The sequence below is a fragment of the Primulina eburnea genome, chromosome 18 (genome assembly GCF_022965805.1).
Source record: "Primulina eburnea isolate SZY01 chromosome 18, ASM2296580v1, whole genome shotgun sequence".
In the NCBI taxonomy this organism is placed as follows: Eukaryota; Viridiplantae; Streptophyta; class Magnoliopsida; order Lamiales; family Gesneriaceae; genus Primulina; species Primulina eburnea.
The window spans coordinates 27,391,759-27,463,847 of NC_133118.1; the positions used below are offsets into that span (position 1 = coordinate 27,391,759).

The following is a 72,089-nucleotide window of genomic DNA, read 5'->3' on the forward strand; positions in this document are numbered from 1 at the left end:
AATTGAACATATAACTCAACAAGGCATTTAACAACTAAAACAATTCACATAATCACATAAACAACAATAACAACACGTAAATATGCTTAAAAATAATTTAAGTGTTACCGTCGTATGTTACCAGACTGAAACATACATATATCAACCGACGACAATCAATGCACAACTTTAAAACTCTTCGGCCTAAAACACAACAATAATCCGAATAATACCACATTTAACCGGAAGAAATAAACAAGTACTTTGATCATCTTGACGCAATTAAATACCAAAAACAGAAACCATGAAATTACCTTCTGTTGCAGTTCCAGATTCAGCACTTAAGAGCATAAAATTCATATCTCACCCAATATTGCTAAAGTCAATATTCGCCAATTGTAAATGAAAGAAAACTCAATTATCTAAGTTTTCCTAGAAGAAACCATTTCAGAATCTCAATCAATTAATCCTAAAATTAACAAGAACACGCTGTTACTCATGAAATTCGCTAACATGAGTATATAAATGAGCTGTTTTAGTAAAAGGTGCATAACTTATTCAATTCTTAATGGAATTTAACGATTCAAGTCTCATTCCAAAGATAATACATAGATCTACAATTTTCATTTTAAAAAAGATCCAGAATCCAATTGCAAAAAGGTCATAAACTCGAAATACATTAGTCATTCTACACAGCTCAAACACAGAATTCGATTGTGACACCGTTTGATAGAAAAGTCATATTAAATATGTTTCTAATTGGAATTCCATTTTTCCAGCGCCACATAAAGCTAACAAATAGATCTACAAGTTTTATTTGAACCACAAGTCGAGATTCTTAGTGCACAATACACATAAACTGGAAAATCAGAAACAAAAGCTCGCTAAATTGGACAGAAACGAGATGAAATCAGCAGCTTCGATCTAGCTGAATACTTGATCAAAATTACTGGTTTATGGCTTGAATCGAGCTTAGTATGCTAGGAGCACAATCATTCAAGAATTTTTAAGTTTCAAATTAGTACGGAGGAGATATGACGATTTTACGACAGCTACTACTGTAGTTGCAGGAAGGTTTGGAGAAGGAGATGAGTTTCTCTTTCTCTTCCTTCTACTTTTCTTCTTCCTTCTCTAGTTCTCTCTTTATTTAAGGTAAGTTTGGGTATATGCATATGTATATAATGTAGTATCCATGCCCTTTTCAACTCGGTTTTGTATTTATTTTCTTCTCGTGTGTTATTTAAATGCTATATGTGTTCAATATCATAATAATTCTAATATTCTAAAATACATATTTTTAACCCTCCTTCAAAATCTTTTTGGCATAAATAATTATTTTAATTTATCAACTCGATAATTTTTCTAGTTATGTCAAATTACCTGATAATATATTCTAGAGCCTTACAATCAAGTTTAGCACTAGACCAAATACTATAGTTGTTAGTCAATGCATAACTTTATTTTCTTATACTTATGGCAGGCGTAGATTGCACTACTAGGGTGTTAATGGGTCGTGCTGTTAGACCTATGAGTCCAGGGATATGCGTGTCTATCTACTGGTGGTCTCATATCCCTAAAATATCAGCCTTACAATTTACCTACCGCCGGCCCCGCCCCGCCCCCAACAAAGACAATATTACTCATTAAGATCCGGTGTCACTATTTTACGAATCACTTAGCCAACCAGAACTTAACGCACGATAATTTTTCAAGAACTCACATATTTACTATTCTCATTTATTATACACGTTTAACTCAACCGTAACAAACTCCTTCTCAAAAATAATAAATGTTACCCAAATCCATTTAAGTTTCCACACAAAAAACTCTACCTTTTCTTGGCGCATTCGACAATTTGAACATACATGTATGCTTATTATATTTCTATTTTAAGAGTTTTGTGTAAACACGAGGCAAAATAATACTTTTATCGAAAGCTTTATGGTCGCATTGCTCGTTTGAAATTAACATTAATCAATTAATTATATACTAATCATCCACACACATGATAATTCACGTGGATAAATTTTTAAATTGATATTTTATAAATCTTTAAATTATTAATTATGGTTAAAATTATAATTATTTCTGTTACATACAAGGGTAACGTGCTTTTTATTTATTTTTAAATATTGGAAAAAAAATACGAGATATTGTAATTATAAGTGAGTAATAAATTAATAAAATAGGTTCATAAAATAATTTTGGCAAAAACTTGTGTGATACGGTCTCACGAGTCATATTTTGTGAGACGAATATCTTATTTCGGTTATCCATGAAAAATTTTCTTTTTATGCTAAGAGTATTAATTTTTATTGTGAATATCGGAAGGGTTAGCTCGTCTCACAAAAAAAAATCATGAGATCGTCTTACAAGAAACCTACGCAACCATTTTTTGATACAATGAGCGTGTTATATTTTCTATCTGTTAGGATTATTTTATCCGACAAATATCGAAAATAATGAAAATATCAGAATATGATGTAAAACAGTAAATTCGTGTTTTATCAGAATTAAATGTTGTGCCAGATGTTACAACATCTCGGACAACATCTACACGCATCGAAAAATTAATAACACAAATTGACTTTAAATAAATAGATGGACAAGATTAAATATGCACAAGTATAAATACTTGTGCGGTGCCTCATGGCAAAAATTAATCACTAGAAAAATCAATTGTTCACAAAAACCTAACACTAGTGAAATCAATTTCTTCAACAAGTTGAGAAAACAAATGCTTTCTAAAACAAATAACCAGAATAAAACTAAAACAAGAAAGCAAAAACGTGTTGCTAAAAAGTAAATCCAAGAGAAACAATCTTCGGCCAACTTCTTCCCAGATGTTGTCCACAGATGTTCTCAACATTCACAGCAACACCCGGTATCTGCACTCTTCAAAACAACACGTCCCTCGAAGGATTATTTCTCTGAATTTTTCACGACGTGCACAAGTGCGTGTAAATATGTATGATTGAGAGAGGAGAGCACCACGAAAATCTCCCACGAAAAACTCCCACGAATATCACCTCACGTGAAAACTCTTCACGAAAACTCTCCACGAAAAACACTTCGTCTCCACGAAAATTCTACACACAAACTCTCTGAATTTTTCCCATGAAAATTCTTTCTTTTAAGCTCCCAAGGAAATCACCTCCACGAAAATCTTACACGTGAACTCCTCCACTAAAACTCTCTCTCTCTACAATCTTCTCTTTATTCACTCTCCATCACATCACGTTGATACCTCTTATGTATATCTTTCATCTCTTCTCAAGTTTATCTTCCATAAAGAAATTTATAAGATATGGTAAACACTAATTTTATTAGAAACAAATCAATAATACCAAATCATGTAAATCACTATCATAAATATTATATCCAGAAGATATTTATCACAAAAATAATATCTAGAAAAGTAAAACAAAATATTCCACATGATATTATATCACAATAAAATCTTAACATAATTATCTAGAAAGGCAAAACCACAATTAAATATTATACTCAATCAAATCAACAAGGAAAGATAATATTAGGGAAATTATTTAAGATAAGAAATTATATCAATTAAATAAAGAAAACATATTTCCCTTCAATCTCCCCCTTTTTACCTTTCTGGACAAAATCAAATCAAACTCAATTTCTCAGTTAAGCTCCAGTTAACTACCCCTCAGTATGAGAATTTTTCTCCCCCTGAATAAAATCAAGTTAGTACGGGTGTTGTTCGTCGTGTTGGCAACACTTGAGACAACACCTGCAAAAACCATTAAAAGTTCATTAAAACAGAATGACATCAGGGAAGCAGAACTTTAACAGAGCTGAATATTAAAAATGAAATCAAGTAAAGATATCAAATAGATGGTATCATGTGATCATTTCAATTCACAGTCCCGTGATCCTTTCAATTTACAGTCCTTTGAGTTTGAGTCGCATCTTCTCCCTCTTTTTGTCCAGAATGGACATCCACCTCCATAGCCAGATGATAGTCAAAAACTAAGTTCTTAGAGAAGACAAGATCAGCTTTAACGAGTAATCACTATCCCAAATTACTGAATAATTGCGTCAAGAATCATTAAAAAAATTCCAGAATTGAAACTCACATCGAGCTAACACCACTGAACCATCAAAAATCACAAATATTGGATTTCTAGCAAAATCCGGATTTTCATCGAATTTTCTCTGTTGAAATATGTATACCCTCTGGACCAACAATATTCACAATGTTATGCTTATGCATGACCTATTTATGCCTAATAACAGAATGTAACAGAAATAGAACATGAAAACAAATATGAGATATGCTCACAAATGAAGTGTTTTCAGAAATGTTGGCAACATCTTCTGACAACACGCACAATTCCATAAAAACAATTTTTATTTTCTTCACACTTGAAAAGACTTATCAACTTTCTGATCATAGAAGTGGTAGCTTCCACACTAGAAGAATGGTCTTCTTTAGGACTCCTCTAGGTAGCTTTTTCGATTTTCTTCTATTTTTGCCCTTTGTATTAAATTCAAAAGAGGTAGTTCCCACACTAAAAGCACAGTCTTCATTGGACTCTTTTAGGTAGCTTTTTCCCATCTTTTCTTCTGATACAAAGCATATGCATAATTGATTTTTCGTTTTACTTAATCTTTTCAAGTCACTTTTCGTATGAGACAATGTCATGGAGTACATGATCATCCTTCAACTATTTTGTGATTTAATCAGATTGTTAAGCATATCTAAGTGTGTTAAGACCAGAAGATTATACAACATTGTGATAACACTTCATATAACAGTATGCATGAAATGCACATGCATGTTAGGTGTTGTCCAAGATGTTGTAACATCTGAGACAACATCTATGAATGATCAGACAGAACACATGCTGAGAGATTTCCTAAGGTTGGAGAATCTCTCAAATTCTAATCCATTTGTGAATATGTCAGTCAATTGGTTATTTGTATCAACAAATCCCATCCGAATCAATCCTTTTGCTACTAAATCTCGAATGAAGTGATGTCTAATGTCAATGTGTTTAGTTCGAGAGTTTTGTACTGGATTTTTTGAAATGTTAAATGAACTAGAATTATCACAGCACACAACTAAGGTCTCCTTAATAGAACTCATCCAAGAAAATCGTGAAAAATCATCAATATAGACTTGACAAATAAGAATATCACCTTTAGATTTCTGAATAAAAAGAGTTTTGTCTACCTCACCTCGTTTGAAGCCAATTTCCAGTAGATATTCACTTAATCTGTGAGTATAAGGAGCTCATGCAAATAAGTCCAGCCATCTTTCGGTAATCCACTTTTTCTTTCTTTCGAGTTTGGACACCTTCATGCATACTTCCAATTATTTGAGATGATGGATTATTTTCCTGAATTTTACTTGGAATATTTTGTCCATCATCTTTATTCGTTTCATGCTCAGCTTCAGTGACTTCAGTGTCAAGTGTTGTGTCAGATATTGCAACATCTGGGGCAACATCTGCATTTTCCAGTGATATTGGAATTTCCAGAAACTCATCCACATCATCTTCAGCTGTTTTCTTCTTCAAATTCAAATTCTTCATGGTTTTGAAACTAGCATGTCCAAGTTTTTGATGCCATAGGTCGAGTTCACTAACTTCTGCATGTTTGCATGAAAGCTCTTCACCTATTTGGTAGAAATTGTCCGAAGACCTTGTACATGTCATAATGCACAAGTTAGTTTCATCAAAAACTTCACAAGTATGTTTATCAAACTTGACATGCAAATTATCATCACACAATTGGCTTATGCTTATCAAATTTGAATTTAATCCTTCGACATGAAGCACATTGTGGAGCTTTGGCAGTCCTTCAACATTCAAAGTACCCTTTCCAACAATTTTTCCTTTAGCTCCCCCTCCATATGTTACTCTACCACATTTTTGTTCAACATAATCAATGAGATGTTCTCTTGAACCTGTCCTGTGGCGTGAGCTTCCACTATCAAAGTACCAATGACCTGCAGTGTTAGTTTTCAATGAAGTATAGACAACACTACAGTGAGTTTTTACCTTTGGTACCCAAATTTGTCTTACTGTAGGTCGGTGGTGGGAGGTGTAGCGGAAAGTGTTGGACAACATTCGGGGCAACACCTGGCTTGACTTTTGATTCATGCGATCATCCCTGAGTTTAAAACAGTAGGGTCTGATATGACCAGGCTTAAAGCAATAATGACATACATACCTTCGTTTTCTTCTCTTAGGGACATGTGTAGTATGTTGTCTTTTTGTTGGAGAGCTTTTGGTTGAAGATGTAGTTTGAGATGGTGTGAATGTTTCAGTTTTTCCTTTCACAAACACAGTAGATTTTGTACACTCACCTATTTCAAACACACTGTCTTTGAATCCCAGACCCTTCTTGTCATCTCTTCCCATTGAAAGAATGGTTTCAAGCTTTGATGTGCTCGAATTAAACTTGGACAGGGTTTCAGTTGCCTTTTGAAGCTCTTCTTTGGTCTTACCAAGTTCCAAATCCTTTTTGCTCAAAAGTACTTCAAGTTTGGCAACTAAGGCTTTTAGTTCAACGTTCTCCTTCATGAGACTTGCGTTCAACTTGTTTCTCTTGGTCCAATCTTCAAACAGTTCTTCATAAAGCTTTTGCACACTCTCAAGAGTGAGTTCTTCATAATCAGTCTCTGATCCATCATCCCCACTTAAATTTCCAGAAGTTGTGGAGTTCAAACATACTGAATTTTTGCAGATGTTGCGGCCAGGTGTGGCAATACCTAGGGCAACACCTAAAGGATTCACTTGCAACCAGCGTTTTTCTTCATTTCTTGGTCGAAACTATTGTTGGACAGGAGGTTTAGGAGCTGGTGGTCGAAGTGCTCTGTTTGCAAGTGATGTGTCCATTAAATATTTCTGTCAAAACAAAATAAAAACCAGAATCAGTACTTAGTATATCAAGAGTTGGCTCTGATACCACTTGTTAGGATTATTTTGTCCGACAAATATCGAAAATAATGAAAATATCAGAATATGATGTAAAACAGTAAATTCGTGTTTTATCAGAATTAAATGTTGTGACAGATGTTACAACATCTCGGACAACATCTACACGCAGCGGAAAATTAATAACACAAATTGACTTTAAATAAATAGATGGACAAGATTAAATATGCACAAGTATAAAGACTTGTGCGGTGCCTCATGTCAAAAATTAATCACTAGAAAAATCAATTGTTCACAAAAACCTAACACTAGTGATTATGACAAAAATCAATTTCTTCAACAAGTTGAGAAAACAAATGCTTTCTAAAACAAATAACCAGAATAAAACTAAAACAAGAAAGCAAAAACGTGTTGCTAAAAAGTAGATCCAAGAGAAACAATCTTCGGCCAACTTCTTCCCAGATGTTGTCCACAGATGTTCTCAACATTCAGAGCAACACCCGGTATCTTCACTCTTCAAAACAACACGTCCCTCGAAGGATTATTTCTCTGAATTTTTCACGACGTGCACAAGTGCGTGTAAGTATGTATGATTGAGAGAGGAGAGCACCACGAAAATCTCCCACGAAAAACTCTCACGAAAATCACCTCACGTGAAAACTCTTCACGAAAACTCTCCACGAAAAACACTTCGTCTCCACGAAAATTCTACACACAAACTCTCTGAATTTTTCCCATGAAAATTCTTTTTTTTAAGCTCACAAGGAAATCACCTCCACGAAAATCCTACACGTGAACTCCTCCACTAAAACTCTCTCTCTACAATATTCTCTCTATTCACTCTCCATCACATCACGTTGATACCTCTTATGTATATCTTTCATCTCTCCTCAAGTTTATCTTCCATAAAGAAATCTATAAGATATGGTAAACAATAATTCTATTAGAAACAAATCAATAATACCAAATCATGTAAATCACTATCATAAATATTATATATAGAAGATATTTATCACAAAAATAATATCTAGAAAAGTAAAACAAAATATTCCACGTGATATTATATCACAATAAAATCTTAACATAATTATCTAGAAAGGCAAAACCACAATTAAATATTGGCAAAAACTTATGTGAGACGGTCTCACGGGTATTATTTGTGAGACGGATCCCTTATTTGGGTCACCCATAAAAGAGTATTACTTTTTATACTAAGAGTACTATTTTTTATTGTGAATATGGGTATTGTTGACCCGTCTCACAGATTATGATCCGTGAGACGGTCTCACATGAGACTCACTCTTAAATATTATACTCAATCAAATCAACAAAGAAAGATAATATTAGGGAAATTATTTAAGATAAGAAATTATATCAATTAAATAAAGAAAACATATTTCCCTTCACTATCTAAATATTCATGAAAATGAGATTTGAACCCAAGATCTCATTGTATTATTGGGATATTACTTTTGTCATTATGTCAAGAAATCATTGGCCTAATAATAATTTTTCTGCCTACATATTAAATTTATTTTTTGTAAAATAAATTTAATTATATTAAAATTAAAAAACTTTATAAATGTCTTCTTTTTATAACAATTTTTTTATGTCATGAGTGATGTGTCATTTAAAAATTTCAAAAATTTTTTTATGTCATGAGTGATGTGTCATTTAAAAATTTCAAAAATATAGAAAAAGATAATTTTTTTTATTAAGATACAGTAGTTTTATATATAGTTTTTGTACAAGTCTTAAAACTTGTTATTGTTTTTGAAATTATGGTTTCACTTATAAAACGTATTTTAAAAAGTTATTCAAATTTTAGCAAATTGTAAAATCAAATGTCTGTCACTAATATACCAAAAATTTATAATTCGTTATAATATTACAATTCAAATATTTTAAAATGTACATGTAAGGCCCGAGAAATTAACCCGGTTAATCTGAACAGATTTGGAAATGATTATTATAATCATGGATGATAATTTATATGATTATAAACGAAACAGATCAGATCGGGAGAGCCGAAAGAAGAAATCACATTATGTGTGAAGAATAGGATTGGCGCACATGCGCGACATGTATCGGCGCATATGCGCGGAACATCCGGTAGCATCGGCGCACATGCGCGAGATAAGGCGCGCATATGCGCGACCTGTCCAGAAGGATCGGCGCATATGCGCGACATAAATGGCGCACATGTGCGAGTTGGGCAGAATGATCGGCGCATATGCGCGACAAAGATGGCGCATATGCGCGAGAAGACAAAGCGCTAGTTTAAATAACTGGCGCATATGCGCGACATTGTTCGCGCATATGCGCGCAACGTGCAGCACATGCACGACGCCACTTGGGTTATCATGCACGAGTTGTATATATATATATATATATATATATATATATATATATATATATACATACAAACGTTAATTTAGAAGGAAACGAAGGAAATTGAGGAGAGAAATGTTAAGTTTTCTTCGAAGAGTATTAGCGTGAGTTGTGAACAATCCGTCCGTCAGAATTTGAATCCGACTTCAGTATTGAGTTCCTATCAACGCAGGCTACAACTGGACGTAAGTTTTGTTACGTTTAGACAAGATTTGAATTTATGATATTGTCAGAATTGAATATGAATCAGATATGATGTTTCTGCTATAGTAGATATTGTATAATTGAAGTCAGATTAAAGAACAGACTGTTTCTATAATTGTTATGAATTTCAGAGTTGATTTGACTGAGATTCGTATCAGATTTGTGTTATCATTGAGATTACGAGTTACACCAGCATTGATTATGAGTTCTGGTATTATATTTGTGATGTTGAGATTAACGGAGTTATTCAGATTGTATTGTTATGCCGTCGAAACATCAGTTGATTTATATTTGATCAGAGTCAGTATTAAAGAGAGTGTACTATTACGTTATTGACATTGATCAGATTGTATTTTGATTTGAGTATTAATCAGAACAGATTCTGAACTGAGATATATACTGATATTGTATTTATGTGATTGTCATTACCAGACTGGGTATGGACAGATTGGAAGACAAGATCTCGTCTTCATCAGATCGTGAAGATAAATGTATAAATAAATGTTGATTCGGGATTGCACAAATCGAGTTAGGTTTGACTTGAGTTTCCCTAAATCACATACTTTATTTTATTGCATTGATATTTGCAGATTATCAGATTGATATGTTAAGTTTATTGAATTATAGCAGAGCCAGAGTTTGAGTCTAGGGCAGATCAGCCTAGCTAGGGCAGAACCGCCTTTGTCAGAACTGCTAAGACCCTAGACTTGTGGTATATTGATGAGCTTATATGTAGATCGACTTCTATTGTAGACACTCGATATAGCATGCCCAAGTCTAAGTCTTTGTCAGAACTGCTCAGACCATAGACTTACGGTGTATCGATGAGCTTTAGATGTAGATCGGCGTCTATTGTAGACACTCGATACGGCATACCAAAAGTCTAACTTAGATCGGGATCCCTAGATTAGAATAAGAGATGAGCCGAGTCTTAGATATTGAGACTAGAGTTTGATCTACAGATCCGTATGAATTTATGTTTCGTAGATTACGATTAATGTTTTATTTACAGACTGGTATTGATACATGTTGTTTGACTATGCTACATGTGATAAGATATAATTCATGCTTTTATGTTTTATATGATTGCATGTATACATTGTTTATACTGGGATATTTATATCTCACCGGAGTTATCCGGCTGTTGTCTTGTTTTGTATGTGTGCATGACAACAGGTGGGGCAGGATCAGGGTCAAGAAGAAGATGAGAGATCAAGATTAGAGTGGTGATTACGGACTTAGATATAGATAGGTTTTATTACTTGATTGTAGTAGTTAAACCTTAGTTAAACTAGATGCATGTTGTACAGGATTTGTATTATTATACTGATTTGTATAATAGCATGATTCCATTACCTTCCGCATTTTACAAGAAAAATTTTTAGACCCTGTTTATCTTAACCGATAATTAAACCCCAAAGAAGATTAAGAAGATGATTAGCGTCCGGGTCCCCACAGTACAATAGCTCAAGCGAAGCAAGTCGATCTCTACCCTATCAGAAACAATTAATACATTCCAATAATCGTTCTCTTTACGATTGAATACGTTATATTGACTCTGATACAAACTGAAAGATAAATATTCGTCATTTTATCAAAAATTATATATAGTTTGTTATAACGACTAAACTAAAATATTTTAAATTATAAAATAAATCAAACATCATGTGTCAATCGTTTTTTTCATAAATATAATTGTTGTACACCACAAAAATAAAATAAAAATAAGTTTGATGGAATTTTATATTTCAAAAGCAACTTTGGCTCCCACATACCAATAAAAGTTAAAATAGGAGTGAACCCTCCATATTTTGGCGGCACAACAAAAGTTGGTTCAGTCAAATTTCAAAGTCCGATACGTGTAAATTACCTTTATATTATTCTAAAAAAATACCTTTCTATTGCTAAAATATATAAAAAAATATTTTACATATAAAACTTTATTATATTTTATTTTAAAAGGTAATCAAGCACATTAAGTGTTTGAACTAATATGAGTTAATACTTTTATTTATTTATTTCTTGTAAATTATTTTAAATTTAAAAGTATTGGTAAATTTAATTTTTGACTATTTTATTATATATACATAAATATATATATATATATATATATAATCTGAAGAATCTAAATAATCAAAGTTTTAAAAAAATATTTTCGTTATACATATTTTAATTCTTTAGTTTATTTATTTCGATAATTTGAATTTTAACTTTTATGCATTAACCAATCAGTTCGGCAAATTTAAGAATGATATATATATATATATATATATATATATATATATATATATATATATATATATATATATATATATATATATATATATATATATATATATACTGAAGATGAGAGAGACAGTATTTGATATAATAAAGTTAAAGTTTCAACATGAAAGGTAAATTATTTATCTTTCTAAAAATTACAACAAAGTATAAAAGATAATTGTTATGATTCGGTTTCCAAAAAAAAAAAAAACGGAATGTTCTTATGTTTTTTTAAAGGCAAAAACTTATGTGCGATGGCCCGGTTCGTATTTTGTGATATGGGTCTCTTATTTGGGTCATCCATGAAATAGTATTACTTTTTATGCTAAAAATATTACTTTTTATTGTGAATATCGACATGATTGACCCGTCTCACAGATAAAGATTTATGAGACTATTTCACAAGAGACCCACTCTTTTTGAAATGCAAATAATCTCTTTGAAAATTTATTGCGTCTACCGATAGTTCATAGCTCATCTGACTCTAAAATTAGATACATAAAAAAATTTGGGAGACTATCTCATGAATCAATTTTTATGATATATATCTTATTGATACACCCATGAAAAAATATTACTTTTATGCCATATTACTTATTATTATAAATATGTATAAATATGAGTAAAGTTGACCCGTTGATAAGATCGGTTGAAGTGTTTAGAATTATGGTTAAATAAACACTTGACACAAGCTATTAGTTTAAATTAATTAATCGGATTGGTAACTGAATTATATACTCTCCATTGTTAATGTCAGTTGACTAACAAACAAGTGTGGAAAAGAGTCAAACTGACATATAAGAACAAATCAAATAACGATTTGGTCAGATAAACTGAAAATGGAAAGTACGCAGGTATAGCTCAACTAAATAAATAACTGTGTACAAACTGCAATAAAAAACAATGAATTGATATACTATTATATCCTAACATTTGATGATCCTTATTGATCAGATGCAATTTTTTTTAAAATGTGCTGGACTGATTTTAGCTCATATACTTGAAAGTTTGAATGCTTGAATCTTTGTGAAAAATCGTCGTCACTTACTAAACTGAAGTACTTCTCTATTTATATTCTCGAGTTTCAAAAAAATCCGTTCAACAAAGATGTGTCTGTTGGCTTGTTTTTTGTTCATGTCGACATTTTCTGACAATCCGGTTTTGTACGGAAAAACATATCCAGACTACGCCTAGAAAAGCTAAACTGATGTCTGGTTAAGTTTAACTTAAATCAGTTTTTGTTTGTTAACACCAAAACATAAAAATTATGTTCCAACACCTGTTTTTTGGATAAATATCTATGAGACCGTCTTACAAAAAAACCTACTATATCTGATGTATCCCACGTTAAGGATAAAATCCCGAGTTCTTCGTCTAATTGTAAAAAATCCCTCCTTAACTAAAAAAAAATTAATTAAATTCGATATTTTTTAAAATAAATTTGTCTTTGTTTGGGCTACAAAATCAAGAATTAAATGAGTATGATTTTGACTAAAGTCTAAAGCCAATAAATTTGTTTGATCCTTTCCAAATATATCTAGAATATATTTTCCCTCGTTCAAACGGAACATAAAAGCTGCAGCCCCTTAAAAGTGCGTGTGATCAAAGTTTGTGACTCCTTAGCTCCTATTATTTTCCATGAACCCTAACGGCTCTGAACAAGTATTCAAAGTTTGAAACTTTAATCTTTGACCCCATTAAAACAAACCTTAACTGTCATGAATTCGGGACATTGACCCACTCCCACATTTGCCGTTAAAGGGGCCATCTTTGGCTCAAAACTCTAAGTTCCCTTTTGTTTTCCTTCAATTTTCTTGGTTTTGTTTTTAATGGCAAATGATGATCCAATCTTAATGGCGAACGTTTCACATTCAAGATGGGGTGAAATTCCCACCAGTACTTTGAATTCTTCTTCTTGTGTGGTCTCTATTTCTGATGGAGAGGGTTTTGGGTTTCCAAAAGGGGGTGGCGGTTCTTGTTCTTTGAAGAGAAAGAGACCCCCCAAGATTGAGATCCCTAATGTTTCTCGGGAAATTTCTGCTGATATTTCCGAGTGTAGCAGTGCTCAAGGGCAAGGAGATGGTGCTGTGTGCTTTAGTGATTCCGGGGTTGCTGTTTTCTCAGTTAAGGGCAAGAAAAAGTTCATGGAAGATGCCCACAGGATTGTTTCTTCGTTAAGTGATAAGAAGGTAGTGAAAAGTTTGAATCTTGTTTGATATATTTTTATACTTGAATTAATTAAGTGATATTAGATTAATATAAATGTGAAATGGTAGAAAAAAATGGGTTGAAAGGATGAATCTTGCGTGTGTTTCTTGTTTTTCTTGACTTGTCTGCATTATATTTGATGAATTCTAAAGTTTCTTGATGAATCGTAAGTAACCAAATTCTTGGAGTTGAATTGCAGGGATTTTTCGGTGTGTATGATGGGCACGGGGGAAGCAAAGCTGCTGAATTTGTGGCGGAAAATTTGCATTTGAAGATTTTTGAAATGTTGGAGAATTCTTCTGACAAAAATGCGAAGTTAGAAGCTATGAAGGCAGGCTATTTGAGAACAGATGAAGAATTCTTGAAACAGGTAATTGCTAATCTTAACTTGGTTTTTGTCATCTGGTTTCATAGTTTCTTTAATCTTAATTTTGATTGTAAAATCTCCCAGAAATAGTGCTTGTTTTTAATATCTTGGACTAAGTACATCTTTGACGTGCAATGTTCTCGAATGGTTTGTTGGTAGTTGGTAATTTGGTATGAACAAGAACTATAATAAATATTGTTATTTTTTAGTCATTGATTCGGTTAGGTGCATGATTCGTGTTGGCTAAAGTAAATGGGATCTTTTGAATAAGAAAAACTTGGACTGCGTAAACAAGAAATTTTATATGAAATATTGGCCGACTAACATGACTCTTTCGATCATTGTAAAGGAATAACATCGTAAACGATACGGTGTCGACTTGTATCATCAATATTTTGAAAAAATTTGGTAAGAGATTCCTCATAAAAGAGTGGTCGACACAATGGTTTGAATCAGTAAAACTTTATGCAATGGTCGACAAAATTCTCAGATTTGAATCAGTAAAACTTTATGCAATGGTTTGAATTTCGAGAAGCATGCAAGGTGCAAAGACTTGAGAGGATATTTTTCGTTTAAGATGGTTGACTTTACGTCATCCGTTGCTTCAAGGCAGAAAAAAGATGAAAAAATGTACTGTGATAGATCAAATGTTTTTCTACTTTGCCGAATTACTGCATGGACTACAAATTTATTTTCCACAATGGAGAAGAATTTTGGCTGATGAAGGGAGAATTGCAGGACTTCAGCAGCGGTGCATGTTGTGTCACTGCCCTGATTGAGGGAGAGGAGATGGTAATTTCAAACTTGGGAGACTGCAGAGCGGTTCTTTGCAGGGGCGGTATAGCAGAAGTTCTTACAACGGATCATACACCAGCACGAGAGGATGAACGTCAAAGAATAGAGGACAAGGTGCCATTAACTTACGCGATCTCGAAGCTTTTTCTTTAATCCAGAAACGATTGAAGCTGGTACTGACTCTCGCTTCTGGTGGTTATTTGTTGTTATTCAGGGTGGATATGTAGTGTTCCATCGGGGGAGTTGGAGAGTCCATGGAATGCTTGCTGTTTCGAGAAGCATCGGGGATGCGCATTTGAAAAATTGGGTGGTGGCGGAGCCTGACACCAAGGTTGTAGCTTTGAGTCCAGACATGGAATATCTTGTTTTAGCATCTGATGGACTCTGGGAAGAGGTAAAAAAAATCAGCATGACACGAGATTTTGTCCCTCGATGTTTCATTATCTTTCAAAATTAACAGATTTCAATTTCATAATAGGTTGGTAACCAAGAAGCAGTGGATGTTGTGCTGCAGGCATGTTCTGCAAATAAAAATGTAATGAAGTCTCCTCAAGAAATAGTACATTGCTGCGTAAATGACATTTCCATCTCAAGATCGCCCCGATTTTCATTCATCAGGTCGAGGAGGATATGTCATCATGCAAGCCATGAAAAGATGACAACCTACCTGAAACTCGGAGAAGGCGATTTGTGTTGTGAGAACACGAGTCCTCAATTTAAGTGCCCACGAGTTTCCACTGTGAAAGAAATGAACGCTAAGACGACCTCAGTGCCAAGCAATGGGGGGGATGAAGGCTGGACGGAGAATCTAGTCTGTGGGGAACTTGTGAGGGCCTGTAAGGATCTTGCTAATCTGGCTGTGAGTAGGGGCAGTCTGGATGATATTACAGTGATGATAGTTGATTTAAGACATCATTTTAAAGGTTAATTTTTTTGTATTATTAGTGTATAGATTAATCATCAAGGTTTAGTTATAAAACAAATTAATTAGAAATTCTGTGTGTATATGTATATATATATAAACACAGTATTTATGCTGTTACAAATCTCTCGAGGAAAATAACCAAATGACGTCTATGAACTTCCAACGCCTTGGGAACTCTTGGGTTAATGGGCTCTATTATGCTACTTAGCCTTCGTTTTCCTTTGAACGAACTTATGTTTAAATTATGTATGTATATTTTAACTAAAAGCCTCCACTGTAATCCACCCAGAGAAGGTCTGGAAAACCAAACAGAGAGATCAGAAGATAGTGCTCTAAAGACCCCCAGTTAGCTGCATTGCATCACTGATCTTTTTGTCTACATAAAATTACTCAAAGAGCAATATATATATATATATATATATATATATATATATATATATATATATATAACAAGTAAATGGGTCAACGGGCAGAGTATGCATTTCAACAGTGTAGCCAACAACGTAAAGCAAGAAGGTAAAAAAAGTATTTTCCCGCATCATCGGAAGTTCACGATGCAACAATTAAAGATAATATTTTTAAAGCTAGTATCCAATAATTATAGCTCCATTTTTCACAGCAAAATTCGGAGAATAAAAATATAATGTGCCATTACATATATTAGAATTCCAACAGGTCAGATGTTAAAGCAGAAGACTTCTTGGAAGAATTCACAGCAAAAGAAAATCACCACCTTGATCCCGACCTGCCAGAAAACAAAACGGCCAGCATCAATCACATTTGCATAATATATAGGCCGATTATATGAAGCAGGAGATCGTGAAGAATACATCAAGAACACCACAGATATAGCCATAAGCCATTATGACCAAGAAATATACATACGTTCTAGTACCAGTACGCAAAGTAATTCACCCCAACCTCCAAAACTAAGCATGTAGATAGCTCATTCACTACTCCCCATGGAGTATGCCACACAATTGTCTGCAAAATGGTCGAGCAAATGGCAACTTGTGTTCACAATAGCAAGGAGAATTTCAGCATATTGCCCAAAGATTCGATTTGATCTCTAAAATTCTAGCATTATCACTGTAACGGAGTTTAATCATTTAAATTCAACACAAGATAATCTTTCAGAACATTGACAACGATGGTTCCCTGATCTAAGGTCAGAGAGAGCTTCATAGGAAAAATTTCCAACTTATGCTATATAAGAAAGAAAATCCAGTCCTTATCTATCATGAAAACCAAAAAAGAGAGTCTGAAACATAAAAGATGGTATATTCAAGTACCTCTCCATATCTCTGTTGCCCAAAAAACCTCTTCCACCACCACCTTGTGTAGCCCTTCTGTCGTCCATCGGTCTTCCCCATGAATTTACAGTGCCACGTGAACGAGGTCCCTCGCCATAGTCAACAGCTCTTTGCTCTTGATATGGTCCAGGAGTGAAGGAAGATCTCTCTGAAATGCCAACTCTAGGTTCTTCATAGACTCCAGGCCTGGAACGGGGTCTATCAGAAAATCCAGAATGAGGGTCTTCATAGGCTCCGGGCCGGGAAGGAGGTCTCTCAGAAAATCCAACTCTGGGGTCTTCGTATGCTCCTGCTGACGGTGGAGCTCTATCCGTAAAGCTAACTCTAGGATCCTCATGCAAGCCAGACCGAGAATGAGGTCTCTGAGGGTAGCCAGTTCTATGTTCCTCATGTGCTTCACGCATTGAAGGAGGTCGATCATGGAAACCAGCTCCTGCATCAGGTGCTCCAGGCCGGGAAGGAGGCCGATCATGAAATCCAGTACCTCTACCAGCTCCAGAACCATGCCTCTCAAAGGCTTTCTGACTATAACGAACTTTGTCATCCAATTGACGAACCAGAAGGTCCAATTCCTGCTGCTTTTGAAGTATGATTTCGTTCACACTGGTTTGATCTTTCCCAGATTTTTGTTGCAACTCGTTAGTCAACAGCTCAATTTCTTCCTTCAAATTCTTTTCATCTTCAGTTTCAGGCCTGAAATTTATCACACATCCACTATCAAAAACATTTCCTTTTATCCGTGCCTTTTAATACTTGTGAAATCAAAGCACAATATAACTATATAACAATAAAGGATGTGAACTACCTTTTTGTACAACACACTTCAAATGTTCAAGTTATAAAAGAAAAAAATAATCTTTGTGATGTTCTTCATACTCATATCCACTACACAACAAAACATGCAAAACTCTACGTGGAAGAGTGGTGCATTCAAACAAAACATGCTACCAAATCTAAAAGAACAGCAAAGCTCTCTGGGGTAGGTTTATAGCTCTAACAAAATTCTTAGAAACAAACAATTATGGCAACTTTAAAATAACTTTAACATGGATTGCAAAGAAACTAAATGCATTTTGACAAGCATAAAGCTACGAGCCATCATAGCCAAGAACTATTTGGGACAAAGGGTTTTTCCTTAATAGCAAAATTAATTATGGTCTATAATCTGGGAAAATGGTAAGACATTAATGGCAAAAATCTTGTGAAAAGCATAAAAGGACTTAATACAGCAGTAATAAATTCACAATGGGATAAGCATAGGGCAATAACCTCTCAACACTTCGATGCTCCAAGTCAAGGTCAATCTTCTTCCAATCCAAGCCTTTCTCCTCAAGCAAAACTTCCCTGGGTTTCGCATCCCCAAATGGGTTCACCTTTGGTTTTTGCTTCGACGCTCCTTCAGCCATTCCCGGCAACAGCGACGCCGGCACTTCAGATATGCTTGAATGCGAGCTTTGAGGCCTACTCGAATGAGAACTAGTTGGCCTGCTTCCACCAGCGGAATTCGGCTGCTTCTTCACTTCCAAATCCACATCCACTTTCTTCCAGTCCAATCCTTTCTCCGCCAACACCTCTTCCCTAGGTCTTGCCATGCCAAACGGGTTTGGTTTGTTAGCTTTGGCCACCACCTCAGCCTCATCTTTCGGAGATTCCAAGACCAACCTCTGCGCTTCATTGCGCGTCCAACGATCGGAATCGGGCCTCGAAAAGCCCGATCCAAAACTTGAAGATCTAGATTGCTGTTGTTGAGATAGTGAAATGGGCTTCTTCATAGACGCCCAGCTGTCCACCCCATCGGCGCGTGACCCTCCAGCACCGGTATTTCCGCCCAGAGAGCTGTACTTACCTCCGGAATGAGTCGCACCCGAATTGTAGTCGGGCAGGGATTTTTTCATCGAAGCCCAACTGTCGACCCCATCAGCTCGCGAGGGCTGTTGCAGTGGATTGAAATCCGAAACCCTAGCTTGATTCCGTCCCCTCGGATTCTCCTCCTCAAATCCATAAGATCTCCTCCCACCCTCGTAGTCTCGTCCACGATCTATTCCCGGCCCAGATCCAACAGAACCAGACCGGTTCCCATAGTTTGAAAACCCACCGCCCAGTCTTCCGTATTGCATTTCCTCCGCGGAGCGCTCCTTCGGCCCCGTCGGGAGCCGTAGCATTTCCTCATGAGTCAATCCACGGCTAGGACCAGAGCCGGCTCCGTAGCTAGACTTCATCGTGAACTCCTGCAAGGTCATCTTGGTCTTCTTCTTCTGCTTGGTGCTGACAGCATCATTCAGGGACGGGAAGCTGGCTCCCGCGCCCGGCTGCGCCGCGGCCTTCTCGGCTGCCTCCCGCTCCTCCGCCTCCTCCCGCTCCGCCTCGGCGGCCCAGGCACCGATATTCCCCCATGGCGATTTCGACATCCTCGAATAAAGATCTGCGTATTAACGGAAAAATTGTTTCCTTTTTCAAACCTGAGATTTTAAATATGGAAAAACAAACAAAAAAGATTTTAAAAAACTAAGTATTTAATATATAATTTTTGGTGAAACGGGGCTCCGTTAATGCATCCGGAGCCCCGATAGTATCAAAGAACGTGAATGGCCGGAAAGCAAAGGGCCCCACGTCGGTTGGATATTTTGCGGGCACCACCTGATTGTGATTACGTGGAAGGATTTGATTGGGTGAAAAGTGGGTTGGCAAGGAGAAGACACGGTCATAAATATCTTACAAAGTGCTTTTGTTGCATAGCACCACTTCATACAAATTCAAAGATTTATATATATATATATATATATATATATATATATATATATATATATATTTAATAAAATGATTTTTAAAATACTAATATAAAGATATTTATCGGACCATATTAATTTGGAACCATTTCAAATCATGTCCGATTTAATCCGGTTCGATCAGAAACTTAATCGATTTCCAAATCAAACTGAATCGAGTGTGAATGTCATATCATACCAGGCTGCTTGAAAATGAATTTCAAATCATTTCAATTTGATTCGGTTTTAATCCAAATCAATTTGATTTTGATTTCGGGTAAGATCATTAGGGATGTAATCGAATCGAGCTGAGCCGAACTCTTGAATGTTTGAGCTTGATTCGTTTATAATCGAGCCGAGCTCGAGCTTTATTTAACGAATATATGCATGGTTCACGAGCTTATTCAAGCATTTATCGCGCCTAAACAAGCTTAATAAATATGAATTATACAGTTAAATTTTCATTAAATTAATTAAAAATCAAATTATATATTTAAAGAAAAATATATTATTCTTATTAAAATTTGTAAATTTATTATAATAAATAAATTTAATAGATTTTTCTATATATTTCATAAATAATATGCAAAATCAATAAATCAAATATCAAAACTATTATTTTTTATCTAAAAGATTACTCATGAACTTACAAACGAACATGTTTACGAGCTAACGAGCCGAATACTATAAAGCTTGAGTTTGGTTTGTTTATCTTAACGAGCCTCATTAATCGAGCTCAAACGAGCTTTTATCAACTCGAGCTTTTATCAAATCGAGCTTCGAATAGCTCACAAACGGTTTGGTTCGTTTACATTTCTAAATATCATACTCCAAATTTGTCTAATATCCTACACGATTGGTAGAGTCCATAACCCACAATCCGGAACCGGTTTAATCCGATCCCCGAACCGATCCAATATTGTCCAATAACATCCATAATTCTTATATAATAACAAATATCATTTAAATACGAAGCCTAATTTCACTAATTTTTTATTTTTGACCATTTAAAAAAAAATCATGAATGTATTGATGTAACACTACATAACTTTGTCGACGTCTATATCTCATTAAAAAAAATAAAATTAATATGATGATGATTATGAAATAGATAAAAAAAAATTAATATTGAATCAATATAAATTGCGGTCCATTTAGATTATTTTATTGGAGAGTAGGTCCCTTGTAAGACGGTCTCACGAATATTTATTAGTGAGACGAATCAATTCTACCGATATTTATAATAAAAAGTAATATTCTTAGCATAAAAAACAATACTTTTTCATGGATGATCCAAATAATATATTCGTATCACAAAATACGATCCGTGAGACCGTCTCACCCAATTTTTTGTCTTTATTGGATGTGATAAATATGAACAAGTGGGAGGGGATTTATCCGAGTATGATATTTAGTAAATATCAAATTAATGTTAAACTAAACGAGATGAGTTGGCTGACATTCATTGTCCATTGGTAAACCATTAATTGTGGTGCAATAATGGCCTTCTTTCTTCAAATTTAAAAATTGTGTGTTCAAATTTTCAAACTTGATTTCGTCTCATATATTTAAGTTGCAAAAATTTGTGTAAGACGGTTTCATTGGTCGTATTTGTGACACTGATCTCTTATTTGGGTCATCCATGAAAAAGTGTTACTTTTTATGTTAAGAGTACTACTTTTATTGTGAATATCGATATACTTGACCCGTCTCACAGATTAGGATCCGTGACGGTCTCACATGAGACCCACTCATTTAAGTTTATGTATTTTTCATAAGATTTAAAAAGTTATCGGAAAATTTTTTTACTAAAAGATTCCACATTTTACCCTTGATTTAATGAATTCTGTCAACTGTTAAATTCGACACGTGTCATCAACTCTGATATCAACGATAGGATCAATATTTATAGTTTTACAAAAAATTATAGTCGATGTTTCAATTTTTTTTACAATTACTGGAGGTGCACCTCATATAGACAAAAGGCCATTATACCAACGCTTCTTTTTGACTAAGCACGCGACTCAATTATTCGTTGCTTGTTTTAGTACTATTTTGCTTGTGGATGTGGACACAATTAAGCAAGCAAAAGATTTGTTATATATCCTAAATTTCAAAAAATTAAAATACAATATGTTATTTTTTATTTTATTTTTTAAAAATAAAAATAAAAAATTTGTTTGAGAAATATAAAATTGATTATTTTCAACTAATTCTTCCTCTACTACTTTGTGAAATAGTTTCACACTTTATCCCTCGTGACCGACCAGTCAATTACTTCTCCCCGGTGTTCTTCATTTTGTGATTGTCATCCTAAAGTTTGTGCTAGGAATATCAAGGATAATGTCTATTTCATGGTCAATTGGAATTTGATTCCCACAAAATAAAAGATTTTGATGAATAATAGCGAGCGAACGTGTCGACCGAGAGGTTTTATCATTCTGTCAACATTGAATGTTAGTTCCTTTTATGATATAAAATAGTCGTGATTTACTCTTGTACTTCGAAATTTCAAAAAATTTCCTTCCAATTCCTAACCTTTTTTTGTCCCCACGTCATATCAATAATTTGAGTATGTCTCTTGTGAAATGATCTCACGAATTTTTATCTGTGAGACGAGTCAATCATACCGATATTCACAATAAAAATAATAATACTCTTATCATTAAAAGTAATATTTTTTCATGGATCACCCAAATAAGTAATCCGTCTCACAAAATACGACATGTGAGACCATCTCACACAAGTGATAATAAAACTATATACTTCCTATAAAATTTATAGAATCACACACCGTTATTAAGTAGAAAATTGTCTACTTCATATTGGGAATTAAAATAAATTTCAAGAACCGCATAAATGTACAAAAATTAGCATGTCCCCACATGCTTGCGTATTTAACTATATTAATGAATTTTATAATATATTTAAACAAATTTACAAATTTCCTACCAAATTTTGCAGTTCTCCTCCTCAGGCCCCACCTACTAGGAAATGTCCATCAAATAAGCCTCTCTTTTAAAATTTGAAGAAATTTTGCAAGAAATTTTAAATTTTCAAAACACAAAACCTATTTGGAACGTGTTAATTTTGTAAGAAGTCACTACAAGAAAACTAGTTTTTTGCGGCACAACATTAACGACGTGCATTAAAAGCACGCTGTTAATCAAAATTTTAACGGCGTGCTTTAAAATGCACGCTGTTAATGTGGTTGCACCTTACACCAACCACGACGTGCAGAACAAAAACGCTGTAAATATATTTATTAACGACGTACCGGAAAGTGTGCTGTTAAAGTATTTTGTTTCAACGGCGTGTATTTAGTGAGCTGTAAAAAATCATATTTACCGCGCACAATGCATGCTGCAATAAAATTATTACTTTATAATTGAGAAGGCGCCAAATTCCCAAATAATCGCGCCTCTCTGTTTTTTCCGATCAAAACCCTCCAATATTCTTCTCTTTAATTTTTCCCATCGTTCATCGCCAAACCCTCAATCGTCGTCCCTTAATTTGTGTGTTTCTCTTCTGTTAAAATTCTAATTTTTGAACCTTTGCATTCAAATCCACAATTTCATCGTCAGAATTTTAACAAACTTCTTCGTAATTTTTCATCGCTCATCTACCTAGCTTCAGCCGTTGTCGCCTCCTTCTACCACCGTCGTCTCATCATCCGCCTGCAGCCAGCCTCTTCGCCTTCTGTTTACACGACCCATCCAAACTCCTTCGCTGCTCCATCTGCTATCCCATCAGACGCCGCCCAAGCTGCAATCGCGAGCCACTCGCCGCGACCCTCCATGGTCGTGTGTTTGCCATGGTTATGCCTTTCCAAGCACTCACCAAGGCGTTTCCTGCAATCCAATTCTGCCGTTCCAGCTCATGCACCTATTCCGATGAATAACCCAGCCAGCAGCCAAGCCTGCTTCTTCTGAGCTGCGACCTTCTGCCCCTACTGCTCTGACATCCCCATAATCTGTTCGCATTTTTTTGTTTCCTACTGCCACCACTTCACTCCCGGCGAGTCCTTAAGCTCACTTATCTTCTTTTGCAGCATACGTCGCTGGATAGCTGGTACTACCTTGTTTATATGTCTCTGATTTTATTTTCCTACATACGTATTTAAACATTGGAATATCTACAGCATTGTAGAAGTGATCTAATTCGGCCGAATTATGAAGTGATTGAGTTTCGATATTATTGTTTCAATTTTGGTTCATAATAATATAAATAACGTTAATGTGATGCACGTTGCTGATAAACCAAATCGATACCACACTTTGTACAATGTTGAACATGTCAACTAGAGCTTGCATTGCACCCTGCAAATAGATCACTACTTTTGATCGCAGCGTGCAGTTGCTCGCTGCCAATAGCTCACCTTATCAACAACATATTGCGCATGCCATGGATACTTTTAACCGCAGCGTGCAATGAACGCCGCTAATTGTTCATCAACAGCATATTGTGCATGCCATGGATACTTTTAACCACAGCATGCAATGCACACTGCCAATTTGTCAACATATCAACAGCATGTTTTGCACGACGTTGATAAATTTACCGTAGCCTGCAATGCACGCTGCCAATTGGTCAACATATCAACAGCCTGTTTTGCACGACGTTGATACTTTTAACCATAGCGTGTGTTGCAAGCTGCCGAAAAATAACTATCAATAGCACACTATGCACGCCGTTATTAGAGTAAACCGAAGCATAAACTGCACACTGCCAATAGTTTCAAACTTAATACAACTTTTAACTTTACAGCGTGCATCGCAGCGTGCATTGCAGATGGGGATAACTTTCCGCGGCGCACATTGCACGCTACGGAAACCCACTTTTCTTGTAGTGAGTGTCTATTATCCGATCTGAATCATTTACAAAAAATTTATGTAAAAAATAATATTTTATACTCCTTATATAAATTAGATCGGCTCATCTTATGAATGAGATCGTATCACAGAAAGACCTATTTTTTTTTCTCAAAATTAGTCAACAAATCTCGTCTCGGTTACAAGGTTCTACGCTTGATGTTTAATTACTCGTTTAATTTAAGTTTATGAAAATTTTCATTCTCATTGTATATATATATATATATATATATATATATATATATATATATATATATATATATATATATATATATATATATATATATTAAAAATATAGAGTTTCACGCTGATAAGACAATTCTTTCAAGTCTCAAAATATGAACAATTATTATACTTCAATATTGTTAATATAAAATTTAATAAATTATACTAGTTTGTGTATGTTAATACCCCTAAGTTTCAAATATAAAGAGTTCGTTTCTTCTTTCATTTGTTTCAAATATAATACAATTTTATATTTAACATTATTTTATCTTTTTTTTTATAAATATATTGCTATCATTAATATATTAACCACTAGCAATATTTTTTTATTCTATTAAAACACTTATTAAATACCAAAAATTAAATTAATCAATGGAAAAACATATATAAATCTATATATATGGGACATACAACATAGTGCATCGAGACGGAGACGGGTTTGATATCACCATTCCCGCCCCCATATTGTATCCTCGTCCACATCCTTGTTTCTTTCGCGTTCGAGGAATCCCGGAACCTAAACTCACGGGATCATTAAAACCACATCTTCATTTAAAAAATAATAATGAGACATGATAAAAGTTTCTCGAATCTGAACTTATTATTATTATTATTAATATAAAAATTATCGTTATCAAGACGGACAAATTTACAAGAATAATATCCTTATATTCGTTCGATCTATTTCGAGGATAAAAAAATCTCTCGATCCCAAAATTAATCCCCACCACATTTTGGGTTATCGCCATGGGCGTCATACCGCTGAAAAAATTGACATCCCTAATTTTGATAAGATAGTATTATCCATATTTTGGTTTTCTTTCTTTTATCAATTACTATTAATTTTTGTCATTAAGAAAAGCAAGCAAATGAAGTTTAAGAACAATTAACGAGCTATAGTTTCTTTGCAATTTCCTTTGACGATGATCAAAGAAGAAAAAGTTCCATCCATACATTGATCTTTCCTGTCCCTCTCCATCACCAAATCTTTAGTCCTTTTCTGCATACTGACCAGCACATTATGCCATGAATTTACTCTCGATTTACGACTCGGCAACCCCACATTCATCTCCACCAAATCCTCGGTTTTCACGCACAAAACCTCGTCAGGCTCGGCGCCGTCGAGCAGCCAAATCAAGCAAGAACAGAACCCTTTCGCTATCTCGGAATCACTGTCCACTCTGTACCTCATTAGCCCAGTTTGGTCCATCTTCACCTCCAGCCACACCTGCGCCGTGCATCCCGTCACCCGATTTTCTTGGATTCTTGAAGATTCATCGAGCGGGAGGAGGAGGGTGGCGTATTGCAGCAGTCTCTTGACTCTGTCCAAGGGTTCGGGCAATGATCTGAACTCGAAGTCCAAAATTTGCACCTTTTCGAACACGCTCGAGGTTTGCAAGCTGGCACGTCCGCCTTTCGTCAAACAAGAGGCCGAAAGAACTCGTGGGTTTCGTTTTCTTGACAGGATGTGGAAGTTACCACGGGAAATTCGTGGGTTTTTAGAACCAATCTTCGTGAGATTGGTTCGAACAACTTGAAGGGGAATCCGGGGATTTACGCAGAAGAAACCTTGCACTGTTGACCCCATCTTTGGCAACAACAAAAACCCACCAAAAAATAAGAGGAAACTATCACACACCAGGAGGAGTATCTGTATAAACACGGCAGACAACAAAACTCAAAAGCGCAGCAGCCCCCGGTGTGTGCGTGAAATGTGTGTAACAGCAGATTAATATACATATATCTCTCTCTGTGTGATTTGTGGTCTTGTTGTGTGTATACTTCGAGTTGCTCGAGTATGACAGATGTCTGATTTCCGAATGGATGAAGGGCCTAGAGATCCTTGGACTGCGGGCCTTTTGTCCATGGGCAAACCTCGAGAGAAAGAAAAAGATTTATTTATAAGGACGAATTCTTGCCACGGGACAACCAAATTAACCAACCGTGGTTAATTAGTTAACTAAGCTCATACGGTCAAAAAATAAATTTCCAGATTGGAAAAATATTGGCATACAAGATGACCAAATCCATAATGTAAATTACAATAGACATTACATTTTTATTCCTATAATTTACATAATTTTAAACGTGGATAAGATATCGGTGACGTAAGTAATTTTACACGTCGTTATTTATTGATGTTATGTCAGAAGTCGACGAAAAATGATTGAATGAAAAGAAATACAAGTTAATGGATCAAGATCGTGAACCGATCCAAAATATGACAAAAAAACGAAATGTAAGTAAATAATTATAAGACCGAAGATGTAATTTTTTTCCGAATATTATAATTAGTTTTAGAGTAGGTTTTTTGTGAGACGGTCTCGCGAATCTTTATCTGTGAGATGGGTCCAGTCTACCGATATTCACAATAAAAGTAATACTTTTAACATAAAAAGTAATACTCGTGACATCGTCTCACAAAATACGACTCGTGAGACCGTCTCACACATGTTTTTGTCTTAGTTTATAATCATCCAAAAATGATTTATCCTATTGTAACACATCTCATTCAAAACTTTCAATTATTATTCATGAAACTTCAATTTTGCGTGCACGAAAAATTTGTTGACCCTTCCAAAAACTCATAATCATGATATATTCAAACACAAATTCAAAACACAATTGTCAAAAGAATATACCAAGATCCCAAAGCAACCAGTGCTATAGTAGCAAAAGTATATTTTTATTTTTTAAATGTACGAGTTAACTATTTATTGATTTTTATAGATTCTAACACAAGATATAAAGTATGTCTATTGTGAGACGGTCTCACGAATCTTTATCTGTGAGATAGGTCCTGCTAACTTTCAGAATAAAAAGTAATATTTTTCATTGATGACCTCAAATAAGAAATCTCTCTCATAAAATACGATATGTGAGACCATCTCACACAAGTTTTGTGTTTGTGTAACATTGAGAGTGATTATCGATAGTTTGATTTGGATCAATTTCATACAATAAATAGAGTATCTCATGGGATTCTATGAATCATGTTAGCCCACAATGAATATATTCTATTTATTTGCATTTGCGTGACGTCACGGCTTACTTAAATCTCCATTTGATAGGCGGCACATTTGACCTACGACAAAACTGACACAAATTATATACAAAGTAACAAATATTTAAATTCCCAAATATGTTTGTTGCGAAAATATTCATTATTTAATTATATATATGTATGTATATATATGTATCCAAATACATTATATTTTAGATTAGTGTTTTCCAGTGTTCTCCTAAAATGTAAGTAGCTTTAATGTTTATATAAATAATAGTGAAATCGATCTTTTTTGGGTTTCTCGAGGAGAAAAGACACCAAGGAGTCTACAAGTCATGGGAGATTTTATTTTAGTTAAGATAAAATTTATATATAAATTTTTGTGATCACATACCAATCTGATCTAACTCACACTTATATTAATGCATATTATTAAACTGAACTAAACAAAATTATGAGTACGATGATCAACCTACGTTGTTAGTAGCTAAAATGAATAGACAGATCGAGTTGTTCAATTATTTCGACCTGATAGAATTTCTTTATAAGCACGACTTAAACCAAGTTGTTCGAACATAACAGATCAACTTGAAGACCAGCCTGTTCTGAAAACAAACAATCTATCTATGAGTTTATAATAAATTTGTCATCAAGAAAAAAAAAAAAAGAAAAGACATGTTGGTGTTGATTACTCCTTTCAGCTAGTATCTCATTCATTTTAATTACTATATTTGACAAAACAATAAGGATAAGAGTACTTGATATATTTGTTGACGTTGGGGGCCAACACCCAGTGTTCTAAAAATCCCCGTCTAGGACCACCTAGGCGCTGGGCGATGCAAAACCGCCCCGATTTTAGGCTATTCGAAACTTCTAGACGCCACCATATTAATCGACCGTCTGGCGCGAAAGCCGCCTGGGCGATTTTACAATTAAAAATCCGCCTAGGCGGTTTACACTTAAAAAATTACAAATTATTAGGGAGTAAGTACTTAATTGATTATTCTATACTTATTATTATATATTTTTATATATGTATTCAATATTAATATTTTTTACCTTCAAAAAAAAAAATATTAATATTTTTTTAATGTAGATCCTTACTAAGAAAAGAAATAAACTAGATACCGGAAGGTTGAACAATTTAGTTTATGTTCAATTCAATGCCAAGATCATCAACAAGAAGAGAAGACAAGAAGAAAAAGGAGTGGATGTTCTACTTGCTAGTGAAGCAACTATGGCACAAGGATGGATTGTTGATTGTGGAGATGAAGATGTTGAGACAAATGTTGAAAATATAAGGGAACTTCACGAAGTAGAATTTGTATCGGATGAAGAGGAGGAAGAAGCCATTGATTTTGATTTTGAATCCGATACAGAAGAAGTATTGGAAAAATATGGAGATGAACTAGAAGAGTTAGATGTTTAGATTTAATATCAGTATATTATGTTGGAAAAAATGTTGAACAAATTTAATTTTCATTGTACAACGGTTGTAGTAAAGTAGTAAACTGATGTGGATGATTCATATATAAAAATTTATTAATATATATTTATTATTACAATTTTAAATTTTATAATAATATAAATTTCATATACAAACAGGGACAGATCTAGGATTATAAGTTTGGGGGGCCAACTCACCCCAACCCACGCAGACAAAAATAGGAAAATAATTATTATATGTTTGCATATAAATTTCAATAATAAGAATACAATAATTAAAAAAATAAACAGAATATTTAAAAGTAATATAACAGACAACGCCTAAGAAAAATGGAACACGGATCACATGTATAAACCTTGAAAGTCTTTAACCATTAGACTAATTATATAGATACTTCGTATTTTTTTAGGTCAAATTATATATATACTAAATAATAAAATATATATTATATAGTAATAATTTTTTTAAAAAAATTGGGGGGCCGTGGCCCTCCTGGTCATATGGTGAATCCGCCACTGTATATGTAATGCCCGAGAATTAATCACTGTTAATCAAAGATTATTGACTTATAATTTAACGTGATTACGAAAGGGCTAACAGAGACACGATTTAAGATAATGCGCGGCCATTTATTTAGAATTTTAGAATGTATTGCCGAAGCAATACCGCACCCGCGCTCATGGTTAGACCGCACCCGCGGTGTTACTATGACCGCATCCGCGATGTCGGAGCGCACCCGCGGTCTCGACATGTACCGCACCCGCGGTCGTGCAATTTCGGAAAATGGAAATGCTGCCGAACCAAGAGCGCACCCGCGGTGCATCAAGGACCGCACCCGCAGTGTGACGTGCAGTGCAAAGAGCTATGCCACGTCTCATGTTATTGCATGGATATATATATATATATATATATATATATATATATATATATATATATATATATATATATGTTGAGCCATTCGTTTCCTTCATATTTTAGCAGCAAGGAATCGAGAAAAGGGTTCTGGAAAAGAGTTGAAAATCCTTACGCCTTTTGTGAGAAATCCGTCCGTCTGATTTTGAATCCGACTTCGGTATTGAGTTCCTGGAAACGTAGGCTACAACTGGACGTAAGTTTTATTACGTTTTGACATGTTTTAGAATTATTATATTGTCAGAATTGAATGGAATTCATATATGTTGTTCTTGACATGTTAGACATCATAGAATCGAAGTCAGATTAAGAAACAGACTGATTATGGAATTGTTATGAATTGTTAGGGTATATTGATTTATACCAGACAGATTTGAATTGTGATTGAATTACGGATTGTATGGAATATGGGTTATGGATTGTAACTGTTATATGGTGATAGGGTATTGACGGGGATACTGAGTTTGTACCGTTATGCCGTTGATTTTGAATTAAATCAAGATTGATCAGATTGATATTGATTTGAAAGGTATATTGACATGAGATTATTGATATTGTCATTGCCAGACAGACTGTGAATTCAGGACTTCGACTGAGCCAGAAACCGACGAAAGAAAGGTATAAGTCAATGTGATATTGGGAGATCGACTTGAGTCGGTTAGACTTGAGTTTCCCTAAATCACATACTTTCCTTTATTGCATTGATATTGTATTGATTTGATTGATATACTTGTTCTCTTGATTATAGATAGCAGGTATTAGAAGAGTAGTCTTATGACAGAAGTGCCTGATAGTGGTGGGATCACCACGGGCACATTGCACGATGTCATGAGATATTGTATTGGCGGAAGTGCCATAGTCTGCTACTGGATAATTGGCTATCGATGTGGATAGAATTATAGCTCATTCTATTACTGGTGATCAGTATTGTATCGATGTGAATATAATTATAACTTTTTCTATTACTGTTGATCGATGTTATATCGATGTGGATAGAATCAGAGTTTCTTCTATTACTGGTGATCGATACTATACTGATGTGGATAGAACCAGAGCTTCTCTATTACTGGTGATCGATACTATATCGACGTGGATAGAACTGGAGTCTTTTCTATTACTGTTGGTCGATATAGAATGCCAATGTCTGGAAACCGGGATCCCTAGACTAGGATTGAGTCTAGTCTGAAACGTGGAGTCACGTATATGTCGACAGTCTATGATTGATTATGTTTCAGAGTTTGATAAATATATCTGTTACCTGATTACATGCTTTATATTTGTTTATATGATTGCATGTTTCGTTGATTTATACTGGGATTATATTCTCACCGGAATTATCCGGCTGTTGTCTTGTCTGTATGTGTACTTGATAACAGGTGGGACAGGTTCAGGGTCGAGGAGATGAGGAGAGATCGAGTTAGAGTGGAGACTTCGGACTTTGATCTGAGATAGGGTTTGGACACTTGATATTAGTTGTTAAACTCTAGTTTGAATAAATGTTTATGATACATGACTGGTATTTTATATACTGATATGTATATATGTCTTGATTTCACTACGTTCCGCATTTTAAAAAAAAAAATTTAGACCCTGTTTTATAATTGATTAATTAGTCCCAATGATGATTAAGAACTTGATTAGCGTCCGGGTCCCCACAGTACACAAACATAATAATCATGAACCACTTAATGAATTTAAGCTTTAAAAAAAACCGCCTAGGCCCCAGCCTAGTCGCTGATGATTAAGAACTTGATTAGCGTCCGGGTCCCACAGTATACAAACATAATAATCATGAACCACTTAATGAATTTAAGCTTTAAAAAAAACTGCCTAGGCCCCAGCCTAGTCGCCTAGGCGCTAGGCGGTAGGTAACCACCCGAATATCGCATACCGCTTTTTAGAACACTGCCAACACCTATAAAGAAGTAATGGATCAAGAATGAAGATTTCTCGGAAAAACTGCTAATGTTTTTATCAATCTTCATCAATTATTCAAATCGCACATCATCTCTCAAAAGATTTATCTTTAAGCTGTTTTTGAACACAATCAATTTCCTATTAAATCGATTAAGGATAAATATTATGCACTTTGTATTTTTACTTATCTTTTACACACAACCTGATATGAATCTGACCGGGCGTTAGGATCTACCTATTGGAAGGAAGTTCAAGAAAGCTTGTCAAGGATTCATAACGAGCTATCAAGTGCATGCCTATCAAGTTTCCGATCATTATAATGTCATTCAAGTGTTGAAGGACCAATGAAAGATCCTCTAGACCGAAGCAGGCAAGCCCTAGCTGTCAGAATCAACCTCCCCAGTGCGCCGAGCCAAGCCATGGCCACCCTAGCAGAGATTTTTTCCTGCCCCATAGCCCAAGGCCGAGATAGGCGCGCCACAAGAAAACACCCGCCACAGCTCACCGCAATGCAGAATTCAATGTGGAAACCCTAAGTTTTGAGTTTTAATGATTTGTTACCTTTTTTATAAAAACACCTTGTAAACACTTATTCAGGAGATTATTGATAATAATAGAATGACTTTTTGAGTTTTCTCTCAACCAAAAGCTTGGGCTTTGTCCACATTTTTTTTTGTGTTTTTATAAATAATCAAACTTATAAAAGTTTAATAACTTTGTGGCGTGTATGGATTGTTCTTTATTCGAATTGTCAAAGACAAGTTCTTTGAAGGCTCGTTTGAGATCGATTTTTATTTCTTGTGTTATTTTTTACTAAACCACGTGATTTAGGGCGAATACACGTTACTTCTTTCAAAGCTTAAAAATCAGAGGTTAAATAGAATCTTGTAGTTCGTTGAATCGAGGGCACGACTGAGTCTAGTTCGTGTTTGTTAAATAGAATCTTGTAGTTCTTTGAATCGAGGGCACGACTGAGTCTAGTTCGTGTTTGTTATTTTTTGCATAACCGAATTCGCATCATTTGACATAAGAGCTTATGCTCCTTTTGAAACAAGTAAGCAATCTTCTTATTTATTTGCTTGTCTTCGTCTACTATTTGTGTCCCTCGTTTTATTGTGTAGCTAGATTTTCGTTAGAAATCTTGTATTCTAGTTTTTCATGTGTTCGTTGTAATGCCCAAGAATTTTAGAATTGATAAGCCAAGATTATTAATCGTCATTAATGTAAGACTCGGAAGATATGAGAATGCATGATACGCAATGGGGGTAGAAAAGACATGAGAAAATAAGAGTTTTTATTTGAGACAAGACTGCACCCGCGCTTAGAACAGGAGGGCACCCGCGGTTATTAAAAATGAAATTTTGAAGGTGAGGCCGAAGCATCACCGCACCCGCAGTGCAACCAAGACCGCATCCGCGGTGCATGGACAGAGAGTTGGGGAATTTTACAGAAGCCACACCGCACCCGCGGTAAGAACAAGACCGCACCCGCGGTGGTGTTACCGCACCCGCTGTCTAAGATGTACCGCACCCGCGGTCGTGAATTTCAGAAAATGATAAGCATGCCGTGGGCACAGCGCACCCGCGGTGCAAACATGACCGCACCCGCGGTGCGACGTGCAGCTTGAAAAATAAGCCACGTCTCTGGAGGTTGCATGCAGTATATATATAGATGGAATACACGTTCGTTTACCTCAGAAATTCAGGAAAGGGGCGAAAATGAGGAAGGAAACTCTTCAAGCATAGAATTCGTGATATCAAAGAATCCGTCGATCAGAATTTGAATCCGAACGCAGTATCGTGCTCCTTTCGTTACGAGCAACACAAGGACGTAAGTTTTGTTACGTTTTAAGATGTTTTGAAAATATGATGTTGCTAGAATCGAATATGATTCAGATATGGTGTTTCTACTACCGTAGATATTGTATAATTGAAGACAGATTAAAGAACAGACTGTTTATGTAATTGTTATGATTTTTGAAATATATTGTCTGAGATTTTGATATCAGAATTGTGTATTACTGATTTTGAATATACCGATATTGAGATTATGAGTTCTGGTATTATATCTGTGATGTTGAACTGACGGGGTTATTCAGATTGTATTGTTATTCCGTCGAAACATCAGTTGATTTAGATTGATCAGATTCAGTATTGATTTAGCTTGATCAGATATGATATTGATTGAGATTCATGGTTATACTGTTGATTTTGATCAGATTGTATACCGATTTGAGTATTGATCAGAACAAATTCTGAATTGAAATATATACTGATGTTGTATTTATGTGATTTGTCATTATCAGATTGATATGGACAGAGTTGACTTCGAGACTTCGTCTTCGTCAGACCGGGACGACAAAGGTATAATTCATGTGATAATCGGGAAAACACGACTCAAATAAGATCCTATTTGAGTTTCCCAACAAAATCACATACTAGATTATTATTATATTATGATATGAATATGCTTTGTTTATATGCTGATATGCTACCGCTTTGTTTACAGATTTGTTATTCATTGCATTTTAAGATAGGGATTCTTGACAGAACAGTCAAACTTCTAGACGTTCGGTGGTATCACAGCGTAGGGGAAGACCAGTCTCCTATTGTAGATGTGGATATAGATCAGACCGAAGTCTAGGAATAAGACGTACCGTCACCCCGATTGGTAGGGTAGGTGATAGATCGTCTTATTCACACCGGGATCCCTAGAGTTAGAGTTGTGTCGAGTCTAGACATGATTTGACTAGAACTGCATGTGTTTATGGATGTGGTTTCATAGACTATGAAACCCACTTTTATTGCTTTCAGCCATGATAGCATGTTTTTATGATTTGATTTGAGTAGCATGTTTATCTGATTTAAGTTGCATGCTTATTTTGATTTAATTTCATAGATTATGAAATTTATTGCTTTAATTTGATTCATGATACAATATTTCATGATTTGTTTTATGTATATGCATGTTTACCATGTTTTATACTGAGATTTATTCTCACCGGAGTATCCGGCTGTTGTCTTGTTTTGTATGTGTGCATGACAACAGGTGGGACAAGCTCGGGGTCAGAAGATGATGAGAGAAGACGAGTTTAGCGTGGTGATTCCGGACTTATTGTAGAGTTGGTTAATACTTGAAATTTGGTATTTGAACCTTAGACTAGTTTGAACTAGAAGCATGTTGTATAAGACTTGTATTATTATACTGGTTTGTATAATATATGGATTCCATTACCTTCCGCACTTATATTTTAAAAAGAAAAATTTTTAGACCCTGTTTTATCTTAATTGATAATTAAATCTCAAAGATGATTAAGAAAAAGATCAGCGTCCGGATCCCCACAACAGGTGGTATCAGAGCAATAGATCCTTTAGACTGAGATAGTCAGAGTTGATAGATCCTTTAGACTAAGATAGAAGAGAATGAGCGGGGTAGATTGAATTTTTCATTCCTTGCATGTGATTGCTAGCATGAGAATTATGTTAATGTTGACTTACATTGTGTGTGCTAGCATGATTTATTGCTTTCCCTATTACATGTTGTTTGTTATCTGAGTTGACTACAGCATGTAATTACCAAGACTGAATCAGAATCGAGTCTGAATCAGAGGTATATGATCAGAGGAGGGCTGAGACAGATTATATAGATTGTGTATTAGTTTGTTTGATATTCAGATATACCGCCTCGGAGAATTTCAGAAAAGGGCAGTACTTCGTCTGAACAGATAGATGCATCAGAGACTCAGCTAGAAGCAAAGATGAAAGAATTTCAGTTATTACAGCCGTCGATTTTGAGTGGTTTCGAGACATCCGAAGATTGTCAGAACTGGTTTGATGATATAGAAATACTATTTGATCTACTGGATTGTACGGATGAATAGAGAGTTAAAATGGTGCCTTATCAGCTACGAGAAGCCGCCAGGAATTGGTGGATTACCAGTAAAAGAATGTTGGAACAGAGAGGTACAATGATTTCGTGGGAAATATTCAGAACTGAATTTTATCGAAGATTTTTCTCAGCCTCGTACCGAGAGGACAAGAAAGCAAAGTTTGAGAATTTGAGATAAGGCCCATTGAATATTGACGAATATGCTGCTAAATTCTCTACTTTACTGCGTTTCGCTCCTCAATTAGCTGGAAATGATGAAGATATAGTGAATCAGTTCATCAGAGGGTTGAATTCGGAGGTAGTTGCATTTATGAATCTGCAACGACCTTACCATTTTGCTGATATCTTGAGTAGAGCGAAGAGAGCTGAAGCAAGTCTGATTAGACAATTAACAAGGTTGTGTGTGAAGCGACCCCAGACACAGCAATCCCCTCTCCGAGTTGATCGTGGTAGCACGAGTGGAAAGCCAGATTTGCTGAGAGCTCAAAAGAAGCCATTTAAGAAGTTGAGAAGTGGTTCCTCTAGTTCAAGTGGTTCCAGTCCAAGCCATACTGAAGTCTATTGTAGGACTTGCGGAGGGAGACATTCCCCAGAGCAATGCCAAGGAGTGCTTGGTAGATGCAATATTTGTAGACAGCCAGGGCATTTTGCTAAGGTTTGTCCACAGAGAGGTCCCCGAAGATCTTAGAGGGCTGGACCATTTGGATATGTGATCGAGGGATAGACCCAGGACCCACTGAGTGACATAGTGACAGGTACTGATATTTTATGATTATGTTGCATATGTATTGATATATACTAATGCATTTCTTAAGGTTATCTTTGACTGAGTTGCATTGATACATGATGTACCTGTTGGGTCTGTATTACTGTAATATTGATGTCTTTACCTGTTGGAAAAGAAAAATGTATATCAGGGATTTCTGTGACATCTTGTATATTACAGTAAGATGAGAATAAGATTGAGTCAGATTATAATGTACTTGTGTTTCTGATTTGATCGCATTCTTGATATTAATATGCTAAACAAGTACAGAACTATTATAGATTCCTTTCAGGAGAGTACAAGATTCAGACCAGATATGGTTAATGACTAGAGATTTCACAGTAAGTATTCTAGATTTAGAATTCCTGTGATATTTAGATTGTCTATGACTCGATTTTTACAGAAAGGAACAGATGGTATCCTTATGTATTCAGTAGATGTACTGAAATCGAGCCTAACATTGGCAGATTTGCCAATGATGTAAGAAATGGCTGATGTGCCAGATAGGATTCTAGAATTGCTTTATATCAGAAAGATAGATTTCAGAATTGAATTCAGATCAGATACTGATTGTTGTTTTAGAATTCAGTACAGAATGATATTGAGTGTACAAAATGATACAGAATGAATTGAAAGAATTGAAAGATCAGTAGAAGTGTACCAACCAGGAGTACATCTGATTTAGTGATACTCTTTGGCATGGTTCAGTATCTTCGGAGATGTTCTGATGATTCTATGCTTGTTATATCTATGAGATTTTGATATATTTACAACATCTCATTGATTGAATCGAATATCTGAAGATTTTATTAAATATTTTGAGAACTGTGATGATTGTATACAGAAATTATTCAAATAAGAATCTTGCTTGAATCAGATTATATTCAGAGTATGCGATATCTGAAGTTGGTATACCGATTGAGTTTGACACAGTTGAGATTGTAATCAGTTACTGATAAGATACCGATATCAGAAAGATCAGAAATTTCAGAAATGTCAGAATTGTCAGAGATGTATTTTGTCTGATTTGGCAGATTATTTTATTCGACTGTTGCTTTATATCTGCTGAGTATTGTTATTGTTCTAAATCAGTATTTGAGACATCTTATATTGTTTGTGAGCATATTTTATTTGCAGATGGGATATAACAGTTGATTAGAATGACATGAAGATATTTATCAGAAATCATTGTTTATGAGTTCACTGAACTCACTAGATCTGTATAGGATATTGATATTTCGTTTCTGATTTGATATTACTGTTGTTTTGAATCCGTATATGCTACAGATTATAATGAACCGTTGAGATTATATACAGTTCAAACCGAATCAGAGCTGAACTCGAGAATTACAGCAGTTCAGAAATTGGATCAGAATGTTCAGAACTTGAATTCGATAATCAGAACAGAGCATAGATCAAGTAACAGATATGTGATCTTGTGTTTGTATGAGATTGATTATCTTGTGATGTCAGAATATTTCAGAATTGTATAACAGAATTGATATCGACAGTCAGAGCCGAATACCAGGTAGGTATATTTTCTTTCATTTATGTTATTAACTGATTTGTTTGTATCGAATAGTCCAAGTCTGAAATCACAGATAGGGTCAGAAATGCACCGTGGTGGATTCAATTTTAAGTTTGATGATTGAGAATGTGTTATATTTGAGCAGATAATGTTGATATCGACAGATTAGATCAGTTGTAACAGAATTGTATTGAAATGTTGGCAGAAATTGTACTGGTATGTCTGAATCGCTAACAGAAAAGACAAAAAGATAGATATCAGAAGATTTATTACAGAATTTGTATATTTCTAACTAGACATGGGGAGTATATTTCGATTAATTTCGTAATGAGACTACTGTAATACTTTCCAGATTATGATATGATATGATTGTGATTGACAGATTGTTCAATCTATATCATATCATTGTGATTGACAGATTGTTCAATCTATATTGATTAGGTTGTACCAGATAACGTACAAACATGACCTGATGACACAGATTGATGTCAGAGAAATGATCAGAGTGATCAGAATGCCACAGTAGATTATATCAGATTGTGATTTGATTGATTTTGCACGTGTGACAGAGTATATCACGAGCTCTCTATTAGATGGTTTTACAAATTGACAGACCATCAGAATGTATTAGCCAGATATTAGAAGATTTAGTACAACCTTAGTGCTGGATGTTAGCACTAGTGGTTATGACTTATTGTCACTGTACGAGTTACTGCATGACAATAGCTATTAAGATAGTTCAGAATGGACAGATTTAAGAAACCAACGTCGGATGATGACGATTGGTATTTGAAGCTGAAGATAGTATATGTCCTTGATGGAGATAAACAGATTTAATAACAGCAGATGGTACAGATATGTGATGAGCTGTAGTTTAGTTTATACGGATAAGGTATAGCCAGTAATGCGAGATTGATTCTGTCAGAAGGACTGAAGAAGTATTATGACATTATACTTAGTGAATTCTTATTCCAGACTGGAATCAGATATTTGAGTTTTGGTTTAAACTCTGTTATGCATTTCTTCTGCTATCTCTGAATTGATTGTTATGAGTTTGAGGACGAACTCAGATCCAAGAGGGGGAGAAATGTAATGCCCAAGAATTTTAGAATTGATAAGCCAAGATTATTAATCATCATTAATGTGAGACTCGGAAGATATGAGAATGCATGATACGCAATGGGGGTAGAAAAGACATGAGAAAATAAGAGTTTTATTTGAGACAAGACTGCACCCGCGCTTAGAACAGGAGGGCACCCGCGGTTATTAAAAATGAAAATTTGAAGGTGAGGCCGAAGCATCACCGCACCCGCAGTGCAACCAAGACCGCACCCGCAGTGCATGGACAGAGAGTTGGGGAATTTTACAAAAGCCACACCGCACCCGCAGTAAGAACAAGACCGCACCCGCGGTGGTGTTACCGCACCCGCGCTCTAAGATGTACTGCACCCGCGGTCGTGAATTTCAGAAAATGATAAGCATGCCGTGGGCACAGCGCACCCGCGGTGCAAACATGACCGCACCCGCGGTGCAACGTGCAGCTTGAAAAATAAGCCACGTCTATGGAGGTTGCATGGAGTATATATATAGATGGATTACACGTTCGTTTACCTCAGAAATTCAGGAAAGGGGCGAAAATGAGGAAGAAAACTCTTCAAGCATAGAATTCGTGATTTCAAAGAATCCGTCCATCAGAATTTGAATCCGAATGCAGTATCGTGCTCTTTTCGTTACGAGCTACACAAGGACGTAAGTTTTGTTACGTTTTAAGATGTTTTGAAAATATGATGTTGCTAGAATCGAATATGATTCAGATATAGTGTTTCTACTACCGTAGATATTGTATAATTGAAGACAGATTAAAGAACAGACTGTTTATGTAATTGTTATGATTTTTGAAAGATATTGTCTGAGATTTTGATATCAGAATTGTGTATTACTGATTTTGAATATACCGATATTGATATTATGAGTTCTGGTATTATATCTGTGATGTTGAACTGACGGGGTTATTCAGATTGTATTGTTATGCCGTCGAAACATCAGTTGATTTAGATTGATCAGATTCAGTATTGATTTAGCTTGATCAGATATGATATTTATTGAGATTCATGGTTATAATGTTGAATTTGATCAGATTGTATACCGATTTGAGTATTGATCAGAACAGATTCTGAACTGAGATATATACTGATATTGTATTTATGTGATTTGTCATTATCAGATTGATATGGACAGAGTTGACTTCGAGACTTCTTCTTCGTCAGACCGGGACGACAAAGGTATAATTCATGTGATAATCCGGAAGACACGACTCAAATAAGATCCTATTTGAGTTTCCCAACAAAATCACATACTAGATTATTATTATATTCTGATATGAATATGCTTTGTTTATATGCTGATATGCTACCGCTTTGTTTACAGATTTGTTATTCATTGCATTTAAGATAGGGAGTCTTGACAGAACACTCAAATTTCTAGACGTTCGGTGGTATCACAGCGTAGGGGAAGATCACTCTCCTATTGTAGATGTGGATATAGATCAGACCGAAGTCTAGGAATAAGACGTACCGTCACCCCGATTGGTAGGGTAGGTGATAGATCGTCTTATTCACACCGGGATCCCTAGAGTTAGAGTTGTGTCGAGTCTAGACATGATTTGACTAGAACTGCATGTGTTTATGGATGTGGTTTCATAGACTATGAAACCCACTTTTATTGCTTTCAGCCATGATAGCATGTTTTTATGATTTGATTTGAGTAGCATGTTTATCTGATTTGAGTTGCATGCTTATTTTGATTTAATTTCATAGATTATGAAATTTATTGCTTTAATTTGATTCATGATAGAATATTTCATGATTTGTTTTATATATATGCATGTTTACCATGTTTTATACTTGGATTTATTCTCACCGGAGTATCCGGCTGTTGTCTTGTTTTGTATGTGTGCATGACAACAGGTGGGACAAGATCAGGGTCATAAGATGATGAGAGAAGACGAGTTTAGCGTGGTGATTCCGGACTTATTGTAGAGTTGGTTAATACTTGAAATTTAGTATTTGAACCTTAGACTAGTTTGAACTAGAAGCATGTTGTATAAGACTTGTATTATTATACTGGTTTGTATAATAGATTGATTCCATTACCTTCCGCACTTATATTTTAAAAAGAAAAATTTTTAGACCCTGTTTTATCTTAATTGATAATTAAATCTCAAAGATGATTAAGAAAAAGATCAGCGTCCGGATCCCCACAACATGTGGTATCAGAGCAATAGATCCTTTAGACTGAGATAGTCAGAGTTGATAGATCCTTTAGACTGAGATGGAAGAGAATGAGCGTGGTAGATTGAATTTTTCATTCCTTGCATGTGATTGCTAGCATGAGAATTATGTTAAATGTTGACTTACATTGTGTGTGCTAGCATGATTTATTGCTTTCCCTATTACATGTTGTTTGTTATCTGAGTTGACTACATCATGTAATTACCAAGACTGAATCAGAATCGAGTCTGAATCAGAGGTATATGATCAGAGGAGGGCTGAGACAGATTATATAGATTGTGTATTAATTTGTTTGATATTCAGATATACCGCCTCGGAGAATTTCAGAGTCGTTTTGTTTGTTTACTTGTTTCGCAAGTTCTTTGTTTTGTTGTGAAATTGGTCCCAAAAAAAGAGGTTTTCAATCAAAACAAAAGAAAATGATATCGACGTAAAAAAATAAGTACCAAAATTTGAAATTTTTTATATTGTTTGTTATTGAAATTTTGTTATTGTATCTATTGTGAATCATATTAAGTGTCTGTCAAAAAAAAAAAAAATCAAATTTCTTGTTTTACGCAGTTTGAGTAAGTCGATTTACAAGTGTCGTGAAGCTTGATGTTGTGAGTTTGATGTACACAAGTTACAAAGCCTGAAGTGTACCCTACGAGAGAACTATCAAAATTTAGTGAAATATTTATTTGCGAGCGTTTCTTGGAATGATGTGTGATGTATTTGTAGAGAGGACAAAAAAAAGAGAGGAAGAAATAGTTGAGTGACTTTATTTGGAGTGACTAGTGAGGATTTCTGGTGAAGAAATTTTATTCTTTATTGTTTTCTACTAACATTTCTTGTAGGTACACAGACTGACGATAGAAAAATTCAAACAATTGTGGGATAGTTGGATAGAATGTGGGAGAAAGAGTTTAGATCTTTACGTGAGAACTATAGTTGGTGCAAAGAAGATGAGTTGTGTGGTATGCAACTTGATGAGAACAGGCGAGACAAGAGAGTAAAAAATGATAGAACGTTGTCCTGGAATCAAAATGATGATAGCCGAGGGGATAGAACGTTGTCCTTAGTGCCATCTAATCTAATATAATTCTATAAAATTCACTTTGTCCCATGGAATCATTTGAATTCTAGGAGCATTTATTTTAACATAAGATTTACATAAAATTAGCATTTTCTTCAATTAGCTAACAATTTCTAAATCCTAAGAGCAATTTAGAACACAAAGCGCGCATCCATGAGTAACAGCTTTAATGGAAAACGATTCTTTCACAACCCCGAAGTCCTTTCCACTCCATTCTTCTCTGTATTTACACAAAACATAGGAAATATTCATCGACGTAATGACATCGGAGGGGTTCAAGTTGAAAAAGACGGTCTAAATATGTCGTTTTAATGAAAAATATCGCAAGTTTTAAGATGCTATGTACCATTTCTTCCCGATGCAGTCGAAGCACGAATCCCATTTTTACCAGAATTAACTGTGTGAAAGTTTACTTAGCAAATGGTTATGGAAGTTTAACAATGTAATGCCTGAGCTAAACATATGTAATAGCCTGAGATATTTTACTTTTTTTTAAAAGGAACATGAATTTCATTAAGAAAGTAAAAAGTTCAGGATACAAATACGCTGGACATTTCCAGAAGATAATAACATCATATACCGAAATTCTAACATATACAATGATCTACAATAAAACAGACACAAAGCCGGACCTTTTATGAGGTCAACCAAGTGGTTGCCTCAGGGTCCGACACAATAAGGGGCCCAAATTTATATATAAATATATGATATATGTTCTCTAACCCACTCAAAATCTCAACCTTGATTTTTGTTCTCGTTCAACAAATAAAGTTTACGGTCCCCTAATTTTTTAAGCCTGAAGGTAAGTAATTTTCTTCATGAATCGTGCTTTATTTTCATTTCAAATCTTCTTTATAAATAAACATTTATATTATTTGTAGATTAATCTATCAAAAAATTCTCACTGAAAATGAAATTCACTTGCGATATGGGCACTGTAATGTGCTTAGAGATCATGTTAATTAAATATATAACTAAAACACACATCTCATGATTTAAATTCTTTAATGAGTTATAATTGAATTGTGAGTGTTATATAAATTTTATGCGTGACTTGTGTAATTAATAAGTGGATAATCTAAGGAAATGAAATAATATTGTGAATAGAGCTTGAATGTATGGACTGTTGAAAGATGAAATTCATTATTTTTTGAGATTTATTTGTCCTTTGATTTTTTAGTTTGTTTTTTCGACTCAAAGAATTCTTTGATTTTGTAGTTTCTACAATTATAGAGACTAAAAGTGTAGTTTTTACAAGAATTATTTTCAATAAAAAATGTCGCAAAATATACTAAATGGGCTAACTATGTTGTCGATTAAGAAAGAAATGGTCTGACAATTGGATTACACATATCTGATAAATATTTCTGCCTCTAAAAAGCTAGATGAATAGTATACATGTAGTTATTTAAAATATTTATTGAGTTGTTATTAATGTTATATATTGGTTTTGATATATTTATGTATTTATTAGTATATTTGCTATTTACAAATTGAATTTTATATTTATTAATTCAACAAGATGGCTCATTTTTCAATTTCCGTTTCAGGTCTCATTCAACACAGGTACGGCTCTGAACAGACACTATGATATACACGTCGGGTATGCAATGGAAGGTATGAATCTGAATCCTTCGAACAATGCCATCGACAATCGGCTTATCATTTTCTAATATAACTATGTTACGCAAGTTCCATACATGATACACCGTAGCTGCAAAGGCCGTATATCTCTTTATTGCCAACGTCGAGTTCTCTCTGTAATTTTTCTGAAATGCTCTAAGAATAGCTGCTGGCAAACCCATGAGTTTCTTCATATCTAGCTTGTAGAACCCGGAATTTAGACTGCGTACAAGCCATGCATAATTCTATTATTTTGAAATCTAATTGACTTCAGTGCATGTTTATTTTAATGCATTTCTTTGAAGTTAATTATTTTATTATTTCAGTTCAGTAGCTTGATTTTCAGCTTTTCAGTAAATTCAGTGAGGCCGGACCGGAGTTGGAGCATAGAAATAAATTTTAATATTTGGGGAAATATTACTAGAATTTATTTAAGCTAATTAACAAGTGATGAGTTTAGTGTAAAATAAAGTTTATGGGATTATCTAATTAAGTTGAGATAGAATAGTAAATAAGTTAGATAATTAGTTTCTTAATTCCATAAAATATTTATCGGGTAAATTAAACACTAGAGATTTAAATTCAAGGTTTAAGAAAATATTTTCCCTCCCCATTTATCCTCAAATTTTCGGCCACTTCACCCCTTAGTTTAAATTAATTATCAACTCTCAAGTTTGGTATCCTTTCTTTATCCCCTTAAACTTTTTCTAGATAATTATTTTCCCTCAACTTTTAAATCTCTACCAAATAATTTAATTAAGCCATTCTTTCCCTTGCACCTAGACTCATATTCGACCAAGTGCACCATTTTATCCCATCAAAAGTTTTGATATCAAACATTTTCCCTTTATCTCACAACTAGAAGATAGAAATGATTCCTCATTATCTCACCTTTGATTTTAATTAGTAATTTAGTCTAGGATTTTTTTTGGGTGTACCATTTTAATTAATTAGTAGAGCCTTTCCTAGGCTAGAATAACCAAAGGAAAAATCGGCCACTTATATTCTAGAAGCACCCCAACAATATTGATATCAAACAAGATTTCAAAGTTGGAGACTTAGTCTTGAGATCCCTTATATCTTGCACCTATCCTCCCCATTATCTAGATCACTCTCCCCTCTCCCAAATCTCGAAAATCAGCAGCCATTTCAGTAGAAAAACCGTGAGTTTTCAGTAGTATTCTTAGGGAGAAAATCGTGTGCACCAAGAGAGAAAAGAAGGTAGAAAAGAGAAGCCACTCCACCTCCGCGTCGCGTCGTCGTCCTTCTTTTCGTTTTCTTTCAAAAACGAACCAGGCATGTCTATATTCTTTTCTAAACCTCAATCAAGTCCTATATTATTTTATAGCATCAAATGGTCTCGATTTTTACAGCAGGAAACAGATTTATCTTGACAGCAAGCATTTTCGAAAAAAAAAATTGGTGCAGAATTTTCTTGACTTCCTTGATGCTCTTCACGGTTGTATTGTTTTTGTGAGTTTCAGGGAATGGTTCGACTCCAGGCTTCCAAGGCTGCATCTAGGCATGTAGTAGGATGTATTAAGACCACTTTGGTCCAGTCTTTCAGCCCCCTTGCTGCCTAGAAAACGAGATGACAGCAACTCCCCATTGCTGCCATTTTGTGCTTCAGTTTTTCAGTGTGCTGTCATGTGGGATTGGATCTGGTCTCGGCTGCCCTAGGGCTCATAGCCATGGTTGGTTCACTTCCCTAGCATGTCTAAGACGTGACTAAGTCGCCCTTTTGGTGGCTCGGTCCATGGCTCCTCGGTTTTTAAATAAAACATCACAACAGCCCCTCCCCTTCTCGCCCCTTCATTTTTGACAGCAGGATTGCGTTTCGTTTTGGTGGCTTGGTGTGGATCTGGTTCGGCCTTGTGCCCTTAGCCACGGTCCATACCACACCCCAAGATGTCTAGGTCGTGCCACGGTAAATTAATGGCCACTGGAACGACGCAAGACATCGATCAAAGCAAGACACTACGCACTACACAGCTGCTGGATTTTTTTGACAGCAGGTTGCTGTGCCGGTGCGAGGGCTCGTCTGAGTTCTTGGTTGGCTTTTAGCCTATGGCCTTGGACTGGACAGTGCCCCATTGAGTTAGGAAGGTCATGTTTTTGACCGTTCGTGATTCGGATCATTTTTGAGGTCGTTCGAGAATTTACGGTGCGATGTGCCAAATTGACTCTCGAAAGAGCGTTTCATGTTTTGGCCTCCATTTCACCTAGATTTCGACCCTCATAATTTTAGGAGCATAAATTCATAATTTTAAGCGTATTTTAATCATGACGTCACGTTGGTTCAGTGTTGGTTCGGGTTGGTTTAAAGTCATGATTAAATACGAGGTCGTTAGACGTAGTTGTCGCATTTTAGAAATTTAATTGCATAAATTTGCCTAAGAAAAACCATTGCATATTTTCATGGCATTTTTAGGTTGCAGCGAGCCTGGGGACGATCCATTCCAGTTGGTAAAATTTCAGGATATTTTCATTATCGTCAGTTAATTATTTTACGTGGATGAAAACAGAAAATGATTATTTTTGAGATTTATGCGATATGGCTTGTGGTTCATTCACTATGTGGGAGCATTATTTATACGGTCGCCAGTGACCGCTCAGTTCAGGTTGGTACCATCGGGTCTTCAGTGACCGCTCAGTTCAGGTTGGTACCATCGGGTCTTCAGTGACCGCCAGCTCAGTTTCAGGCTCCCCGGTAGTCAGTTACCGATCAGTTCAGCTTAGTGCAGTGGCCACAGGCGTAAAACATAATCTCAACAGAAAAGTTTTATCAGTTATTTCAGTGCAGGCTCCAACGAGCAATTATTTTTACTGTGATTATCAGTTCAGCATGCACGTATTATAATTGCTCAGTACAGATTATTTTCAGCATGTCTCATGGCATGATATTTTATCCCATGCATATTTTACTTCAGATTTTACTCGTTACCTGCGATATATGCATGCTGAGTCTTTAGACTCACTAGACTTGATTGTTGTAGGTACTGATGAGGCCGGGGCCGAGGGCGGGGACCAGTGAGCTAGCTTGGGTCGGCAGTAGTGGCACCCGAGGACCTCAGTACAGCGGTGTTTATTTTATTCCGCAAACTAATTTTATTCAGTCGTCAAACATTTTTAAATTGTTGTTGTTGGAAAACAATTATTTTATTCCACTGCTATATTTTTAAACATTGAACTTGATTCATCGATTGATTTTATGAATGAGGCCATTTAAGTTCTTTTAAAAATAAAATTTTTAATTTTCCGCAAATTTCAAAGCAAGTATTTTTAGGGCCTTTACATAGCCAATGGCCTACCCCTTCCCAAATGATCTTGGGAATCCTACACTGAAAGAACAAGTGAACCACCGATTCTTCCATGTCTTGACAAAGAGAGAACATAAACCAGAATAGCTATTCGCCAAGGCGCCGTTGGTGTTCAACTGCCACATCTGTTTAGATTAAACAATTTATTTGTCATATTCTAGTTCAAGATTCATCAGCAATTTTCTAATAATATGATACCTTAAAAGACGAGAGAAGAAGATACCTGGTTGCAGGGACGTAGCCAGAAAAATTTTGATCCTGGGCTAAAAATTTGGGCTAAAATGTGGGATAAAATTTGTAATATACTCAATGTTATTTTATTTTTTAAATTTGTGGGCTAAAATAGGCTAATTTTTTTTTTAAAAAACTACATCCATATTTTAAATAAGCCCAAAAAAAAGCCTGGGCTGGAGCCCACCCCAGCCTTTCGGGTGGCTCCGTCCCTGCCTGGTTGGCATCCCATCTGCAAGTTGAAAACGAGCACCGTTGGAAGTGAGCTTTTGATATGGAGACGCACCGAGGCACGACTCGAATCTCCCTGTCTCCGATAAACGGACTTTACCATCATAATGGTGTTTGTATCTCATGTCTACATCTCTGCATCTGGATCATCAGAATTTTGTGAAGTAACAATATATATGTCAAGAATCATTATTTGCAACGCCTGAAAATCAGTCCACGTTGATTCGCATGTTTGAAAATTATTAAAATATTTTAATTAAATGATTTTCGGATACGTGAATAGTATATTTTGAGTGATTAAATGATTAATTGTATAATTTTGCTAGATTGCATAATTTAAAAATTTTCAGACGAATATCGGTGGTTGGCCGGGGATGGAAGACCGGAGATGATTAAGGTGTTAAAAATTTAAAAGCTAAATTTTTATTTTTAGTTGAAAAATATTTATTTTTAAATAATTTAAGGATTCAGCATTTTTAAAGGCACATTTAAATTAATTAGTAGGATCAATGAATTTTGTGTAATTTATAAAGAATCTTGGGAAATAGGTATTTTTAAACATTTTTAATTTGAGGCCTAATGATTTTATTAATCTTAATGTGCCTAATTAATTATTTAAAAAACTATGGTTAATTAAGCCTATTAATTAAGTATTTAGGAAACCTTTTTAAATTCTTTTTAAAAGAGTCCTACACACACCCCCACACACACTGAAACACACACATAATTTACGTGAAATTGAAAGTGAAGGTAGAACACGGCCGAAACTTGAAGGCTTGTAAGGGGTTTTGACCCGAATTCCTTGCATTTTAATATGAGTTTTTGGTAGGGTTTTGACCAGAAAAAAGGATAAAAATCGTCATCCGTTCGTCATCGACGTTCAACCGCTTCGACATTCGTATTTCGAGCGTTTTAAACGCAAAAACACGTTTCTAAACTTTATTTTTGCACAATTTAAATCATAATATGTATGTTTTATGTTTTAAAGAATGAAAATTATATTGATCAAATTATTTGACGGCTGGATGAATATTTTTCAAAGTTTTAACGTTTTTGCGCACATTTGAGACGGGTTATGATTTCTAAGACATGCTGTCGTTAGAGGAAATTAAAGGATTGTAAAAAGTGTCGTTTAAGGGGTAAACAAAGGCTGGACAGTAGCGAAGAAAGTGTATGGTGGAAGCTTGAAAGTTAGAGTTTCCCTTGCATGTTTTGGGATGTTTCCATCGGCTAGGTTGCATGGGTGCGAAGGGGCTAGTGCGGATGGATAGGGGCTGGCCAGTAGGTTCAGTAGGGTCTAGGAGGGTCGCTGGTGGTCTGGGCATGGTCTGGTCCAAGGTGGCTCGATGGTTTTGGGTGCGATGGCTTGGTCAGGGAGAAAGAGATTCGAAAATGGCTAGGGAGAAGTAAGAGACATCTACAGGGGTCGAATCATGGTTCACGGGGATAGTTTAGGGATGAAAAGTCTAAGTTTAAAATTTGGGATGAACATATTAAGTTTTAAATTTATTCGGTTTAAAACACTTCACGATTAAGCTATTAAGTCGATAAATCAAAAGACTCGGGTTTACGTCTAATAAAATATTAGAAGTAAAAAATAAGATTATATGATGCTATAGGTTAGGCTCGAGTCAAGAAAAGTAAGAAAAATTCAAAATTGGGAATTTCGGGGAATAAGGGTAAAATGGTCATTTTACATCTCGGGTAATTCGAAAAGTCTGGCAGTGTCCCGAAGAATCGTAATATATGCTAAATGATATTTTAAAATGCTTATGATGAAAATATGATTATTTTATTATATATGTAAAGGTTGTACGATTTTCCCGAAAAATGCTATTTTACGATTTTGAAAGACATGATATTCTATATATAAAAAGAAAAAAAGTATGTCTCTTGTGAGATGGTCTCACTAATCTTTATCTATAAGACGGATCAACTATACCGATATTCACAATAAAAAGTAATATTTTTAGCATAAAAAGTAATATTTTTTCATGGATGATCCAAATAAGAGATCCGTCTTATAAAATACGACCCATGAAACCGTCTCAAACAAGTTTTTTGCCATTTGTATATTCCAATGCCCAAAAATATATTGATAAATATTAAGTTGATTTTAGCCGAGAATGGTTCTGTCTAATTGTGCCTTTGAATAGTGGGATTTGAAGTCACTGACTTTCAAATTCATGATTTTTAATCTATATTTTATTGTTAGATGAATTTCAGATCTATCAAATTATTAATTTATAATTATATAGATGTGTAGTAATTGTGATTGGTCAGAAATATAAATATAAGTATTATTTTAAATTCATTCTTCAAATATCTCACTTACTCATATCTTTTCATTCAAGTGCAATACAAGCTTGATAATTATGGATTCAAAGTTCACATTTTATAAAATCATCCAACCGATCAAATAGATTTGAACAAAAGTTGCAACCATTTGTCCATTTTGCATGAATTTACTTATACCGTAATTTTCGATACGATATACAATACAAGATTTTCGGTATGATACGGTATACTATCGTAGTTGCAACCATTTGTCCATTTTGCATGGAATTATTTTTTGCATTTTCATTGCAGGTCATACACTGATTACCTTTCTCTTTCCAAGTCAATTTAAATAACATAAAATAAAACAGAATGGTAAATTTAGAAGAGGTATACTAATCCATAATAACAATAAATAAGCTAATGATTTTTTTATACTGATCCATACTAACTAGAAAACACACCAACTTCGGCGTTAAATGCAGATGAAATTAGATGAACACGAATTTAAACGACAATCCGAGAAGTCGAAGTAGGCAACGGGGGGGACGGAAGGCAATCCAATGTACTGAGGAGGTGAAACTTACAATTATTAGACAAGCAGTGTTTAAACAGCCCCCATTATCTCACAAACAAATGCCACTGTACATAGTTTTCTGGAAATGAAAAGGGGATTCTGTCCTAACATCACACAAGCAGAAGTAGGAATTTGAAATCTGCTTTAGGATGCTGCCGATGCAAGTACGAAAACTGAGATTCTGACTATGTTCATCTTTATTCTCGATCTCTTTGTCTAAATACTTGTCTACCGAAAAGCAGGCCAGATACTTAAGTAGCTGCACTGGTTCCTCACCTTCCTTCACTATCTGGGAAAACACGAAAATTGAATACAAGATCTTAGCCATGGAAATAATTGAACCTTAAACTACAACATCTCGTGTACACATGCCACGATTTGGGGAGAGTGGGGCGAGCCACAATAAAGGAAGGGGCAATTTAACATGTTTTCTGGGGCGAGAAAACTTTTCTTTCTTCTCTTGTTTGAACTGCCTTCTGTGCTCCGTCTTCTGTGGGTATAGGATGAGGTAGTCATGAAAGAGTTGTCAATCAATAAACCATATCCTTTCAATGTTTAAGATCTGAGTTTAAACCACAGAGGGTTGAGTACCATAATTTGAGCTTCAGTGCTAACACTTTTTTAGTGAGCAAGTTACGGATCACGGCCTCCACATGGCTATGGCTATCTTCATAAATACCTAACTGACCCTAGTTTTCTTTCAAGGATAGATTAAGCCCCATCCATATATACACAACATCAGCAATATCCACACCTAAATTCACCGAGGGAACAAGTATAATGCAAATGGATCTAGAATAAAGGATGATGAAGTTCATGTCCATTTTATACAACGAAGGTCAATGGTAGAAAACTAGATTATATGGTTCTCCTATTTTAGCAACCTTAGCATCTGAAAAAGAGATGAGATGTGTTGTACCTTTTTTCAACCTGTAGTTCTGTCTAAAACCTTGTCTTCAGCTATATAGCTATTGGCATCTGAAATTGGATATTCCTCTACCATCTCAAAGGAAGCCTCACGGCTTAAGATATTGCTTTCAGCATCACTCATCGCATCATCTTCAGCAAAGGAACACAAAGGTCTTGCCGAGTTTTCTGAAACTTGAGATGCCTCATCAATGGAGGTCAAGATGGTAAAGTTTTCTTCACTAGCCGAGCACAAACCTTTGGTTCTTGAAGTATTATTGTTAGATAATGTCTTGTCTGTTTGAGGGGAATCAACATTACAAAGCCAACGTGTATATTCGTCCATGGGCCCAACAATTTCTTCTACAGAACCACTCTTACTTGGGTAAGCATCTCTGGTTTCGAGTTCATAAGCTACTGTTTGAGCGGATACAAAAGATGTGTCAGATGAGTTAGATGACGAGGGTGAGAGGTTAAAGGAACTTGAAGAATCCGAAGTTGTGGGTGAGAGTGAAGGCGAAGTTGAACTTGAATATGATTTAGTAACAAGACAAGACGTAAAAGAATCGAGTAAACTGAATGAAGGAGACCGAGACAGTGAAGCATCATAAGGCGGATCAGGAAATTCCGTTTTCTCAATCCAAACAGGATTGCTAGTTACACATGAACTGAGTGAATCAGGTGAATCACATTGACTACTTGAGGGGGTTGAAAGATCATCAGTAGAGATAAAGTCTTCTTTACATGTATCAACTGAATCTTCAAGAACCTCATTACAAGTATTCATCACATCTAGTTCTTTATGTACTGGCAAGGCAACACAATTCGATATAGAAGCCATAGATTCTTTCACAAAGTCGGAGGCAAATTTTTTCCTCAATTTGTTCCAATCATCTTTTCGGGAAGGAAGACATGTCTCAGTTCCTGTTTCAGAAAAAGGTGGAACAACCCCACCAGCAAGCGCTCTGTGAAAAATTTCGAAATCCAAATCATACTCATTGAGCTTCCTTTCTTCAGAGGAATTTACACGACAACCATCTGTTGAACTTTTTCCATGGTAGATAGCATCCCAAAATTCAAACGGCTCCTCACCTTCTTTAACAATTATAACTGGAGCCTTGGCACTTTCATAACGAACAACCTGAGAGGCAGCTGCCATGGCATTACTTGACATCATGGGGGGACAATGTTTCCCAATCCATACATATAAAGCGGAAGGAATGTGAATAATGAAACCGCCACGAGAGTCGAGTCTGTCAGGGCCCGATTCACACAACAATTTAGGAACAAGATGAAGAGGATCATAAGGTGAGTGAGGCGCCATTCTAAACATCCTAAGCACTGAGGCTGGGCTTGCAGGTAGAGAACGCACTCGTTTCTCAATCTGTAAAAGTTGACAAGCAAATCCCACATTCGGGTTAGTCACTCCTCTCGCTTTCTTAACATGCTGATATGCATCCTCATAGCTCTGCCCCTTCTTCCAAATAAGATATGCAATTACTAAAGATGCTGATCGAGACACACCCTGGCAACAGTGAACAAAGACACGCCCACCTTGTTCTCGAACATCTTCAAAATAATCAAACACATCATAGAGAATACTGCTAATATCCTCAGACGGGCAGTCCTGCAGCCATAGTGTCATGTAAACAAGTTCATTCTTAAAATATTCCGGACAGACAAATCCGACACAATTCAGCACATGGGTGATTCCATTCTGGTGGAGAATTGTACGATTCTTTGCAACAGCATTGCTTCCTAAATACACATGATCAAGAATCCTTGAGCATTCCTTATCAAAAAAGGCAAGCTTGTCCTTCCTAAATTCGAATTCAATTGGAGGTTGATCTATAGTAGAATTTTCACGGGGTGTTAATGATCCAAGCCTTGCACCAGGAGTCGGAGGATTTAACCATATGCCAAGATCATCGAACCCAGCTCTCGGCCACTCATCACCGGTTGGTCTAGTAATAGAAAGAGGTTGGAGTGGTGGCAAGCATGCTCGTGCCTTGCTGTTCCATTGTGGCTTAGAACTAGACTTTTTTGGTAAACACTCGATCAACGAAATCGAACGTGAGTATGTCTTCCCAATTCTGTTAGAAGGTCCCTGATCCTTTTCATCCCCCAACATTTCTGAACGTTAAATTTTCACTCCGAAAAACCAATCATAGCCATTTGAGGATTGTCCTGAAAAAACGCTAGGTGACATCAAAATCAAACCTTGATAAATGATAAAGAAAAAACGAAAACTAACATAAAATTCTAAACAGAGCCCACAAAGAAATTTCATCTACTTTAAGTATAAAAAACGACAAGTCACGATTTTTTCTACAAATTCACACAGATTCAAAGATTCTACCAAAAAATCCAACAAATAATTAGTCATCTCACGTTCTACAAATGTATTCAACAATTTGACTCGCTTTGCCAATTTTTCTCAACCAAAGCCTATGACCGAACATTATTTCTTCGAGTTGAATAGAATAATAGGAAAAAACACACAGGACCCGAGTAAAACCCAGTAAACATGGCCACATAGCGAACGGAATTTCAACATGAAATAGAAAAAAAAATCGAAAAAGTGCATGAAAATTCATCTCAACAAGAAACCCATGATGTGAAATAACCACCAACCACAAATCAGCCCCCAAGAATTGGTTTCTGAACAGAAACGAAAGGAAAAACAAAAGGAACAGTTACGGACACTAATTTTCTCGCTGTTGGGTATTCGCAGCCCGCATTTGACTCACGTAACAAAGTAAAAATTACACGAAAATGTTCGAAAACGAGGAAAAAAAACTAGGGCTTTGTCCTGTCTCTAAGAGAGAGAACGGAAATGGGGGAAGAGGAGAGAGAGAGAGAGAGAGAACAGTTGACAGGTTGGCAATTTTATGTTGCTAGGGTTGATTTTCGGTATACCGTGGCAAAAATATCGATATCAAAAAATTCATACCGGTACCGATACCGAAATTCCAAAATTTTTCTATGGAAAAAATTCACACCAATACCATAATGATACCGAAAAAAAATTCGATATACCGAAAAAATATGGTATACCTAAAAAAATGTCGGTACGGTATGATTATTTTTCGATAATTTCGGTATTTTTCCCATCCCTCACTTGCATCAACGGAACCGGTCAAACTTGCCACCTCATCTGATTTGACCCATTAATTTTTTAAGTATTTTTTTTATTTTTTCCATTTTTTTATAAATTATTAATTATTATTATTTAGATTCTCACATTATAGTTTGGATGTTTTTTTTGTTTAATTTAAATCGATTTGTTTCGTACGATTCGGTTTAAAAAAAATATTTAAATTGTTTTTTTATTATATAAAGTTAGTTTTGAGGTTATGTTCAATGTAGATTTTAAAATATGATATGTGATTTAGTGACATAAATATCTCATCGAGAAAAGTATGGAGCCATGTGTTGCTCTACTCGAGCAATAGATAGCATAAGATGATTCGTAAAATAGTATGATGAAAGTAAAAAAATAGATAGTATATGGAAAACTTTGATTTTATTTATAATAAAAAACTATTATGAGAGTGTCTCACGTGTTAATTTTGTGAGACGAATCTATTACTTGACTTCGTCTATAAAAAATATTATTTTTTATGTCAAAAATATTAGTTTTCACTTCTAATATGAATCGGATCTACTACTGCAACGGACTCACAAGATATTATGTTTCTCCATGGATTGGTAATTATATTCAAGTAATGGAATTTTTTGTATTGAATAGGAGAAGTCACTTCCAAAAATGATTGTACATATTTGATGATTTTTTTTTTTTTTGGGAAAAATCCTATTAGCTAAAATCGATTGATATATTGAAAAATATTACAATTTAACTAATGAAATTATTAAATAATTTATAGTAAACGATTTGGAGCTAGAACTCCTTAACTAATTTAGAATTATAATTAGAGTTGGTCTCATGTAAGACCGTCTCACGGATCCTAATATGTGAGACGGGTCAACCCTACTCATATTCACAATAAAAAATAGTACTCTTAGCATAAAAAATAAAACTTGTTCATGGATGACTCAAATAAGAGATCCGTCTCACACATATGATCCGTGAGACCGTCTCACACAAGTTTTTTCCATTAAATTATACTAAACTAAAAAGTATATATATATTAAAGTTGTTGATGAAAATGACTTGTAGAATTGTTGTCTTCTCAGCAATGAGAAGGCCAATTAGATGTCATTTTATTAAATTAAATAATCAAGTAGAAAAACCAATTTTTAAAATAAAATTTCTTCGTGAAAACCTTTGTCATACCATTTAATATATGTTATATGGCATTGCATATTAATAATATCTAGTTTTAATAATATTTAACACAAAACTCATGTGAAACAGGATAACGAGTCAATTTTGTACGATGTTTTATTTGATTCATCAATAATAAAATATTATTTTTACGTCAAAAATATTATTTTTTAGTGTAAATATAGACAAAATTAATAAATATCTCAAATAAAGATCCGTTTAATTGTCTTCACAAAAAAGCTACGTGCTTCTTGGGTTTTCTTTAATGGTTTCAGAAAAGACATGTGGGAAAAATAATTTTGATGAGAAGAAATTTTTATTTGTTTTGTCATGAGAAAATATAACAACTAATTATTGCAAATGCTAAATTATATACTAAGTTTCTGGATAACATTTAGGGGTGGGATCGGGAAGGGACCCGTCCTGATAAAAATTGTGAATCTTTTTTTTCCCCGACCCCGTACCCGACAAGTGTAGGGACCCGAATGTGTTCGGGATCCCGTCGGGTAGGGATGTGATATCCCGAATTTTTTTTTTTGAAATCTCTCGAGATCTATAATTCAGTGGTCAAATACTCAAATATAGGAAAATCAATGCTGCAACACAATAAAATAGCAAGTACACTTGTGTTGATCAAGGCAACATATTTATTTCACCAATCAAGAGCTGAAATGAATAGCTAAGGGATAATGACTTCAAAGTCATCACTGAATGGTTGCTTAAAAATTACCTTGGCTACACTTATTGTTTGTTACTCCATAGCTTCCCAAATGGTTGCCCTGTCATGTTCCTCGTATGTACTAGCAAATAGTTGCTAGTGGGAAACTTGAGTACTGTGAACAATAATATATTCAACAGAATGTTGCATTTAGTGCACATGTATCTAATCAAACCAAAATGAATCAAATAAAAAGAAAGAGAGTTTGTTTCATAGTCATCGGTGGAAAATCGGTTTAAATGGAGAAAATGACACTGAAATTGAAATTTCAGAATAGACATTAGATATTAAATTGAAACAAAGTGACTAAGAAGCTGACATTCACATAGGAGCTTAAATAAATTCTGTTAATCAAAACAAATCCAAAATAAAAAGTTCACATATCAAGCCAATGTCACATTAAATCACCACGTCAACCATTTATTTTTCTACCATGGGGTCTTTGGATTTTACATTTGAAGAAGATGTATTACTTTGCTGTGGGCATGAGCGTGCCTACAAAAACAACAAATATACTATAATCACAATATATAACAAGATTAAATTTACAATTAAAAAACTGAAGTAAGATGAACCAATTAAGGGATAGCAAGAAATACAACAATTACATAAAACTATAAATAGATACCAATCACCAACTTACCCAACTCTAACTTATTGAGCTACATTCCTCTCCATGAATGTCAATGACTAAAATAAATAGATGCACATATGTTAAAAATAACTTATTTTCTAAAAGTCAATTTATCTTTTGACGCAGAAAATAATGATAGACAAAGAAACAAAGTACTCATAAATATTACTAAACAAGTTAAATATTGACTTACTTGTGACAACCTCTTCACAATCCTTATAAAAGTTGAATTTATTTTCTGTTGGCTCTTCGTATAAGTTAATTTCTTCACATCTAAGCCAATCACTAGTACACACTAGTGCCTCCACCATTTTGGGATGCAACGATGCCCTAAATGGATCCACAACCCTCCTCCCAAGGCTAAAAGCATTCTCGCTAGCAACAGTAGATGAAGGGATTGAAAAAATATCCTTAGCAATCTTGAAAAGATTGGAAATGCTTTTGTATTCCCTTTCCACCACTCCAAAATATCGAAGCTTGAGCTCCATTTCACAAAAGGATCCGATAAGTACTTGTCCACTTCGTTGCTTATTTCTGTTTGCTTTTGAGTTTTTCTTACTTGAGCCATTTTCAGATGATAGTTCAATTTAACATGATCATTCTTATACATTTCCATCAAATCTTTGTCTACATCACCATCATCAATCCCGTTAATATGATCTAAAGGAGAATTACCTTTGTATACATTATACAACTCCATTAGACAATTATTTAAACCGTCGACAAAGGATTGTATTTTAGTAGCATCCAATTTCATATCTCCCAAATGGATCTCAATCATTTGAAGTTTATAACGAGGATCTAGAATGTGACCTAGGAAAACAAGCTTGTTCACCTTCTCAAGATCACCCCAATACCCCGTGGATATGTAAGTGATCTGTCCGCCAGCTGCAGGGTAATAGTGCTAGGCTTCACCTCGCCAAGCTCCAAAGTCCTGTAATAGAAAAAGGCATTAAATTAATACTGGCACCTAAATCACATAAAGCTTTATTTATTCTAGATCCACCAATAACACAAGGATTAGTAAAACTCCCTGGATCTTTGAGTTTCTGTGGTAGTTTCTTTTGGAGTATGGCGCTACACTCCTCGGTCAACTTAACTGTCTCAAACTCATGCAACTTCTTTTTCTTTAACATCACATCTTTGATGAACTTTGCATAGTTTGGCATTTGCTCCAAAGCATCGGCAAATGGAATGTTGATATGAATCTTCTTGAATATCTCCAAAAATTTGGCAGATTGATCATCCAATTTCTTCTTTTTGAACCTCTGTGGATATGGAAGAATTGGCATGAATACCGGAGGTTGTTCAACTTCAACTTCAGCTTTGGATACCTCAGTTTCAACTTCTTCAACTGTCACCTCATTTTCATCCTTCTCATTGGAATTTTTACCCTCAAGTTCTCTTCCACTTCTCAAAGTTACAGCTTTGCATTGCTCCTTTGGATTCACTTCAGTGTTACTTGGAAATTGACCTTTATTTGGATCTCTCAATGCATTAGCTAATTGACCAATCTGTGTCTCCAATGATTTCATTGTGGCACCCATATTTCCCATGTGAGTTTCCATGCCATCAAGACGAGATTCAGTCCTAGCCATCCTTTTATTAGATTCAACAACAAATGTCCCAACTAAATCCTCAAGTGAAGGTTTTCCTTCCCCCTTTGATGTATTAAACCCCGGTGGAGGATTCAACACATTCTTATTATTTGCATATGAAAAATTTTCATGATTTCTCAAACCAGGATGATAAGTGTTAGGGGGAGGGTTACCTCGATATCCTCTATAACCACCAAAATTCCTATTGTTGATATAATGTGCCTCATCAGGAATATGTGGTTCTTCAGTAACAACAGATGTATTTTCAACTTCTGATGTACTAGCCTTATTCATTGCTGCAATTTGAGTTGTCAAAGCTGAAACTTGAGCGGTGAGGGATGTAATAGGATCTATGGCATAAATTTCAGCTTGCTTCTTTACTCCTGACCTTTCAGACGGCCACTGATAACTGTTAATGGTCATCTGTTCAAGCAAATCATATGCTTGATCGGGTGATTTGGCAAATATTGTGCCACCAGCTGCTGCATCAACAGTGCCTCTTGTTTGTCCATTCAAACCATTATAAAACAATTCAATCTGTACCCAATCTTCAAAACCATGGTTTGGACATCTCCTCAACAACTCCTTATACCTTTCCCATGCTTCATATAATTGCTCAAAATCAGTCTGCCTAAAAGTACTTATCTCAATTTTCAACTGTGCAGACTTCGCAGGTGGGAAATATTTTGCAAGAAATTTGGTTGCTAAATCCTGCCATGTAGTAATACTCCCCAAAGGAAGCGATTGGAGCCATCCTCTTGCTTGGTCCCTAAGAGAAAAAGGAAACAAACGCAATCGAATTATATCATCAGAAACACCATTTATTTTTACCGTATCAGTAATTTCAAGGAATGTTCTGAGATGTAGATGAGGATCTGCAGTAGCGGCTCCCCCAAACTGGTTCTGTTGAACCATGTTTATCAATGCAGGCTTGAGCTCAAAGTTGTTTGCATGAATAGTTCCTCGTGCTATGCCCGAATAATGAGCATTCAGTACCGGCCTAAAATGATCTCGGATGGGTATTGCAGGGGGTGGATTTTCATTATCTCTGTTCAGCCATTGCTCGAATCTCTTCTCTTCTTGCCTTTCTTAATCTTCTTGCGGTTCTTTCGATTTCAGGATCAAAGATAAGCAAGTCAGGATTTTGCGATCTTCGCATGCACTGTCAAACAAAGACAATAAACAAATCAATGTTCAATGTAATACAATAAAAACAGCTCTAAATTAAAATCTAGACTAATTGGTAACAATACTAATATAAATTCAAATTTGACATTCCCCGGCAACGGCGCCAAAAACTTGTTGCGTGTTTTCTTGATTGCTCGCAAGCGCACGACGTTAAGTTATAGTAAAATGTAATTTTGAGTACAAGTGTCGATCCCACGAAGAATGTATTTCTAAATTTATATTAATGCTTGTAATTAAAATAGTCTCGACTTTATTTAGAATAATCAACTGACAGATTTGTTCGTATCAATAACTGAATTGAAAATAAATTTAATTGTATTACCAAACAAAGTTGAACAACAATGGAATAAAAGATCTAGAGGTCTGACTTCACGCAACTATCCACCATGTGCTATTTTGTGTAGCTATATTATAATTGTCCTTCTTATTCATTAACCAAGAATTCTATAATCATCTACTCCCTCTCCCGAGTGCTAAGTAGATACTAATTATCTAACAAAAGATTGTAACGTCCCCATCAACAATCTATAATTAAATAACTCAATAAGTACCAAAATCTTTTAATGGCTTCAATAGCACTATATGTCCTCCCAAACTTTATAAATACTATCGATGAATTTTTCCCTTTCTTGTTTATAAATTCCCTTTCCCAAGTGATAATTTATAAACATAAAAATCATTCAAGATATGGCCAATAAAATGAAAGCATTAAGATTGGAAAAATACAAATGAACAAGAAAGGAAACTTATATAGCATAAATCATAAATCCCATCACATGGTTTCTAGTTTTGATCCATCATTCCTCTAGAAATAAAAATTAGTTCATAATAAAAATAACACACAAACACACAAATCTTAAACAAGACATATCAAATAAAAGTGAAAATAAAGAAAGAAGAACTTAGAACAAGAGTTTTGGAGTGTATGAAGTTTTTGTCCAAAAGTGTGCAAGAACTTTGTTGAAGAAGATGAGCTTGATCTTCAATCCTTTGCTTGTAGCCTCCACCTTTGTTCTTGCTCCTCCAATATGACCTAGATGATGAAAAAGATATACTTTTATAGTCTAGACAGGATTCCACACGTAGCACACCATTTTCCTCTACTTTTATTCAAAGTCCACAAAGTTTCACAATTTCCGGAATGATGTTGGTGCACGACCGCGGGTGCGGTGATGGTAGGACCGCGGGTGCGGTGGTTTCTCGGCAGAATTCCTCCTGTTCAGCGTGTGAGACCGCGGGTGCGGTCCTAGCATGACCGCGGGTGCGGTCAAGTTTCGGGGAACACCGCGGGTGTGGTCTTGTGGACACCGCGGGTGCGGTGTTGCATCGTCTCTCTTTGTCCTTTGCACCTTCTAATTCATCGCTATACTACTCCAAACTCTCATTTTTAAGCTTCCAAACTACAATAACAAAAACAACAACAAATCAAATAAAACCTGCTCAAGAATCACAAAATTCCAAGTTAAAAATAAGTAATAAAAGTACAATAAATTGCACTTATCACATCATCTCAAGAATTACATGTTAAAAATATTTTGGAGCGATTTAGAATGTCAAATTGCAATCCGTTGATACTCATGTGGTCAAATGTGAAAACTTAAGTTGTAAAATGTGCCTGCCCAAACACTTCTAAAATAATACAAGAGATGGTTAGAGTGTCATATTCTAGTGTAGTTGGGAGTTTTACGTATGCAATGATGTGTACTCGTCCCGATATATGTTATGTCTTCGGTCTGATTAGCATGTATCAATATAATCTCAAAAGAAGACACTGAAGTGCGATCGAAAGGATTCTTAGATGCCTAAAAGACACTACATATATTTCCTTTGTTATCAAGGAAATGATCTAACATTAATTAGATACAAAGATTTGTCTTGGGTGGCGATTTAGATTAGCATAAATCCATTTCTAGATATGCTTTCTTGCGAAATGGTGGATGCATATCTTGGAGAAGCAAGAAATAGAGTGTTTATATGGGAAATTGACCTTCAATCCCCAACCGTCAATTTTTTTTGTGTTCAGTCCCTGGGTACTTTTTTAGTACCACATTTCCACATGAAGTGTACCACATTTTGTATGACATAGTACCACAATTTTGTGGATAGAGAGTGAATCCACAGAAATGTTTTGATTGAGATTTTTCACCAACTTTCTCGTGTTTATACATTCTTTTTAATTTTAAATATATATGTTACTATTTATTTTGCAGTTATTAAAATTATAATTTTAATATTTTAAATATTGAAAAACTTTAACATAGTCGTTTCTAAATTTTATATAATTTATAATAAAACAAGTTAATTTTTTTAAAAAAAAATTCAATGTGAGAAATTGAATTTTTTTTAGAATCAATTTTTTTTCTCTATGATATGAGCAAAAAATTATTTATGTCTGTTAAGTATGACATATATTTTAAATTTTTTAATAATTAATTATATTATAATGCTAAATTTCGCCCCCTAAACATAAGAACCCTTATTACACCATTAAATATATGTTATGGTGATCGTGTCTGGCATTGCATGTAAAAACAAATCTACCTTTTATATTATATAGTTTAAATAATATTTCAAGTATTATAATTTTTTTAAAAATATTATAATATAAAAATAATGCGATTCACGAATTAGAAGCTACGTGATTATTAAGTTTTGTTTAAAAAAAATTCAGAAAAGACATATGGGAGGAATATTTTGATAATTTCTTTTTTATTTGGTTTTATCATGAGAAAATATAATAATTATTGCAAATGTTAACTAATATTCTAAATTTTTGGATAACATTATTTTAAAAGAAATTGTATCATAATAACATTCATGTCCCATGTAAAGATTTGAGATATGTTTAAACTGGTTAATGAGATTTTAAAATTCTTATAACACGTTGAATTAACTATTATTTTATAGCGAGAACGAATATAAATCAGCTATTAACAAATCACATTTTGTAGTCGTATTAGCGTGTAGTGGTGGACGTCAGTCGGTTCGGTCCGTTTTTTCTCTATAACAGTTCGGTTTTTCGGTTTTCGGCTTTGAATATATCTGGTCCAAAACCAAACCATTTTATTACGGTTCGGTTTGGTCCGGTTTTTTGTAACACGGTTCGGTTATATGGTCGGTTATATACGATTTATAATATTTTGTTAAGAAATAAAATTATACATCACTTGATGCTTGATGGATGCAACAAATATAAAAGAAACAATGATAATAGACGAGTATAACATATACGATTATAATACACATATGACTTAACAATCTAAGCTTCAATAACAATTTGAAATACAATTTCAAGCAGTAGCTCTTCAATAAAATAATACACAGTCATTAAATTCAAATTTTCAACTCCAAAATACACATAGATTTTGCATCTCAAATCTCAATACATTTAACAATATGAGCTTCAATAACAATTTGAAATTCCAATTGTCAATATCGGACTTGTCACATGACTAAAGCCCATTTATTAGCCATTATACAAAAAGTCTTATAGTTAAATATAATATGACCGGTTCAGTTATTTCGGTTTTCTGGGGATCAAAACCCTAAACCGAACCGAAAAACCGAATTTCTTTAATTTTGAAACCGTAACCGGCCGAAAAACCAATAAACCAAACCATTTAAACCGAATTTTTCGGTTCGGTCGATTTTAACCAAACTATCCCCACCCCTACTAGTGCGAGTCCGTCTCCGAGGAATCACATTTTGCAGCCGTATGAGCGCGAGACCGTCACCGAGGTGACTCTTTCAGTATAATATGGGCATATTTTTAGAAAATGATAAAAGAAATAGTCGAAAGAGAATTTACTAATCATGTGGCACAAAACTTTTTCTGTAGGCATCTGCTTGCCTTACTTGTCTTCCATGTTTAACTAAGGTGCGATTCTTTTCTTCCTGAAGAATTAATCCCTATTCTTTCAGTTTTTTGATTTCAACAATTTTATTTCATTCAGTTATAACTCAAATTTCTCCTGTCATGATTCAAACAGTATCCAAAATCTGAAACATGTTCCGACAGCAAGAGACAAATCCTCATTTCCTCCCACTTCAAAATGATCCAATACTGGAGTTCCCTTCACAATCCCGCCACCCGCAGCATGAACAGCCTCCACGACGCTCCACCCGAACAAGGGAACGGACACCTCACAGTCCCAGTAGCCCTCACCATCCCACACAGCAGGGGGTTCCGCCAACGTACCATGTCGAACCACCACCGCAGAGGTCCCATGATCACACCAGTACTACTACTCCAGCAGGCCTCATCCCAGCTGACCACTCTATACCACAGGCAACTCCGCCACCGTATCATGTAGCAGCAGCAGCAGCACCGCCGCAGACCCAATACACAACACAAACAAGCCGCCGCTCCCGCCGCCCTTCATTGCTGCAAGGTCCCACATCCCAGAAAACAAGGCCGCTAGCATGGCTGATTGCAGCATTCTGCGCACTTTTCTGGATAATTGTCATAGTCGGAGGCCTCATTATCCTCATAGTTTACCTCCTTTTCCGACCTCGGAACCCGAAATTCGACATATCCGCGGTCACATTCAACGCGGCTTATCTCGACATGGGATACCTCCTCAATGCTGACATCACATTGCTAGCAAACTTCTCCAATCCCAACACCAAAGTGAACGTAGACTTCAGCTACGTGATCTTGGATCTTTACTATGAAAAGAACTTCATCGCTACACGCTACGTGGAACCATTTTCTTTGATGAGAAGTGAAACCAAGTTCGCCAATGTTCACTTTATGGTTAGCCAGGTTAGGCTCTCAATGGGGCATATAATGGAGCTGAAGAGACAAATGGATAGTGGAAGAGTGAATTTTGAAGTCAAGGGTCTGTTTAGAACAAGATCCAAGTTAGGGGGTTTCTTACAGTATTCATATTGGTTGTATGCTCATTGCCAAATTACGGTCACCGGACCACCAACCGGAATCTTGCTCGATAAAAAATGTGTAACGAAGCGATGAAAGGGAAGGAAAGAAGCAAAGGGTGGTCATCTTTGTTCTACTCCTCAGTGATCTTAAGCCTCATCATTTTGTCACAGGGGCATTATTTTTGTGTTAGATCTTGGTGTTTCCTTTGTTAAAAAAAGTTTAAAAAAAAAAGTTATAAAGATCTTGATATCTGATGAACTATATAAATAATCAACCCTTCTGTCTTATATTTCCTACGTTTTTTTATTTTTAACATTACGGGCCTTCCTTTACTGTGCATTAATGCCATAGTCTGTCGCTTAAGAGAGCAATTATTCCTGGAACTAACTCATTATTTCAACCACTATAGCCCATTTAATATAATTTAAATTACAAAAATGACAGCAAATAATTTTATTTTTGAAACAGACTGCAAATAATTTTAATGTATGTGATATTTGAACCCTTTGAATTAAGTAATTTTTTTATTTTTTTTTGCTTTATCATTCACAAAGAAACAAACTGATGTCTGAGATTTAATTTTTAATATAGTTATAATGAGCAAATAATTATGGAGTAGATCTCTTGTGAAACGGTCTCACGAATCTTTATCTATGAGACGTGTCAACCCTACCGATATTCACAATAAAAAGTAATACTTTTTCATGTATGACCCAAATAAAAGATCCGTGTCATACGACTCGTGAGACCGTCTCACACAAGTTTTTGTCATGATTATGTTAGACCTTGTTAAGAAAGTCAAAGTTGTATTTGGATCCAAAGATTTGGATTTAAGATATTTTGAGGAATGTTGAAATCCATTGCATAATATAACAAATAAATTATATAAAAGGTTGGATTTCAAGAGCAACCAAACAAGTCGATGAATTTGTTATTACGTATTTGAAATATTTAGCTCCAAATCAATCAATCAATCTAAAAACAACCTAAATATTTAACAAATTCTAAAAGAGTTAAATTAAGTTCAAAAGCTTAATAATTTAAGTTATCGTTTACTTGTCTTTTATGAATTTTTTTATTGAATATATTTCCAACGTTTATGATCAATCGCTACGGACAAAGCTATATTTTAAAATTGGTAAAACCATTTTTTTCATTTTTACATTTTGTAATTTAGTTCTTTATGTTATAAAATTGTGTTTTTATCTAATACATTTCATTTATTTAATTTTTTGTTGTTCTTTATAATAGTAATTTGTTTCGCGATTTTAGTTATTTTGTATGAAAATGTTAATGCAACCGATGACAATTCATGCTAGCACCACACAGACAATATTTGGAATAAAGGCTAAAATTGTTTATTTTTTTTTAATAAAGGTCCGAATTTGCAATTTTCACTCGAGAAATATCGTGAGTTTATTTGAATAATATAATTGCTTATAATTTGTTTGATTATTATGGTTCAAGTTTTCCGTATCAAATGAATAGTGTTCAATTAAATAAATCGTTAAAAAATAAAATAAAAAAGAATAAACATTTCAAATATGAATAATTCATTCTACTGGCGTAATAAAAAGAATAAAAACAAGTTGATATAAGCACAATTGTTTAAATTTTATATTTCATCCTATATCATATCTGAAGGTATCTGGTTGCATCGCACGTACTTTATGCTAATAGTATGATCAAAAGATCGGTTTCGATGTAATCTAAGAGAAGCTTAGCCATTGTAGACTTCGTTAATACCGCGATGAACTCATGACATAAATCCCTTGGAAGAAAAGAGCACATTTTGTAATCTTGAATAAATATTATATCATATCGCGGAACGAAAGAGTTCTAAGAATAAATGGTCGAGTAGGATGCGCTACAATTTCAACCGAGGCTAGTCTATCAAAAACACAGTTCACAGGCAAGGAGTAGTGAAATTGGAAGTAGAAGAAGCGAGACTTACTCTTCCATCGCTTCTACTTCAACAACCTCCACCATTTCCTTCAATGGAGTTATCTTCGTCTTCAACACCTCTGCAAGCACGAAAAACATCAGAAAACCATAGTACTTGAATCTATAAAGGCGTATAGCTTGGAAAGGAGAATTTAACACGAAGTAAAAGAATGAGCACCGCACGAAAATGCTAACCAGTTTTTTTAGTAAAAGAATAACCCTTCTCATTGATATACGTGCGTGGATTTGGCAGCATATAGTTTCTCAGATACTCTTTCTTCCCCTACAAAAGAAAGTAGACAGGACTTGTTGGAGTTAATTGAAACAACATATACAGAGTCATTTACTAAAAATCAGACGTCAGTCTCAAGGATCAAAATATGAAACCTTCGTTATCACGCAGATATCCACGTTGCTTCCACTTCCCAAGTCGTTGAATATGCCAGAGCAAATGGCTTCAGCTACCAATTTTACACCTTCATCTTTCTGCAAATTGCTTGTCACTCAAAGAGTGAAGAAATTGCAAAAACTATAGGCTCGGGTGCCATGAAGAAAATTAAAGAACTTACGCTCATCCCTTCTCGATATTTAGACTCAAACACAGCCATGGCAGCAAGCGAGCCAGAGCCCATGGTGGCAAAGGGCAGGGTGTCGGTAGAACCATGAGGATAGATCTGGAATTTTATCGAGTCAACCAACATGTTAGGTATGTAACAATATGATGAAAATGATGTAAGATACCAATATCCCGTAGGTAAGAAAAATAACTCACGGTATGCAAATGGGGGCCAGTCACATCAACTCCACCAAGCACCAACGCAGCTTGCACGTATCCTTGGTAACTGATTATTAAAATATGGAATGTCAGATTATAGTCTTCCCATACAAGAAATAATGATGTTAAAAACAGAAGCATCGGTATATAGAGTCACCTGAAAAGATGAGATTTCAGAAGTGTAAGGGCAGTAATAACCCTCGACTCACGACCAGTATGATAGCGATGCAGCTTAAGCTGGGAGCTAACCATGTCTAGGATAGCACAAATCAAGAAAGAAAGAAAGAAATAATTAGATGAAGCATTTAAAACTATTTGATGGTAAAGGCCAGAATACAATGAGCAAAACATGAAATGCAGTTATGTTAACAATACCAGTAACAGCTTCTGTGTCAGCTGCAGTACCAGCTCCACAGCAGTAAATATTGGGAGCCATGTAATGAATCTTCTCGCAATTCTTATCCGCAACAATGGGGCCTTCAGTGGCTCGTGTGTCTGCTCCGAGAATGACACCATCCTGAATCACATAGATGTTAGTCAAGCACGAGTAAACAACAGCATTTCGCCACATGTCACTGATTTCCCATTTTCGGAACCTAGGATCATCGCTTAAATGACAGAAAATCAATATCACACAGACACTACACTGATAGTTTATAAAAAGTTTATAATGAGACAAAAACCTTCGTTAAAATCTTTCAAGATATTCGAATGTAAATCCATAGTTATTAAAGGTGAGCGCCTGAGTGCGAGCACCCATTACGCCTGGTTATCACCCAGGCGCATCTCTTCAATCAGGCGCGTGAAAGACGAGAAGCAACCATAAGGCGCAGAAGCACGCTGAACAAATTGGTATTCAGTTTACAAATTAACTCGAGCCCAAGTATTTTTGAAGCCCACTTAGCAAAGCCCATACCTATCTAACATTAAATAAAAAACTGCATGCATGACTTTTCATCTGCCAATACCCAAGTTCACCGCTGCTCCCTCAATGCTCAATCAAGATTAACGCCTCAAGGTAATATCACTTTCTGAATCTGCCATATACCTATTTATTTTACCTATTTTCTTCTCCAAAGTGCAGCGCTGCTCCCTCAACGTTCGATCAAGATTCACGCCTTAATACACCATGCACTTATGATTTGTTAATGAATTTTAACTAATAGAAGTTTTTTTACTAATTTTGATTTATAACGCATTATCTATTAATGGATTTTATTTATATAGTTGTTGTCTTTGTGAAAATATTTAATTTAAATAGTATAAATTACTTTATATATGTTGAATTTAAATTTATGCAAATAAGATTTATTTCAATAAAGCATGCGCGGCGAACGCGCCATAGCTGTTTAGCGCGTCTTGTGTCCCAAATAACTATGTGGAAATCGATGGAATAACGACATTTCTAGTTTGATATCAATGGTAAAATCCTACCATGTGCCTAAAGAATAATGGATAGATAAATTTTCAAATCACTGCATCATCTTCTTGCAAGCTACCAAGAAAGATCCTTAAGTAATACCAACTTGAAGAAGAAACAACATCAAATTTTTCCAATTTGAACCTCAAAATAGTTCCATGTCAACTGGTACCCAATCGCCCACAAAAAATCCAACGATTCCATTGCAAATATACACAGATACAGTGTTCTAAATGGCAGTCGAAGCGGCCACCTAGGCGGTAGGCTGCCCTCGACTGCCCCACCCCGCCTACGCAGGAGGCGGCTGTTTTAGACAGCTCGAGCTATACGGCGATGGGGAGGCGGTCGAGGCGGGTGGAGGCGGCGAGCAAGCTAGCTAGGTGAGGTAGCCAACGTTTATAAGTTGTAGCCAAAAAATTTTAAAACCTAATCAAAGTCAACTAATTTTAAAACTTTTTTTTTTAAGAAACTATTTTATTAATATTAAATTGTAAAAGTTTACAAAGCGATGTGGGAGATATTTCAAAAATGAAGCCAAAGAACCTCGGGCCTCTTGATAAGTGGATATCTGCAATCAATCCAACAACAGCAAGACAACAAAAAATAAAAGATGCATGGAAGTTAAAGTTTACAAATGATGTGTTGAGTATGTTGCTAGATGGATATACAAAACGGGGGTTCGTTTTCATTCAATTGACAATCAAAGTTTTAGACAACTTGTAGAGGTGATTGGCCAATTAGGTCTGGCTACAAACCTTCAAGTTAATATCTTTTAAGAGAGCAACTTTTGAAGAAAGAAGTTGAGATGACCAAATTTTCTCTAAAAAAACATGAAGAGTGTATGAAACATGGATGTTCAACAATGACCGATGCAAGAACCGATCGCAAAAGGAGAAGCATTATGAATATATGTGTTAATTGCAAGCTAAGCACTTCATTCTTTGGTTCTATTGAAAAATCCACTGGAGGCAAACACGGGGGTTTATATCTTTGAGTTTGTTGAAAAATATATCATTGAGATTGGCCAGCAACATGTTGTTCAAGTAGTGACGGAAAATGCCACTAACAATATGGCAACAGCGGATTTCTTGAAGGTTACACAACCTCGAATTTTTGGACCTCGTGTGAGACTCATACAATCAACCTCATGCTAGAAGTAATTGGAAAACTACCAAAGTTTAGCGGAATGCTTGAGAAAGCAAAGGCTTTGACCATATTCATCTATGCATATCTAAACTTTGACTATTATGAGGAAATATACCAAGAAGAGTGATATTGTGAGGCCTGTGGTAACTAGATTTGCTACTTCATTTTTCACTTTGGAAAGTCTCAAAGACAAGAAAGATCAATTGAGACTCATGTTTACATCCAGGAAGTGGAGCAAAACAAAGTTAAGGAGTAGTGTGTGAAGGGGAAAGTGGCGGAGGCGGCGGTAACAAGTATATCTTTTTGGAATGGCAGTTCTTTGACTTTGAATGTTTTCACCCCTTTAGTGAAAGTTTTATGCCTCATTGATGGTGACAAGAAGCCCTCCATGGCCTTTTTATTGGGTGCTCTCAAACAAGCCAAAGAAGACGTTAAAAAATCTTTCAAAAAAAAGGAAAATGCCATCCTTATTTTGAAGATTATTGATGAGAAGTCTAAGGGAAAACTTGATAGTCCTTTGCATTATGCCGCTTACTTATTGAATACGTTTTTTTACTTCAAAGATTCAAGCATATCAAATGACACCAATGTAATGAATGAGTTTTTGAATAGTGTTGAGATAATTTTTCACACTGACAAGGACATGCAATCTACCATTGCTAATGGTGAATTGTTTAAGTACAAGAGTAAATCTGGAAACTTTGGAAGAAAAATGGTGGTCGCGGCATATGAGAAGGTAGATGTATACCATGACTTTCATTCGGGGAAGTCCTTTTTCCTTTATTTTTATTCATGTTAAGTACATGTATTTTTTTACCCATCTTTGTTTAATTATTTTTTTGCCTCTTTGCTTTTTTAAGTTGGATGATGGTCCAATTATGGTGGTGACACTCCAAACTTAAAAAAAATGACAACAAGATTTCTCTCTTTGACAAATAGTTCATTGGGGTTTGAAAGAAATTAGAGTCAATCTGCAGGGTTAAATATTGAGAACTAATTCATAAATTATGTTATCTATCCTTTCTTAGCAATAGTTTAAAATTTTTAGATACATACTAAGAAGAGGAATAGGCTTGAGACATCAAGATTGAATGATATTGTATCTGTCAAATTCAATGCCAATATTATGAATAAGAAGAGAAAAGAGAAATGGGTGGAGATTTGCTTCTATCCTCTCAAGCTAGTGAAGCTCAAGGTTGGCTTGTTGATGGTGGTGATGAAGATGAGGTCGAGCCGGGTTCAGGACTTGGAGAATGGTAGCGAAGGCCTCGAGAGCGGATGAAGT

The 72,089-nt window shown here is 35.2% G+C and overlaps 6 protein-coding genes across 13 annotated transcripts in view; 2 read left to right on the forward strand and 4 right to left on the reverse strand.

Moving 5' to 3' along the window:
• Window positions 1-13,339: 13,339 nt before the first annotated feature.
• Window positions 13,340-16,131, forward strand: LOC140819332 (probable protein phosphatase 2C 14). 2 transcript variants are annotated; one of them, XM_073179371.1, is made up of 5 exons: window positions 13,340-13,939; window positions 14,158-14,328; window positions 15,064-15,234; window positions 15,335-15,514; window positions 15,635-16,131. In XM_073179371.1, exons 1-5 carry the CDS (start codon window positions 13,580-13,582, stop codon window positions 16,046-16,048), a joined length of 1,296 nt encoding a protein of 431 aa, XP_073035472.1. In that variant the 5' UTR covers window positions 13,340-13,579; the 3' UTR covers window positions 16,049-16,131. The 2 variants fall into 2 exon arrangements, with proteins under 2 accessions (XP_073035472.1, XP_073035471.1); XM_073179370.1 differs by having other exon boundaries at window positions 15,599-16,125.
• A 425-nt stretch (window positions 16,132-16,556) lies between these two features.
• On the reverse strand, window positions 16,557-19,825 carry LOC140819331 (eukaryotic translation initiation factor 4B2-like). Its single transcript, XM_073179369.1, has 3 exons — window positions 18,628-19,825; window positions 17,338-18,051; window positions 16,557-16,790 (listed from the first exon to the last, which is right to left on the reverse strand). Exons 1-3 carry the CDS (start codon window positions 19,764-19,766, stop codon window positions 16,772-16,774), a joined length of 1,872 nt encoding a protein of 623 aa, XP_073035470.1. The 5' UTR covers window positions 19,767-19,825; the 3' UTR covers window positions 16,557-16,771.
• Window positions 19,826-26,105: 6,280 nt separating this feature from the next.
• Window positions 26,106-26,807, reverse strand: LOC140819227 (sufE-like protein 2, chloroplastic). Its single transcript, XM_073179239.1, has one exon. The coding sequence runs from the start codon at window positions 26,805-26,807 to the stop codon at window positions 26,106-26,108; it is 702 nt and encodes a 233-aa protein (XP_073035340.1).
• Window positions 26,808-51,109: 24,302 nt separating this feature from the next.
• LOC140819308 (protein-tyrosine-phosphatase MKP1-like) lies at window positions 51,110-55,066 on the reverse strand. 6 transcript variants are annotated; one of them, XM_073179328.1, is made up of 3 exons: window positions 54,912-55,066; window positions 52,225-54,398; window positions 51,110-51,590 (listed from the first exon to the last, which is right to left on the reverse strand). In XM_073179328.1, the coding sequence occupies exon 2, from the start codon at window positions 54,340-54,342 to the stop codon at window positions 52,231-52,233; it is 2,112 nt and encodes a 703-aa protein (XP_073035429.1). In that variant the 5' UTR covers window positions 54,343-54,398; window positions 54,912-55,066; the 3' UTR covers window positions 51,110-51,590; window positions 52,225-52,230. The 6 variants fall into 6 exon arrangements, with proteins under 6 accessions (XP_073035429.1, XP_073035425.1, XP_073035424.1 ...); XM_073179324.1 differs by having other exon boundaries at window positions 51,112-51,594; window positions 54,916-55,066; XM_073179323.1 differs by having other exon boundaries at window positions 51,112-51,594.
• A 9,075-nt stretch (window positions 55,067-64,141) lies between these two features.
• On the forward strand, window positions 64,142-65,768 carry LOC140819797 (NDR1/HIN1-like protein 13). The gene has a single exon (XM_073180025.1). It carries the CDS (start codon window positions 64,644-64,646, stop codon window positions 65,610-65,612), a length of 969 nt encoding a protein of 322 aa, XP_073036126.1. The 5' UTR covers window positions 64,142-64,643; the 3' UTR covers window positions 65,613-65,768.
• Window positions 65,769-67,224: 1,456 nt separating this feature from the next.
• Window positions 67,225-72,089, reverse strand: part of LOC140820112 (proteasome subunit beta type-7-B-like) — a 5,972-nt gene continuing 1,107 nt past the window's right edge. For both annotated transcript variants that reach the window (XM_073180430.1, XM_073180431.1), the window contains exons 3-9: window positions 68,614-68,755; window positions 68,396-68,492; window positions 68,236-68,305; window positions 68,033-68,137; window positions 67,851-67,949; window positions 67,659-67,746; window positions 67,225-67,543 (exon numbers count right to left, since the gene is read on the reverse strand). In XM_073180430.1, coding sequence (XP_073036531.1) covers window positions 67,470-67,543; window positions 67,659-67,746; window positions 67,851-67,949; window positions 68,033-68,137; window positions 68,236-68,305; window positions 68,396-68,492; window positions 68,614-68,755 — 675 coding nt within the window. In that variant the 3' untranslated portion in view covers window positions 67,225-67,469. The remainder of the gene's footprint in view (window positions 67,544-67,658; window positions 67,747-67,850; window positions 67,950-68,032; window positions 68,138-68,235; window positions 68,306-68,395; window positions 68,493-68,613; window positions 68,756-72,089) is intronic.

Coding starts and splice junctions, on each gene's coding strand:
- LOC140819332 (XM_073179370.1), top strand. CDS start 13,580: ATGGCAAATGATGATCCAATCTTAATGGCGAACGTTTCACATTCAAGA. Junction 14,329..15,063: donor ATGAAGAATTCTTGAAACAG/GTAATTGCTAAT, acceptor GGAGAATTGCAG/GACTTCAGCAGCGGTGCATG. Junction 15,515..15,598: donor CTGATGGACTCTGGGAAGAG/GTAAAAAAAATC, acceptor ATTTCATAATAG/GTTGGTAACCAAGAAGCAGT.
- LOC140819331 (XM_073179369.1), bottom strand. CDS start 19,766: ATGTCGAAATCGCCATGGGGGAATATCGGTGCCTGGGCCGCCGAGGCG. Junction 18,052..18,627: donor GAGCATCGAAGTGTTGAGAG/GTTATTGCCCTA, acceptor GATAAATTTCAG/GCCTGAAACTGAAGATGAAA.
- LOC140819227 (XM_073179239.1), bottom strand. CDS start 26,807: ATGGGGTCAACAGTGCAAGGTTTCTTCTGCGTAAATCCCCGGATTCCC.
- LOC140819308 (XM_073179328.1), bottom strand. CDS start 54,342: ATGTTGGGGGATGAAAAGGATCAGGGACCTTCTAACAGAATTGGGAAG.
- LOC140819797 (XM_073180025.1), top strand. CDS start 64,644: ATGTTCCGACAGCAAGAGACAAATCCTCATTTCCTCCCACTTCAAAAT.